Source organism: Thalia democratica, chromosome 4 (genome assembly GCF_965202585.1).
Source record: "Thalia democratica chromosome 4, ktThaDemo2.hap1.1, whole genome shotgun sequence".
NCBI classification, from domain to species: domain Eukaryota; kingdom Metazoa; phylum Chordata; class Thaliacea; order Salpida; family Salpidae; genus Thalia; species Thalia democratica.
The window spans coordinates 11,724,016-11,796,104 of record NC_139168.1 but is presented as its reverse complement, the minus strand read 5'-3'; the positions used below and the strand labels follow the sequence as shown (position 1 = coordinate 11,796,104).

Here is a 72,089-nt window from a genome sequence, read left to right as displayed (position 1 = left end):
AACTTGGTCAACTGAATTATGTATCTTTATCATACTTAGTTCATAAGAATCAAAATCTAGGTCCGCTAGTAAGAATTTGGGCTACTGATTAAATTTTAGTTAAAATATTTAAGTTTTGTGCTACATAACACTTAAATGTAATTTTATATCACACGTCAAATTAATTACACTACTGAATTTTAGGAGCCTTTGTTTGTACCTTAATACTGTAAATCAGACACGTAGCTTTGTACGTTTCTGCAAATCTACAGAAACGTAAATATTTGTGCGAAAAAACTCGCTTTTGTTTCGTTCATTCAGCTTTTAAGACCTTGTTTCTTTAGCTTTCAGTATTTATTTATACTTAGTTTTGCACTCCTGATAGATAATTTTTATTTATTTACTGTACTATTAGCACTTTTAGTGTCGTAAATATTGAACAAATAGAATACATCTTTGTTGATTGGTGTAGATTTCTATTATCAAATAGCAAACTATTGTAAAAAAATCCATTTGAAAGCTTAATTCGGTTTAAATGATGTTAGAAAATAAAAAAAGTAAGTGTGAAAGAGGATCTTGTACTATTGAAATGTTTGTGGTGAGTCGAAGAAAACTTAAAATTTTTTGAAGTTTACATTTTTTTTGTTTTACAAAAGAGCAAATGACAATAGAAGATATAAACAAGATGAATTTTAAAGTAGATGAACCTCAAAGTAAACTAACATGAAGAAATAACATTTGTTTTAAATCAAATTGACTCTTTGAGTTGAATGTTTTAAGATTAAATCCCTGTGTTTGACAAATATACAAAAATAAAAAACTTTTTAAACAATGTGATAATATCATTTCTGAAGTTTTATCAAGGAGAATAGAATCTATTAAATCAGAAAAAACAATACAAAAAGACAAACTGAAAAACTTAATAATATAAACATTTTTTAAGAACAATATAAACAAGTTATAGTTTTTTTTTTATATTTTAGAAATTTATTTTTTAATTAAAACTTGTTTTAAAGATTTTATTAATGCTAGGTTAGTTAAAGTTTTTATTTTCTCAAGATTAATATAAACAAATTATAGTTTTATTTTTGTATTTTAGAACTTTATTTTTTAATAAAAACTTGCTTTAAAGATTTTATAAATGCTAACCTTAGTTAATATTTTTATTGCATTTTATAGCAAAGTTAAAAGATTTAAATAGAACATTGTTAAATGCTTTATGAGTACTTACTATGGAAAAGTCTTTGGTTAATGAAAAGGTTCTAGCAGGAAGGGAAATTTTTCAGGAAAAAGTTTTAGAACATTTTATTAGGCAAAAAAATAGGAAAATTAACATTTTTACAAATGAAAAAATACTGTCTTGTAATTTATTTTTATGATTTTATTTATTTTTATTCTTTTTAATTTTATGTTAAGAAAATTGAAAAAAAAATCTTGGAATTGGTGTTGGTCATAGAGTAGAACTGTTCTTAATACCTATTTTACTTCTATTTTAATATTATTTGTTTACAATGAGTTTGTTTTCTATGCATAGTGTTTTATTATATGAAGTTTTTTTTTAAGTTTTTGGATTTATTCCTAACTTTAAAAGATTTTTCATTATCTCTGTTTTCATCTTCATATTAACAAGTTTTAAGTAGTTTACAAAATTACAAAAAAATAAATTAGTACATTTGTATTTTCTAGTAAGCTTTACATTTTGAAAACTAGTTTTTGAGTTTTATTTGTGTTACTACTGTAAACTTGGTACACTATGTGTGGACTTTAACAAGTTTAGTTGTTTTACAGATTTTTAAAACTAAGTTTAAAAGTCAAGTTTTTAAGGTTAAAATTATGCAAATATCATTTGAAAGTAAAACCACCCAGTACCATTGACATGCAAAGCTATTATTAAAGTCAATCAATCTGAAGTTCAGTTTGTTACAAAGAGTTCCAGATAAGTACTTCAAGAAAAAGCTCTTTAAATGATGTTTTCAGACAACTATGTAAAATATTAAGTTTGTTTTAAATTGTGTTTAAATATTACTGTAAATTTTATTTTTCTACAAGCATTTTTGTTTACAATATAAAGATTTTTATAACTTTATCTTTTTTTTAAACGTATCAAGAATATGTATTGTATCTGTTGTTTTAAAATAAGTTTTATATAACCTTTTAATCTAAGATTTAAAATAAAAACTTAATACTATTTATTTTAACAATTTTATAGTTGTTATTATTGTTATAGTATTATTTATTCATAACAAGTTAAAAAAAAAATTTAAATATACTTTATGTTTAAAAATCTTTATATTTGAATTTATTTTTATGTTTTACATTGTATTTGAAAACTATTGATGTTTAATATTTAAAGTTTGTAGTTATTTAACTAAGTCGTGTTAATAAACAGCTAGTTTTGTAAAAAAAAAAAGTTTGATTCTTTTTTACAGTTTTTACTTAACAAATTTTCTTTTAGTAAGAAAATGTTTTGTTCTTTTTTACAGCTTAAATCTTTATGCTACCAAAGCAGGTAATAACATTTACAAAGACATGTACTCTTCCTTTCTTCATTAATTATTTTTGACAAAACAAAGTAATTGTATATCTGAATTTTATCTAATGTTGTGAACTTTTTTATTTTATATCTCTTTTGTTTTTTATTAAACAAACTCCTAATATTTATTATTTTTATCTAATAAAAGCAACACTTTTTGCAAATGTTTTCTGAATTGGGTAACTGTTTTCAAGCTCATATATTTATGCCTATCAGTAATACTACTAAAGTTAAATTGATAATTAATATTTTTATTTTAAATGAATGGTTTTATAGGTTCATAAAAGCTTCAACACATAAAGAATTATAGGGGGTCAAGAGCAGTACAAATTGCCTTGTATTAAGTTATTTAATATACTTCAACATTCAATTTACTTTTAAACTTTTAACAAAACTGCAAATTTTCATATAAAATTAAAGGTAATTAAAACTACTCTAATCCCGTTATGACGTCATCACACCTTATTCTTAATTATTTATTTTTTGCAGGTTCGTAACTTTTTTGAGCTAGCTACGTCCCTGGTGTATACTATACCTTTTTATAATTGCTAATATTTGTTTAAATCTGAATAATTAGTTTTAAGAGAAGTATAATCCAGGGACGTAGCTAGCTCAAAAAAGTTACGAATCTGCAAAAAAAAAAATCAAGAATAACTAAAAAATATATCTAAAGTGACGCTCGTGCAAAAGAGTCGCCGTGCACAAGTGTTCCCTCGTGCAAAAGTGACGCTCGTGCAAAAGTGACCCGTTCCCAATTTAAATACATCACAGCACTCATTTGTTATGCCTAGTTTATATAAAGTAGTCCTGATTGTCATTCATAATTGTTAGTAATATTCAGTTTCAAATCTAGTTATGGTTTTTAGTATGGAAGTGAAGTATACAATTGTAATGGAATGCATATTTCACATGCTCTTCATTGGTTTTAATGTTAATTGTTTAAATATTGAATATTGAGTTTTATAAAACAAGCTCAACCAATGAAGCGTGTAATTGCACAAAGACATTACAAAGATACAGATTTGTGTTATTATCAGATATAGAGCTTGTACTGAGATATTGCTAAAAGTTATTATTAGTCCTTTTTTTGAGATGCATGTTATTTTTTAGTATGTTTGTTAATTAAGTTAAAATAGTTAATTTTTTTAGAGTTCATTGAATATTTTATAGTTCACACTGTTTAAAATTTTTAAGTATTTTCAACTTAAACTTTAATTGTTATTAAGTTTTATTTGTTCCAAGTTATTTACAAAAGCAACTTATATTTTTGAAACAGTGTTGTTTTAATAGTGTTTTGTGGCTCTTTTTTATAATAGATACATTACTCAATTTGTGTTGTCTGATTTACATAAAGTAAACTAAAAAACCATCTAGTATTTTTAATATAGTAATACATAAGGTAGGATTTAATTATGAAGAGTAGTACCAATAAATTAAAAGTACTACAATCCATATCCTAAACAATAACCTACTAATTTATAAATTTAGGCAATGCTTACTTTTCTTGGTAGATAATAATTTAAAAACATTTAATCTTGAATAGGTTTTAATGATGCTACAAATTAGAAGTTAACTATTTAAATATAGATGTATATAAGTTTTATTTTTGTACTGTGATATACAAATCTTTTACATAATATAAATTTTACAGTATTTTAAATTTAATTCTGACATTGTTTAATATTTTGTATATAGAGGGTAGTAAAAAAATCTGGGATTTAAATAATTAGGCTACAAAAACCGGGAAAAACTTTGATTTTGAGAAATTAAAAAAAAACCCTGGAATTTTAAACAAAAATCAATAGAAAACCTGGAATTTTTAACAATTTTTACATACTAATTAGTAAAAATTTGTTTTGACACAAAAAATCTATCCTATAGATATTTTTTTTTTGTGTACATCAAAAACTTTACTTATTAAAAAAAAAATTAATAAACATTAAATATAGTTTAAAATATCTTTTCAAATGTCGGTGTACTATTTAACACAGTTTTGTTACTTCAAACTTAATTTATAACTAAAAGTAGACCCTTAAGCGTATCTTAAAAACCTAGAAAAAAATTTGAAAACCTTGAGATAGGTTGCCAAAAACATTTAGTAATGTTGTTTGTTCAATACTTTTTATTTATATATTTGAAATATTAATACATTTTATTTTGTATCATAATATATTATTTTGCCTTTTATCAAAATCTTCCATAACTTTATTTTTCATTGATGTTTAGTCATATTTTAATTTATCTTTAATCAAGCATTAAGTCATTATTCAAAATATAAAAATATTTTTTTAATCTTTTAAATAAATAAATTAATTTAGTTTTTTTGAAATTTTATGGGGGACAGGGTGTTAAAAATTTGCTAAGAAAATATTAAGTTTTACTACAGATAAATTGCTTTTAAAAACTGTTTTACGAATGATTTTGTATAAAATTGATGTATGTCTAAATTTTGTTTAACTAATTTATTAAGTACCATTTATGTGTCCAATATCAATTTTCTTAATAAGATTTGATTGTTTATTAATTTTCTTTTATGTCGTTAATGTCTTAGTTAAAAACAAACAATAAACGTTATTGTTTTAACTAAAGTAAAAACTATTTTATGTTTAAAGTATTCAAAATCAACATTTTGTACAGCAAGTTTTAATTTTTATTAAACCGAACTATTTTAGGCTGTGTAAAATTTACTAAAACAAATTTAATATGGATGGGGATTTGAGTAAGAAATCAGAAAAAACCTCAATCAAACAATGTGTAAGTGATGATCGTATTTCCGTGAGAATACACAGTAAAAAGGTTTCTGATAAGGAAGAATTGAATTGTAAGTCACACAACTTAATACTAAAAGTTACCTATTAACTTTATTCTTATGAAGGTTTTAATCAGCAGTAAAATATTAAACATAACTAATATGCTTTAAAAATATTATAATTAAATAAACCATTTTTAATTATTTACTTGCTTTTAGTATTTATATTAAGAATTATTTTTATTAACCTTAACAGTCTCTTGATCATAATCTTTACTACTTTCCTATATTTTATTTGTTACTTATTTAAGTTATCTATACATTATTTAGGAAAACATTCTTTTAAAGATCAAAGTAAAAGAAATTCAAAAAATTATACTATTTGTCTATAAAAGACGTAAATTAACGTAAAATAGTTTCTTACTTAGTTAAATGAAACATAAAGTATTTATATTTTTTAATAATTAAATATTCTATTAGTTTGAAAATAAATTTTAAATCTTTAGTCTAACAGTTTTTTTTTCAGCTACCAACAACCAAAAGCCAAAATTAGCTCCAAATACATCTCGAGTAGTTGCTCCAAACACATCTCAAGCAGTTGCTCTAAATACACCTCAAGTAGTTGATCCAAATACATCTCAAGCAGTTGCTCTATACAGACCTCCAATATTAGCTCAAAATACACATTCAGTAGCTGATTCAAATATAGCTCCAGTACTTGATCCAAAAACAACTCCAGTATTAGCTCCAAGTAAAGCTTTAGTATTAGCTCCAAATACGTCTCAAGTAATTGCTTTATGTACAACTCCAGTAGTTAATTCGAAAAAAGTTATTACAGAGTTGCTTCAAGTGAGAAAACAAAAGAAGTCTGTCCAGTACTTTTATCGAGAACTTCATAAACGTAATTATTTTATTTCTTTTTTTATTATAAAGTTTCTAAATTCTAGTAAAAAGTAAAATATTAATTTTAACTAGTAGCAATTTAGGTGTTCCAAAATTTAGGACTTTCGGAATTTTTTTTATTTTAAAGAGTCTAGCGACGATTTAAAAAAATGTAATCAAATATTATCAAGACGTTTAAACAGACGCACCGGGTTCGATCGAGTCTTGTGTGACGAAAAACCGCCAAAAAAGATACGAGCTGAAACAACGCGACGTGCCGATGACCTGGGAGTTCGCTGAGAGTTGCTTCTTCGCCGGAGAGATGCACGGGTACAGATCTGAAGAGTCGGAGTGGCGGTACGAGGAGGCCAGGGAGAAGAATAAAGAGGTGTGGCGCGAAATCGAGTCTCAGATCAAGCACGAGGTGTTCGGCATGCCCACCGAGAAGGAGCGGAACACTGGGAAGCTCTTTGTTCCCCAGCCTATTGAAAGTATGAACATTTTGAACATACTGTAGGATAAGTTAAGGGCCATAAAATTAATTTTAAAAAAACTCTTGGTACGAGTTACTGTTATTAATTTACACGGTCAAAAATTATATATTAAACCACTAAAACCTCTTGTACAAATTTCTACAAGACTTAGCATTATACAAAAATGTTTACAACAGAAAATGCGCGGGTCTTAATGAAGAGTGCTTGGCCCTACCACTACGAAGATGGCATTACAAATTGGGTTTTGTGGTTCGGTAATGTGAATGCAAGCGCCGAAGAAATCAAAGGATGGATAGAACAATACGCTGAACTGGAAGATTTCGATTTGATTGTTTATGAGAACATAAAATATGTTAAAACAGTTCCAGGCATCAAGCATTTGCAAATACTGGCAAGAAATACTGTACAACCGCAAAGAAAAATTTACTTTCATTGCGACAGTAGTCAAAACTGCTACATTCAGCAAAGATTCTAAAAAAACTCAAAAATAAAAAAATATTTTATAGATTTTTAATATTTTGATTGAGCTTTAAGAATGTCTATGTGAAACGTATACAAACTATGTTATTCAAAGCTTTCGAAGTTTATTAAGATATTTTTTAATGAAAAACCAATATAAATAAAAACAAAACATTTAAAACAAAATTTTTAATACTAATAAAAAGCTAACTACTAAATTAAATTTAAAACAGCTTTTATCACACTAAATAAATAACATTCTTAATTAATTTAAACATTTAAAACAAATTAAGGTATTATTTATTAAATTTAAACTAAAAAAAAGATTTGTAAACATTATAAACAGCTAAACTGCATAGAAAAAAAAACATATTTTATTACAACCGGGTTATCATTGAAAATATGTTAATAAATGACGAAAGCTTTGAATATTAAAGTTTGTAATTTTTGACTCAGACACTGACTTTCAAAGTTGTAGAGCATTTTTAAAAACTCAATTACCATCTACAACTCTCTGAAATATTTGAAGTTTGAATTTGTTTTTTCATCTCGTGTTTTACGGCTACTTTGAAACTAAATTTATTTCAATCGCGTTTTGCTCGAATAAAAATACATTCATTACCAGACTTGGTAAAAAGCACTGTTTTTAGTATTAAAATTTACCGGCAGTAGGATTTAAACTATCTTATCTATCAAAGCCGGGTATTTTTCAACACTAGTGATTTTTACCAAGTCTACTATAAATAGTAGAAAAATAAAATTGTGTTATAGATTTTACTTTTATCGAATTTTATTTAATATTGTTGTACAAAAATAGGTTCTTTGATAAGTTTTTACTCTTACTTTCTTTCATTCGCAGTATATTTTTCAAGAATGGCAATAACGACACCTTTTTGGTAATTTCGGGAATAATTTTGGCAATAACTAGTAAGGGAGCGAAATTGTAAACTGGTAGTATAACTAGTAAAGAGGCAATGTCTAATAAAGAGTGCGATTATTTTGAAGTTTGTGCCAAGTGGGCAGTTAAAATAAATAAAGTTTTGTTGTAATAATTCTTTCGGACAAAATGTAATTAAACTCAAACGTTGTTTAAGTATATCCATTTTATATTAAAAATTGCTTTGAGAATATTTAAAAAATATCATTAGCTCTAAATAAATTGCTTTTAAAGTCAAATAATAAAGTTTAAATCTGTTTTTGTCATAAATATTTTATTAAAAAATAAGTATTAGAAAAATATAATCATTATAGAAAACTAGAAAACGCTGATCTTCGCCTTCTCCTTTAATGTAATAATTCTTTCGGAACAACTTTATCAAACGGTTTTTTGTATATCAATAATATATAGAAAATTTTTTTAGACCATTTGAACAAAATTAACAGTTCTGAACAAATTTGTTTTATTAAATATAATTTTACCGTAAGGTTACATTTATAATTCACCATTTAAACAGTAATCTTATATTTTTTAGCATTAAAATATTACTTAACAGAAAAAAATATTCAAATCTCTTTTGCTTGAGATAAAATGATTTTAATATTACTTAAAGTGACTAGGTTTAACAGCAACATGTGAAACGAAGTTTAAAATAAAATATATAGAATAAGTTTTTTAACAATACAATAAAGTTTGTAACAACAAATGTTACTATTGTGAAAGAGCTGCCTTATTTATTTAAAATATAAAAATTATAAAACTAATAAGAACCAAATATTAAAGGCAGTACTTGGGTTAAAAAATAGACGTAAATCTATAATTAAGCAAAGTTGCCAGAATTTGTGTTTTTCTTCATCTAGCTAATATGAACGCATTAACTTTCTTTTGTAAACCAATATGCGTCTAGTCTTGACCAATTAAGTTACTTAAGCTTAAGAGGCTTGCTAAATGATGAGTGTGGTTGAAAAGTTTTGAAACTACTTGTATTTTATATAAACGCAGACACAACCAACTTTTTATTTTTTTAAGTCTTTAATCGTATATTTAAGCAATGCTTTCAAATAAGACTAAATAGTTTTAAAATCAAAATAAATACTGACAAACTTTACAAAGCACACGAACAAACTAAACATTATAAAATAATAACATTTAAAAACTTTTAACAGGTTTGAAAAAAAAAGTATACAAACTAGAACTAAACGGAGAGTTTAAACGAAAGAAGCTGCTAGTAGAAAAAATGTATTTAAATAAGATGTGTAATAAAGAAGCATAAAAATTATTTTTTAACTCAGAACTAAATCTCTATTTAAATTTATTGTTATTTTTATGCAGGCGTAGTTGTTTGTGTGATAAAACTTCTAGGAGACATAGCAATGAAAAAAAAAAGTTTGATTTTTATCCGCAAGCTGTCGTTGCTGGATACATTAAATCCTCGTTTTAAAATAACTTTTGAAAAAAAAAACAATTTTAAATTGATACAAAACCGGAGAATTAATCATTTAGTAATATCTGTTTTTATATATTTTATATTGTTTTTATATGTAACATTTTGAATTTTAGGTTCATTTCTAAAGTTTGCCTTTGTTTTTACCAGTCTACACATATCTGTATTTCTTTAAGCTCATATATTTATAAACAATATGTAAAAAAAACAATAGTATAAAGTTGAAATAAATAAAACTGAGTACTGTTTTGTGTAAAACTGGAATAAAAACTTTAGTTAAACGAGTAAACAAAAACAATTTATGTTTATAGATAAATAGTCTCTTCTTATTTTAGTTTAGTATACTTTCTTAAATAGCTTTGATTAAGTTTGTAGGAAAAATTTATTTGATTTGGAAGTCTGTATGATAAAAAACTTTGCGCTGGTTGTATAACTTTTAGTTAGAGCTAAAATTACTCAGAATTTTTTTTATCAAGTGAAAGGTTAATTTAAGCTTTCCCCATAATCATATATGAAGCTTTACTATGGATTTTATTATTTCAAAATGTTATAATACAAAGTACTTGTTTGTGGCACCATTAAAACACTTTATAAACTTAGTATACTGCAAAACCAATGAACAATTTATTATCTTATATTTAAAAAAAATGTTATATTTTACTTAACTTAACAAATTTAACGATTATTACAGTTTTTGCTTTTCGAAATTTAGGTCTTATAACTTTTCTCGGATTTCACCCAGTTTATACACATAATTTAAAATTCTGAAAACAGATTTAGAAACTTTTTATAAAGATCTATCGAAATTCAAATTAAAGGTTAATGATTTGACTCTTTAAAGTTATACATTAAATTTTGGAAAACAAACAATTAAATAATACACGTACGATTTTTTGTTGTGTCTTCAAAAAACTTTTTGTTTTAGTTTGAACTCATAAAATGTAAAGAACTGTTTTTTTTATAGTTCATACACAAAAATTTGTTAGACCTTGGTAAATAATATTAAACCATTTTCATTTTTCATTTTTGTTTTATTGCTACTTTGAGGAATTTTGAAAGTTTATAAACCTAAAAAATTACTTAAAAGTTTAAGATATTAAAAACTGTTTTGAAAGCATAAAATTAAAGACCAAGTCGTCTTTTATAAAAAATAATACTTTGCCCTGTTTCTCATATAACATTTCAAATAACTATTGATAACGTTGTACAACAGGAAATCACAAAACTTCAAAAACATATGTACAAAACACGCACTAGCATTTATGAATGGTTTAAAATAGCTTGATATTAAGACAATATTTTCAAACTATTCTAACAGTTTGCTTTAAAAAAAACATTTTAAAGAAAAAATTATAAGTACATTTAAAAAATTACTTAGTTTTTATAAAAACAGTTATTTACACAAGAAACTAGCACTAGCATTTATAAATGATTACAAGTTCATCAACTATTCGACAGTAATCTGTTGATTCGACAACAGCTGTTTGTTCAAAGTTCATTTTATTTTATCAAGAATCGTTTGTTGTGGTTTGCTTGATATAATTAATTAAATATCGTTTTCGCCTATAAATAAAAATATTTTCAGTTTGTGATTTATTTATCTAGTTATTGATTTAAATGACAAAATTAAATGTTTTGCATCTTATTTTTTTTTGTATTTACAAAGTTATTTAATTTAAGTGTGCTTGTTTTATAATTCTAGAACAATGTTTTACTTCATCATTGTAGAAGCATTTTTGTTAAAAAAAGAAGAAAAAGTACAGTAGTATTTTATTTTTAAAACTAGTATTTAAATAAAAACTGTTTTACTAAGGGTGTCACAGTACTAATTTTGTTAAAGACAATCTTTTTATTTACATTATAGAAAGCTAAAGTGCTTCAAGTTTTATTACATCATCGCACAATAAAAAATGGGCAGCTATAAAAAAAAAAGACTATTTTCCAAGTGATAACATTTTAACAGCTGTGTGTTTTAAACTTTTGTTTTGTTTACGTTCAACGGTCAAAATGTGTTATAAGGTCAACTTACTTTTAATGATAGACAAAATAAACTCGAAACATATGTTTCATTATGTTAAGAAATAGCGATTATTTACGGTAATGTTTTAGTATTTTTAAAAAGTTCTTTTAGTACTAGTTACTTTAAAATTTTTGATAATGACATTTAAGACATTGATATAGCAATTGAATTTTATTGTTTTCATGTAAAAAGTATTAAATTAAGATGGTTTTTAAAACTTGTTTTGTGTAAAACAAACATCAGACCAACTAATACTGTGTTAAAAAACGAGAAATAAGCAAAAGTATAAAAGTTTGCACAAGTGTAACTTAAGTTATGTTACTTTGTGCTTCAAGTTTCTAAAAACGAAACGAAGAAAATAAAAAGTAACTCGAATTTCCTTCAATTTTTATCTTAATGAAGTATAAAGTTGTTTGCACTTTTTTGTGTTAAAATTTAAACAAAATTGTTCGCTAAAAAACTTTTAGATTTGACCTTACAAAGCTTTTACAAGCAAAATTGCTAAAACCCAGCAATATCCAGTTGAATTTTGATAACTTATGTGTATTGATTTATATACCAAGTATTTAATAAATAAGCAGTTTCTATTTAATCTATGGAAATTTAAAGCAATGCCCAGTTTTTAAGTTTGATAAGGTAGTCAAATTACTTTTTTAATAAAAAACTAATTGAATTAAAAATTCTCAAAAAAAAAGTTTTTTAACCAACATACTAAATAAAAATCTCGTGCAAGTGATTCTTTAAAAAACGTAGTTTTTGTGTTCGCTAGAAAAAGTTCATTAAAGTCATATTTAACAATTTTATTTTACTATAACTAAAACTAAAATACATAGAGTGTTATATTTTTAAAATTCAGCTAATTTTTCAATACACCCAACATGCTAAATAAAAATCTCATGCAAGTGATTCTTTTTAAAACATAATTTTCGTGTTCGCTAGAACAAGTTTATTAAAGTTTTGTTAAACAATTTTATTTTACTATAACTAAAACTAAAAATACATAAAGTGTTATATTTTTAAATTTAGCTATTTTTTCAACATGCTGAGTAAAGATCGCCATGCAAATACCACTCGAGTCCGTATTACTTCCTGTATACAGCTGCGTCTCACCAGTTGAGCCCATATATTGTCGCCTCAACTGCCATTGTTAAGCTCAATTTAATTGCAGGTGGGCTTCTCTCTCATTCTATTCGCGGAATTAAGCGCAAAGGTTACTGGAGACTTTTCCCACATTCAAATTCTTTTTAGTATTTCAAGTATTTATTACTGAAATGATGATTATTAATGTAGTACGGTTGGAGTTATGTTTTTTTAGTACTAGTAAACAATATTTATTTTTTTAGAGTGTTATTTTTTAGTTAGAATAGTATTAATATTATTAATTTAAATTGTTTATTTTAAGTTTAATTTTAGTTAATGATGAGTTTCATAAACTTTTTTCAGTACGAATTTGTTTATTTTGGTTTAAATTGTTTTTTTTGAACTCTTTTTACTTTTTTTTGACAAACGTTAAAAAAAATTAACAAAATATTAAACAATAAAAAAACTCACAGTTTGTTTGAATTCTGCATAGTCATAAACCTTAAAAATAGAAACATTAACGTCAGAAAACAAAAAACAAACAAAAACTTTGAAAATCACCACAAAATTTTTGCAGTTAAGAAAATACACAATTGTTTTTTTTATTAACTTTTAGGTTCAACTTTATGATTACAAATTTACTTTGGAAACAGACAGAAAACAAATACGGGTATCAAAAGTTTGTCGAAAACATTTTTTATACATAAAGTAGATGTTAACAACTGTGTCTGAAAATCAAAAATATTACTACAAAACAGACTAACTTTGTACTTTCAGTAAACATTCAAACATACACATTTTCGCCAGACAAAAAACAAACAAAACTTATACAAATCATCACAAAATTGTCGCAAATAGCTAATAAACAGGTTACATGTTTATAGTTATGTCTAAAAATCAAAAATATCAATACAAGCCAGTTAAACCTCATATTTTCAGTAAAAAATTAAAAGTACAATATTTTTTCTAGACAAAAAACAAACAAAGTTCGTACAAATCATCACAATTTTGTCGCAAATAGTTAATAAACAGGTTAAGCGTTCACAATCATAAATAATAACCTAAGGTAGCTACAAAAAAGCTATACCTCATATTCCAGTAAACATCAAAACTGTACAACATTATCGCCGAAACGGACATTGTACAAACACTTGTGTTAACAAATCACCGCGAATTTGTCTGAAGTCACCACAAAACAAACAGAAAAAATCTTGAGAAATGCAAACTGTTTACGTTTTGCTCGTGTACGGAAGATAAGCGTGTGTTTGCACTAGATAGCAAGATAAAATTCACAAATTGAAAAAAACCTTAACATTCAAACTGATTCATATATTGAGTTGGTTCGTTGAAAAAAACCTTAAAATTCAAACCGATTCATACATTGAATTGGTTCGTTGAAAAGAAAAAGGGATTAGATAAATATAAATAAATGAAGTGTGAAAGCCGTTTGATCCCGTTCAGACTCAAAATATTGCTGATAAAAGCGTAAGAATTTTTTTTTTAAATTTGTACTTGAATAGATGATACTAATTTTGTAGATGGTTAAAAATATTTTTATATGCCTTTTTCGATAGAACACAATCATATTGTCATAAGTGCATACATTTATATGCATTTGCCTGTATACTTTTATAGTTTGAACCAGTCTTTGATTCGGTCCATTTAATTTATAGAAAGAGCTTACAACATGGCAGCCCGTGAAAATTGTGTGAAAATTGATATTTTGTTTTGATACCTCGGGACAGTAACGGTTGAACGGTTTCACGTTTGTTTACATAGTGTTAGAATGTCAAAGCGATTTTTCGCGTACAACTAGCGTTTAATTCAAATCTTAATGGGTGTTTTGTATTTCAGTGTGGTGTTTTCCGGCGTTGAAGTTCGAATGTGAACATTTTTTTTCGAGTTTGTTTTTATTTTCTCTCGTTTTTGAAAAGGCACGGATAAACGAGTGTTTGCGGTTAGCCTGGTCAGAAATTTTGGCCTAAGCTGGTTACAGTTAATAATAGTTTGTTGAACAGTTAAAATAAGCTTTTTGTTTATTTTGATTGAAACTTGATAACTTTTATGCAGAATTTATAGTTGTAAGATTTTTTCATGTAGTGCTTAAAAAAGGTGTTTTTTTGACCTCTCAAATATTTTTGTTCATAAAAAAATCATCTAAACACTTTAAAACAATTTAAGTACTGCAATAAGTGAGTAAAACCTTTATTTTTTATCAAGCCTAGAGTTGTGAGAGTTTACTACATCGAATGCCAATCAAAAACAACAGCGTTTATTAATTAAAGTTTGTTGAAGCGAGTGAAATTAGTTAGCAGCTTTGAAGGCCTTCCAAGTTGACAGCATCAGCTGTAAGTGTTTAAAACTGTTTGTTTGAAGAACTAAAATTCCTGTTTTTCTCACAGAATTAGTTTTAATTTTTATAAAGTCTGTTTGTTTTAAGGTAATTTTTTTTACGAAAAGATCTGTTTTAAATGCTTAATTGTAAAAATTGATAATAACAAATAAATTTTTTTATTTTATGTTAAGCTTCTTTGTTTAATAAGTATCTTAGTACTTCATACACAAAAAAAGAAGTACAAATTAAATTGATACTAGCACAATAATAGTTTTAAAAATTTATTCAAAAAACAACTAATTAAAAGAAACTTTTGCTTGGTTTTAAACCACTTGCAACTTAAAACTAGTTATCATGCTGAGAAAAGAAGCAGATTTCAAAATATTTTTAATTGCAGAATCATTTTATTTAAAATATATGCAATGCACATTACGACGAGTCTGTTGGTGATTGCAGCCACAATTTTAATTTGCGCGAACTGTCAACAATTATATATCCCTGGTGAGTCATGTTGATATATATCTAATAATAAGTAAACAACAAATTAATCAAATAATTGATTACTAATTAACCTTCAATTGAAATTTAACGCTAGAATAAATTTTTGCTTAATTATTTAAAACTGCCTTTATTTAAAGCTTGAATAGTTTTATTGTTTCTTGTAATTTGACAAAATCAGCTAGTCTCTCCGAAAACGATTGTTTTTGAAAAACTTCAAATTTACATTTTAGTAAATCTTACTTGTACGTAAAAGTATACTAAAAAATAGTGAGTATTGTCATATATATTATCATTATTAATTACAAAATTAATATGTTTATGTACATATATACAAGTCTAATAACGACTGTAGTGAGTTCAATTGATATACACATATAAATACAATGATCAAAGTTTTGTTGATAATTAGATTAAAACGGAAGCCACAACATAGTTACATGTGAGTCACATTTCAACGTAGAGATAATTGCATGTTTGTGAAAAGATAATAGAGTAGTGACATTTATATTCTGCTTGTTTATGCAGAGATAATAGAATCAGTAGACAATTTTATTTGAGTTTTCACATCAAGATAAGTTTTGAGTGATGTTTGTACTAAAAATAGAAGTCTGTGAACTTCCTTCTAACATATCATAATTCATTTGTTATTGTTGTTTTTTTAAACTAATGTTTCTAAGTTGTAAACAGTGGTTTTTGAACTATTAAAAGAATGTTTTCAAGAAACATAACTTTGAATTTTTTTTTATCATAAAATAGTTTTAAGAAAATTTGTGCTTAAAAGTAATTATCTGCTTTATTTAATTATTTATTTAGCAAGATTCTATTCAAGCCTTTTTTATAAGCATTTATTGTTTGTAAAAAATATACATGAACATTTAAGCGTTGAATTAAATTTTTAAATGTCAAATTACGTTTTTTTGTTTGTTACTAAACTAATTGTGCTACTTTATAAATTTTTTTTAATAATTTAAGCTAGAAAAAATACAACAACAGTTGTAAATCAAGATAAAACTAACAAAAAGTATTTTTATGATTCATCTTTAAGTTCAAACGAAATATCGTTTAAGTCTAGATAAACAAACACTACGTGCGGTTGACTGGGGATTTCAGTTTTTAGTGACGTAATTTTATTCTTTTTGTGACGTCATTTTTTGCTCGATTCGCTTCAAACAAAGTTTGATTTCAAACGTGCTTGATGTTGCATCATTACTGATATGCTGCTGTTTGCTTAATAACAATGCTCGTTATTGGACTATTTTGCTCTAGTTTTATTGAAAACGGTTTTGAAAGTTTTAACACTAAGTATTTTATGCAATACAGTTATGTATACACTGTTTAGCAGATAAAAATAACTTGCATATAGGTAAAAGCAAAAGTCTATTGACTCTTGTATTAGTTCCATTGAAAACATAATTGAGAGGTTAAGTCCATAAAAAAGGTTTTGTAAACATTTGTATGCAAAAAAAAAATTACAACTGTTTGTATATAGATTTGTAGATTTAAAAATTAGCATAATAACAAAGATCTAATTAATTTAGAATGTAAAAGGGCGGACAACTTATAAACAGAAGTTCTATCAGTGAGTGCAAAAAAGATAATAAATTATGATTAAAAAAACATCATGAATACCTAAATTACGTTATAAGTATACTAATGATAAAAACAAATATTTGCTTTCAAAGTTTTCTCATTTAATTGAGTTAAAAAACAAAATTATAAATCATAATCATAAAAACCTTAATTTGATTCGGACTTTAAAGCTATGTTATAAATAAGGTTTGATCATGCCAATCCGGTCATCAATTTGATTTTTTTTAGTTTTAAAAGTACAAATCAAAACAAAGACTACCTAATATGATCGATATTAATTGAAAAATTGATTTAAAGCATTTAAGTGAACAGTTAATTAAAAATTTAGTATGGAAGTCTTAGTTAGTACTTTTTAACAAACAAATTAAGAGTTCACTCCAAAGTAACAAGTTTGTTCCCAGCGTTACTGCAAAAAAATTTACAGAAAATGTGATTTTCTATTGTATATTATTAACTTTTTTTCTGTGATTACCGTGCTTATACACGTGAAACAGCTTGTCAAAAAAAAAATTCAGCTTAAAAATTTTTTGCAACTCAAAACCAAACTTTGCAGATGAATGCGAAATATGTTTTGAGTTGGGCGATATTCTCATGCTGATGTTAAATTATGTATAAAGCAAAAAAAAAAAAATAAAATGGAAATCTTTTTAAGTACTTTAAATAATACATTTAAAACTAACTTTAAAATTATAAGTTGATTCTAAGCGGATCAAACTTCACAGGCGGCTACGAGATATGCCCGAGTTTTACAGTTTTAGTAAAAGTTAAATTATTTTTTTTTTATTTGATTGTCATTCACTACACGTGAAACAGCTTATAAAAAATTCTTCGTGTAAAGCGACTCACCTAGAACATTTTTACAAATTTTGCATGTTCAAACTTCACAGGCGGATACGAAATATGCTCGCAGTTGCACAAAGGGTTAGAGAACACGGAGCTCTCCACGGGCATCAAACACACTGGGGGCCATTTCGGCCACCACCAAAAATTCCCCTCGACCACTAGGTGCGAATGGCGGTACGAAACGAGGTTGATAAAAAATTGTTGGAAAAAATTAAACTTGAACAGATTTATTTTAGATTATTTTTATATTTTATTATATAGTTTTTATATTTTATACTAACTATTATATTATATTATGAAACTGTTAACTTTTAATAAATTTATAACGCTTAGTAAGAGATACGAAGCCGCCAGCATACCGACGAAGTTATTAATCCACATGCCACAACTAACCTACACCGCAAAATTTCTTGAGGTTTGGTTTGTTATTAATATTCGAATTCAGTTAAATTTTTATATTTTTACATTTGTTTATTATCGTCATTGTACCCACGTGTTTGGTCATTTAAATACCTCGACTCACCTACGCCTAAAAAGTTCTTTAGGTTTTTTTTAATTAGTATACGTATATTTTTTGTTAACTTTATTTTCATTAATACAATTTTCTTGAGGTTTTATTTAAAATAATAACGTTATAGTACATTTAATAATTTTTTTATCATTGTCACCATGATTTTTATTTGTTTCATACTTTATATATATTTATTACTATCAATATATCCACGATATTGATCATTCATATACTTAAACTCACCCAAACCACCAACTTTCTTTAGGTTTTGTTTGCAGTAATAACAAAAACTTTAATTTTTAAATTTCCCGCTATGCTAACCGTTCTTTGTGTTTTTGTTGTATTTATTATTTACTTAAGGTATAAAAGTTATGTCGTTTTTCAATAGCTTAGTAACGAATAAATTGAAAATACTTCAATCAAGTTGTGGGTTAAAATAAAAGCTTTGTAGATTATGGTATCTTTAAGTTTTAATGAACGTTCGTTGTATAAGTTTCTCATTTGAATTTTTTTAACTATATCACAAGTCACTTACGTCGTAAGTTTTTTAAAAATTCTATCTTGCTATTTAGTGTGAGTATGAATTTAGGATACCTCCAACCTAAATGAGAGCACTCATTCTACAAAATGCACTGTGGTTAAATTGTTTAAAGTTGTTAAAAAATATATTAATGTATTATATATATATTGTATATTAATTCATTAAAATGGCGATTTTAAAAATTCTGGAACATATGTTTCATAAAGCTTTAATTTTTCATAAAGCTTTAATCATCAGCCAGTTAAATTATTTAAAAGCCCTTCAAGTGGGCTCAGTTAAAAGTGTTTAAGTTTAAACATTAACCTTATTTTATATATTGTATATTATATATAAAATGTATTCAAAGTAAATGACTAAAAATAAACGACAACTTCTCAATAAAAAATCACTAATGCCTAGTTTAAATACACTTAAGGTAAAATTTAATTCAAAAATCAACTTCAAGCATCTTTATTGCACACAAATGCAATTAAAATGTTTGTTGCGGCGATTTCCTTTGAAGTTCGCGTTTCGAGTTGAGTCACGGTAGTAATTGGACTTTCACGCGCCGACAGTTTCGCGATTTATGACGAGACAATCGCTTATGTGACGTCATGAATAATTTTGATGTGAAGTATCTCTTCAGTCACGTCGACTGTTTAGAAAAATTGGCCTTACTTGACAAATAAAAAAACAAGAGTTCGATTTTTTTTTGTAAAACACTGTCAAGTTTATATATTTATCTAAAAAGACGTATAATTACCAGCGAGTAAAAACAATCACTATCGAAACGCCAACATTAAACAAAATAAATAAACATTTTAAATAAAAAGTTAAAACATTTTAAAATAATTTTTAAATAATAAATTTCTATACTGCAAACCAGCAAAGTACAAACATTTTGTTAATAAACATGTTGTTACTAATCGTTCAACCCTTCCATACTTGTTTACAACTTCAAATCATTAAAAACTAAATCATTCAAACTTCGTATCACATTTTACCGAGTTATCAAAGCAAACGCCATCACATGTCAAGGCAAAGTGCACAAGACGAGCTTAAAAAAAAGTTAATTATCGGTGTTGAATTGAACTAAATTTTGCAGATAATCAACTTCGACGCAAACACTACGCTGTTCAAAGGTCGAGAACACGACGGTCCGGAAAATGACGTCACAGTTGAAAGTGAGGGCAGAAAAGTGGCGGTCCGCTTCGACATACCGAACGAGCAGCTTTCCAACGCAAACCTGACCAGCGTCGAAATATGGATACACACTGGTCAGCATTTTTTGTTGTTTTGTCAGTTGTTTTGGCTTGAGAGTTTTTCAAGTTTTACGTTGATTCGGTGTTTTAATTAGTTTGTGAACAATCAGTTTAAAACGTTTAAAAAAGTATACTGTTGTTCGAAAAAGTTCGTAAATTATGTTTACTTTTGTTTAAGTTAAAAAACTGTTGTTGTTTGAGGGTTTTCTTAACTCACTTTCAAAAACGCCCCCAAAAATTAATTGTAATCGGCCCTGTTTGTTAAAAATCGCTCCGTTACTAGTTAATTACATCTTTTATTTTTTCGGTGTCTAAATAATCATTACCCCCTGATAGCCTAAACCGTTTCTAAATAGGCGATATTTCCCACTTAGGAAAACTGTGTGTATAAACTTAATAATTACAAAACAGTGTTTTTAAAAATTTAAATTTTTATTAGCAAATTAAAAAAAATTAAAGCTTCTGAGACCAATTGTTTGATTTTTTATGCAACGTTTTACTGTTTTTGTAGAATAGAAATAACACAAAAAAACTTACAACAACTTTCATTAGTTGTAGCAATATTACTTTCATAAGGTAAAAACTTTTGATGTTATGTTAGTTTTGTGTAAGTGTTGTTTACTTATACATGTTTTTCTAAAGCTGTATAAAAACAAACACACTTACTTGGAAGTAGGCAGTTATAATAAACTATTTTTTATCCATGCATTAAGTGTAGACTACAATTAACTAGCTAACATTTTTTTTTGCCTAGATGCACATTTAAAGGTAAACATTTTTACTAAAACTTTTTTACTGTTGTCGCATCCTATAAAACTAAATTAGATTTTAGAATTTAGCTTTTATTTTTGCAAAACAATTACTTTTCATTCATTTCTTTTTTTCGGATTTGTATAATAACCGTAAAATATCAAATAAACACGGGAATAAAAACAAAACTTTCGTTCATGCTTATAAAAAGTATAAAATTAAACTTCAAACTTTATAATGAAAATATTTACTGATGCCATAAACTTTAAGACTAAATAGAATTTATCAGAAGCTCATAATCATCAATACTTACTCCCTGCAAAATCGTTTTGGCAGACATTTGTTTTTCAAACGTTTTTTAAGTGCTTAAATTTTATCTTTGCTGACAAGCTTATCTATAAAACTGACAGGCGGCACAAAAAAAAAAGATTTTAAATTATTGTTTTCAATAAAAAGTTTTTACTTGTAGCTCTAAAATTCTTATTTTATTTTTGTTAAAACTGAAAAATTATTTTGCTCCGTTCATATGTGCGAACAAGTATTTTATTCAAGCCGACTAAAAACAAATAATAGTTGTCGATAACTGATTGTTTCAACAACTAAATCACTTACTATCGCCTGACAATTAATTGAAACAGAAAAGTTTAAACAAAAAATTGTGATCTAAAAAAATTTACAAAAATTTACAAATCTGCAGCCTGTTTAGTATGATAGCCAAAAAATTTTTAACCGGCTAACAAGCTAAAAGAAAGTTATAAACATATTTTGTAACGTAAGTTCAAATATAAGTTTAAAAGTCGCAACCATTGTTACGCTGGTTTTTTTTTTTGCAGTGTGCGCCGAGCTGGTTGTCTTGGAAGAGGGAAAATCCCTAACTTACAACTCCGACCTTTTATTCAGTTGCCCAAAGCTGACGGTGGTCACTAGTCCGGGCCAGCGGGTCAAGGCTGTTTTCAACACGAAAATTAACCATTTCTTCGAGGTGGTTTAATTCTTTTGTTTTATGGTTATTTTTTATATAGATTCAAATAAAGTAAGTAATTTGAAAAAATATAATTATATATGTATAAAAAATTATTGTGTAATTTTTTAACAAGAACGTTTTTCATACCTTCAAGGTGATTTTATTGTCTTCGTTTTTATTTTGTATTTATTTGCTTATACTTTAATATATTTATAAATTTAGTCGGAGCATTTAAAATATTTATTTTTAAAGACTGTTAATAAGTAAGCTATTAAACCATTAGTTTAGTTGTAATTCATAAAACAAATATGAAGATTTTTTTTCTATGAAAAATTGTTATTTATGTACTAAAAAATAGTAAATTAAAGTATGTTGTTTGTTATCAAAACAGGGCATATCACACTTTAACTTCATTACAAGCTTGATAGTATTGCTGAGATTTTTTTTTTAAACTCTTAATTAAACAGGTTTATTATACGAAATCAAACGAATCATCGAGTAACAGAATAGGGTATTTTCCCAACAAAGAAACCAACGAAGTGACGTCACCTTCGCACTACGTCACCGTTACGTCATCGAGTCTGCACAGAGTCGACTATGACATGAACGTTATCTACTCGTCTGTTATTGGTTAGTACTTTTAAAAGTTTTATTTTTAGTAAATGTTTTAATGTCTTTATTAGATTAGTTTTGTGTTTCGTAAAAAATTTTTTTTTTCAAGATGGTAACAAACTACCAAAAAGTAAGCTGAAATTTTTAGGAATGGATTTTTGAAGAAATACTTGCTCTTTTGTATATAAAAACAATTCTTTAAAATATTATTAATGTTTTTTAAGAACTTAAATGAAAACTATTAACTGAATTTGCAGATTTATTTCAGTTAGTTTTAATTTGCTATAGCTTTGCAGCTAATATATAAATTATTAGATTGTTCTTAATTTTACAAATATTTTTACTAAATTCAAACTAATAATTTGTTTTATATTATATATAGAGTTTTGAGTTGTCTATTTTATATTATATTGAGTATCAAAAGTGTTATTCTAAAAACTCGCTTCGTTAAATTTTTGTGTAGTATACTATATATTGTAAAAGTTATTACTTTAAATACTAGTAAACAGTTTCAAATAATTTCAATAAATTTTTTTTTATAGATGTTAAGGACGATATCAAGCAAAAAGAAGCTCGTAATAAAAGAATTAAAGGTTTGTAAAATATTGTAAAGAATGACTTTGAATGAAAATGGAAATAATTTTTAACATTTTAACTGAAATTAAATTTGTGCGTGTATAATAAAAAGCTAATCATATTTATTTTCAACTAAAATTAAAAATGGCAATCACAGAAAAATTTTTGTTTACAACTTATTTGCTTAAAAAAGTTAAACTATGGTTTTGTGTTTATTAAAAATGAAAATACTTTCATGATCAGAACTTTTGTGTCTAAAAGTAATTAAAGTTAAGACATAATAGTTTAAGCATTTAAATTTTTTTAACCTGAGTTTTATTAAAAATATTTCAAAACGGTTACGTTATACAACAATTTTCGCAAAACAACTGAAACCAAACTTGAAGTACGCAAACAAAACTCCTTTAACTAATTTGTAAAAGTATTCAAAATTTACTTATACGATATATAATCTAATAATAATCCATTACAAAAACGAAGTAGTAGTTATTCACGCTTTTCAATAGTCTACGAAAAAAATATATAAATATACAGTGATAAACGAGGTGAAACTTTCTGCTGCCTCGAATTTCACCTTCTTGTACTCACCGTCGGATGAACGGGGCAGATATCCGGATAACCAGAACGTTTGGTGGATGATCGAGGCCCCGTGGAACCGACACATTCAGCTGCAGCTGTTCAGCTTCCAAACCGAAGACTGCTGCGACTATTTAAAGGTATTATTTTGAATTAAACCATATTTAAAAAAACTTTTTTTAATTTTTGCACATTTATTTTGCTCGGTATTTAAAAAAAAACTTAAGAATTAAGACTGCTGCAAATATTTGAAAGTTTGATCATATATCATAAAAAATACTTGATGAACTTGTTTTTTTTAAATATTTGAAATATTTTTTAGTTTTATTTTAAATAATTTACCTTTTTTTAAGCGACTAGTAAAAAGTTTGATTTTTTTTAATAAAAAAATTTAAAGATATGTTCCAAGGTGTTTTCTTGTTTTTGGAAAAAATAAACCAAATTAAAAATTTTTGTTTTGCTTTTACGTTATAATTTTGTAAAACCTATAGTCAACTTCTTAAAAAAAATATATACCTTTAAATTTACATTCTATTGAAAGTTTATTTTTTCATAGATATACTTGTAGTGGCAGCTTGTATAAATACATTTTCAAGAATACTTTTTATGTTGCTCTTTATTGTTTTTATAATTTATTTATATGTTTGTACTAAACTCACAGATATACTCGGAGGGGGAGTTTGGTATCCTGCAGGAGGAGAACCTGGTTGCGGAGTACAGGGGCCACTACAAACCTGACAACCTGAAAGCGCACCTGATACCTTCCAGGAGGATATACCTGAATTTCGTTTCAGATGACAAGAAGAACGGGCAAGGATTCATGCTCAGCTATAAGTCAACTGGTTAGAATATGTTGTTTGTTTTTGTATTTGTTTAGTTTTATTTTCTTTTACGTGTTGTGTTTTATGTCATTGTAGTTTTTTGTGTCGTGTTAATAATTCGTTTGTCTAAACATTATATAATATTATTTAATTATAAGACATCAACTTATTTTAGCTTTTCTTATAATTCCCAGCTAGCAGTCCCCAGTAAATAGTGTTATTTATTCATTTATTTATTTATTTATTTTTAAGTCACCTCAACTTTAGTTGTAACCACAGAAGGACAGCAGTGCGGTGGAAACTATTTCATTCATCCGCAAGACAGCGCTACGGAGCTAACGAGCCTGAATTTCCCGCGCATTTACAACAACGAAGACGACTGCTGGTGGCGGATAGCGACTTCAAGCGGATATAATATCAGGATGGAAGTGAACTTCTTCAACACGGAAGACTGCTGCGATAAATTATTTGTTAGTCTTTATTTTATTTGAAGGTTACTTATATAACTATTTTTGTAAAATTTTAATAAATCTTTAAAATAAAATAAACTGCCGCTGTTTTTATCTAGCTTCGTATCTCGTAAATGTAATTTGAAGTGTTTTACTTATTCATTTAACTCTTAGCATTGCTTTAAATAATGTTTTAGTTTTAACTTTGTATGGTTATAAGATGTTTTTTTTGCGTTATTAAAACAGTGTTTTCAGATATACGATACAACAGCAACCACAATCCTTTTTTTCATAAACAAGAAGAATTTTACTTGTTTATACAAATTAAATTACATATATTCAAAAGTATATACATTACAGATATACGACACATTGGAGCCGGAGCTTGCCACCCCTTCTAATTTAAACAGCGTCTTCAGCGGAAACGTGTTCAAACCTTTCCTTGTGACGTCACAACCCTACGTTCTGCTTCACTTCACATCCGACGACTACAACTCGTACCAGGGTTTCAACATAAGCGCGAGAGCAGGTTTGTAAAAAAAAATACTAAAGTTGTTTCCGCATAACAAAAGTATTATTGAATTTGTTTTGAATTAAAAAAAAAACGTTTCTGAAGTTTAAATACTTATAATACATTAGTTATAATATTTTTCAAAAAAACGCCAAATTTTTTTTCTATATATATATATATATACAGAATTAAGTTATATAACTTAATAAATTAAATTTTTCACACTGAGCCCATCTTGAGGGCTTTATTATTAAAAAAAGGTTTATTTAAAGATGCAAAACTCGAAGGACTCGAGTTTCGTGACTATTCACTCATCAGCTTCAAAACAAGTTTAAAATAAAGCACAAAACAAAATCAGTAATGAAAGTTATAGTTACTCACTGAAGTTATATGAATTTTCGCTAGTTTATTGTCGATTGGTATATTAATTTTTGCACAAGCCAATTTGCATGATTTTTGATAGTTTCAAAAATACGTCATAATCTATTTATGCAAAAAATTTTTAACTTTCATTACTGATTTTGTTTTGTGCTTTATTTTAAACTTGTTTTGAAGCTGATGAGTGAATAGTCACGAAACTCGAGTCCTTCGAGTTTTGCATCTTTAAATAAACCTTTTTTAATATATATATATATATATATATATATATTACTAACAAATTCTTAGTTCCCGCTGAGCCGGATCAGAATCATTTTCAGGATCTTCATTACACGGACGTAGGAGAGGTTTATTATGACAATGAATTAGGAGAAGCTGTTGATGAGAAAGAATTATCAGAAGGAACCAGTGAGTTTTTTATTTGTTTATTTTAATTGCAAGATTTTTACCAAATAAGAAGTTTAAACTGGCTTACACGTTAAAAATAAACAAAAATGCGTTTGACTTTGATTTGATTTTTGATGTTAAAAGATAATAACTTATTTTTAGTTCCTCTGGTATGGTTCTCATAAGAAATAGTTTTTTCTTTAATCTTTAAAACTAATTGCTATAACTAAACACAATAGTTTGTTTAAAACAAGTTTTGAATTAGTATATGGTTTTATTCTACCTTAGTTTCTGAACTTATATTAATAAACTTTCGAATTACAATACTAAAATTCCAGAAACAGTTTCCAGTTAACTTATTTAAATGAAACTTTTAGCTGAAATAAATGTATTTTATTGTAGATTGATTCGTTTAAAAACTTGTATACAGCTACTTATCGTAATATTGTGACATAATAAACTAGTATGTTTTTTGTTCTGTTTATGTATTTTTACAATTAGCTTAAAAGTTTAAATTTTTAGTTTCAGCCATTATAGGATAAAACTCAAATCGTAGTTTAATACTTTCTTTTTATAACAAAGTTATTAATGAAAGAAAAAAAAAGAAAAAATATAAGTGCAATTTTGAAGTAAACAAGAAATGTTTTATAATGTATTAAAATTACTAATATTCAAAGGTACGGACGTATGCGGACCAATGCAACTCGCAGCCTCGCACAAGCAACAAGGAGTGCTGACGTCACCAGGTCACAATGATGACGTCAATTACCCGCAAAATCTGGACTGCAGGTGATAAACTAAGTTTCGCTAAGACTTTCCTCAACAATTGCTTTACTTATTTTATAAAAAAAAAACAAATTAAGAACGACTGACTGTTTTTGTTACGTTTTAATTTAATACCTACTACCTGATGACGTAAGTTGCCCGCCATGTAATTTTATTAGCCATTTCAGGTGGACCATAACCGCGCCAGAAAACATGAAGGTCCTGATCAGGGTGTACGCAAACTTCGAAACCGAAGAGTGCTGCGATAAGTTGAAGGTTTGGTGTTTTTTTGTAGAGATGTACTGCTAGAAGCAAAACATTAAAAATAACTGTTGCTTCTACAATGTTATTGCTGTTTTGAATATTTCTTGAGCACAAAACTTTTATAACTTAAGTTTGTAAAGTTAGGGATACTTAATTTTACTAAAATTTGTTTATTTTAAATCGCAGTTAATTGACATTTTAAATGCTCTTTCTACTGAAAACATAATAAAAATAAAGATCATAACTCTTCGTTTTAACTCTTTTTAACTAGTATATAAAAAAACCGGAAGGCTAAATAAAAGTGCGAGATAAAGAAATATGTAACCTATCTTTGCAAAAGAAATATCAACGCTATAATACGAAACATAAGCGAAAAGAGTATATTTAGACTTAAAATCTTACTTTATAACTTTTTAATTTATAGTTTTGCATCCAAAGATTCTCTTTGACATCCAAAGGTTATCCTTAGATATACAATTATTACATAAATAAATAGATTTATTCTTTCTGACAATAAAAACCTTTTACATATGCAATTATCTATTTATCTATGTATATATATATATTCTCTTGTTAACAACAATTATTCACAGATATACAACGTTATGGACGTGAACGATTACAAAAACACGGACAACCCCATGGTGGTCTCAGGTTTCAGGCGGGAATCCATCCTGTACATGTCCGGGTTCAACTACGTCGACCTCTCGTTCACCACTGACGCCAGGGGGCAGCACAGAGGGTGGCTGCTGACGTACGAGGCCGTGAATCCGCTCGATTACGAAGGAGAGCTGGTGGATGTTGAAGGTTCGTTTGTTTCAACTATACTTATCTTATGTTTTTAAAAAGGTCGGATTTGTACATTTTTCACACTTAAGTGATCTTTTAAGCCAACGAGATTTCGTTGTTAATAGCGGCAACGCGTAATGACGTCATAAGGCTTGGGAAGCTATGTAAGTATCGGTGATTGCTCAATTTTTTTTTGTACTTGCAACAAGCATTTTTTAATATACAGTACGTTAATGCCCGAGGCAAACAAAATATTTGGTTTAATTTAATTCTTTATGATGTCACCAAGAATCAGCACCAGTTTTAAGTTTAATAACTTTAAAGAATCTTCAACTAGTTGTTTAACTATGCTACATTTGTACTGTGAAGCGGGAAATATTGCAGCAATGAACACTGCACTGTTTAAAAGTTGTAGTACACACGTTATAGATACTTTAAAAGTCAAACGTTTTAAAAAATCAACTAGATTTAGCCGTTAAAATATTAATTGCTAAGATAAGTACGCATAAATAAATTAAGGTTTGATTAGTGTGCTGTAGTAACAGTATAACTTGAGGAACTAAATAAATAAATAAATAAAAAATATATATATATATATATACCTGATATGATTTATTACCTATCATGGTTTACAAACACAACAACTAACTCGCAAGGTACAAGTAAATAAACATCCTAAGTTTTTTATTTTAGCTAAACATATAAATTTTTTTTCCCATTAAAGTTATTGTGTTTTCGAGATTGTAATTGTGCTTTTGAGATTGTACTTTTTTTATTTTAATTTTTCAAAATTACAAACAATTACAACATGCAGAGTATAAAAGGTACGATATCACGAATCTGGTGGCAACCGATCATCCGAACAACCTGACCACCCCCGGTTTTCCGTACGGACCCAAAATCAACATCGAGTGCTGGTGGGTTATCCAGACTCACAGCAACAAGTCGGTGCATCTCAACTTCCATGATTTCGAAACATGGGGGAACGAGCTAGAGGTTTGTTGATGAAACTTGTAGTGATAGTGGGCTTTGTTTACTTTTATTGAAGAACTTGAAGTTTGTTAACACATTTTATGTATGAACGTGTTTTAGCCTTTTTCACCTTTTTACGAACTAGAAGTTTGTTGAGTTTACACTTGTAATAATAAAATTTATATAGAAGAAAGTTGGTAGGCAGTAATCTACTAAGGATTTGCTGATTTTAACTCAATATAATTGTTAATTATTGTTTGCTCATTACTAAATGTATGAATTACGGTATTTTGTTTCTTTTTTTCACGAAACAAGAGGTAACGAGTTAGAGGCTACTTGGGTTTTTCGCTGATAAGAAAAATTAAAACGAAGCTAAGGTTAAGGAGCTTATTTAGTATTATTAAACAGGTAACAGATTGATAATATTTTAATTTGTAAAAATGTATTCGCTTTTAAAAATTTTAACTCACTTTTATTACGAAGCTTAAAATTTTGTTTATACTTTATTTACATATATGTTTAACTTTATTGGTTTTTACTTGTTTCACTAAAAAACTTAATATTTGCTGATTTTTACGAAATATTTTATTAACTATTATATACTTTTTTCTCTACACATTTGCGTTCTGATTTCTAGCTTAGTCACATTAACTAGCTCCAATTTTAACATGTTTTTTATGTTTACATTAACAATTTGAGTAATTTTTAACTACTTTTCATAGAAAAATTTCAAGAGTTGCAAATAAAGTAAAATGTTTTGTATGTTGTTTTTGGCCAAAGAAATTATAAACTTTACTTTTAGGTTGCAAATATTTTTTAAAAATTTTTGAAAAATTTCATGGCCAAATATGAAAAATATGTATTTTATTTTTAGCGAATGTAAATAAATTTATAAATTTAACGTTAATATACGTAAATAAACTGTTTTAAAAACTTGAACAAGTAATTTTTTATAAGGTAAATTTAGCTAAAAGCGGGTAAAATCAGTAAAAAAGGTAGCGTTTCAAAAACTTGTTGCTTTGTATGCTTTTCATATTTCCTTTAAAAGGCTAACAAAAACCTAAAATCTGAAAAAGTTTTATTTATAACCTGGTCTTTTATTTAAACTTGGCCTAATTTGATTTCAAATACTTAGGTAGAAAGTATACGAAAATAACTGACACTACATAAAACAAATGTCTTGATAAGTTTACTGATGAAAAGACTAAATGTTTAACAAAATTAAAAGCTTGTACAACAAAAACAGAACAAACTACTTATTTCACTCAAACAATGAGTACATTTATTTCATACTGTAAAACTAATTATCACAAACTCACAGTTTTACGCATCGCGAACGATAGAGGGCGCCAGCGAGCAGAACCTCGTTTTATCGCTGCAGGAATCACAGGTGCGACCGGGGTTCAACCTACTAAGCAGGGACCCCTTCATCACAATGCACTTCAAGTCGCGTGACAACTACGGACAGAGGGTGGCGTTCTGGATCACGTACACGGCGAAAGGTGACGTCATACTAGTAAAACTTTCTTAAAAATTTTTTTTTTGTAATACGAACATTTTAAAATATTTACTGTAAAACAAAAACAACATGTTGCATATGTCTTACACCTAAAATTTGAAACTTTAGGTAGTTTACAAAACTATGTTTATTGTTAAACTGAACCAAAGTTTTCTATTTGTACAATAAAACTTGTTATTCTTTTAACTTAGTTAAAAAACTAACTGCACTGCACAATTACGAGATTTGATAAAATTTATTAAAAAAAAGCAATATTGACAAGGAGAAGTGACGTCATAATCAAGTTTTTCAACAGTATCCTAATTTAATGTTGTTTGCAAAATATTTTTAATGTTTTTCTCAACAACTCAATAACTACTATTAGTCTTAAACAGAATGTGTAAAACAAAGTTAAATTACTTCTCTACTTCTATTTTTTTATAATAGTATAAAACAAAACAAATATGAATAACAGTAGTTACAGTTTTTAAATCATTTAGTTACAAACATTGAATCAAAGTATCAAAATAGCAATAATTTTTTTAAACTTCAGATCTACCCGAAGCTAATTTAATAATTTAGCAATGATTTTATTATTAGATCTACCCGAAGATTTCGATGAAAGTCAAAATGCTCCTTTCACTGAAAGACCATTTACTACTACAACTATACTGCGTAAGTATAAAAATAAATTTACACAACCTATAAAGAGTCTACTAGAAAATACTGTTTAACCAAAAAGTTCTAAGTATGCGTTAATGTTTACTACTTATCTACTATAAAGGACTGTAGAAACACTTAATAGTACCAACTAAGCTAAATTAATTAGATTTTATAAGTACAAATTTGGTTAATAAAAAAGGCAATTTGTAACTTTGTGTGATTATCAATTTATTAACTACAATTAAAGTAATTTTTAATTAAAAGTAAATTTACACAGTAGTTTTTTAGTTGGAAATAATAGTTTTATCGTATGCATAATTATACTATTTAAATCCAATGTTAAATTTTGATTTAAACCAGTTAGTTCATTATTAGTTATGTAATATACAAATAAAAACGAAGTCTAAGTGTTATACAAGTATTGTTTTTTTGATAAGCAAACTACAGAAAAATATATTATTTTTCAATTATACCTACCTCAATTAACAAACAAAGGTTCTCAAAACAAAATTGACATCAAAAATGTTACAACAGTATTTGATTCATTAAAACACGCCAACTACAAAACCAAATACTTTTGCTTAAATTTTGTTTATATTGATATTCAAGCATAGAAATATTACTATCAGCAACAACGACGCCATCTAGCGTGTACAACACCTCGTGCGGCGGAAACCTGAACCCTGGCAACCAGCCCATCATGTTTCACTCACCGGAATTCCCCTCCGCTTACCCGCCACTTTTGAAATGCGAGTGGGTTATAGCGCCGCTTGGTGGTGAGAGCGTTCAGCTGACGATAGGCGACGTCGACGTAGAACCCTGCTGCGATTCCGTCGAGGTTTGTGACGTCATAAAGTTAAATGTGTGACGTCATGAAACATTAGTTGTTTTGTATTAGTTTTTATGTCAGTAAAAAAGGATATAAGTTTCGTTAAATAGAGGTATCTTTATGTGAGGTCATAAATGATCATAAAAGTGACAAAACTTTGGTGAAGAATAAAAACGTTTGACAAGACTTCTTCGAAAAGCTTCGGTTGATTTTTGACGTAATTTTTAAAGGTGTACGCGGACGGTGTACTAATCACCGATCAACCGAAGAATTCAGACAAGTATTTCTACTACCTGTTTGACCCGATGCAGACTGCAAAAGTTGTATTCACTTCTGACGCTCAGATGGCTGGTAGGGGATTCAGGGGAATCACCAGATCAGGTTGTTTTTATTTTTCATGATTATCGTTGAATGAGATTAGTGAAAAAACGCCAGATGTCATAACAAAACGAATTCGAGACTAAAACAAAGTTTAAGCTTAACATAAGAATTTTTCAACAGTTATTGACAGTATTTTACATAGAGTGCTACAAATCAAGTTTAACTATCATTTTGTTCAAAAGTATTTAAAGCTAAGTTACTATCAGCTCGGTTACTACACTTTACAAATTTATAAATTACTTAAATTTGTATGACATAAGACTTAAAATCCAAACTAATACTTGCTGTTGCTTTTATATGCTGCTTTTTGAAATACTTTTTACCTAAAGTGTCAGTAAAACTTTCTATTTTTTTTTAGTTTACACATTTGATGAAAAGCCAACACCTTTGGAGCTACCTAGTAAGTTTGAAAATAACACTGTTTATTGAAAGGAATTTCATTTAGTTGGAAATTTTTTTAAGCCTAGCAATTGTCAAACTAATTTACTTTTGATAATTCTTAATTAGATGCTAGTTATACTGTTTAAAGAAAAAACCTTAACTTACAAGACTCTTGAATTTCTTGCAAAATATGATTAGATTTGCCAAATTAAGTTTAAATTATCAGAGGTTTATAAAAATGATTAAAATAACAAAAACTAGTTCATAGATTACAACAAAGTAAACAAAATTCTTTATTAAATACTGTATGGTTTGAAGCACAGTATAAAAACAAAAAACTTTAGTATGCAAAAATATTGTTCTGTTTTAGTTTATTTTAAATTAAAGGTGTTTGCGGTTTCGACAAGACAGCAAGTGAGGATCCTCAGTTTTTCGAAACGCCAGGATACCCGTCTAAATACCCGCGCGCGATTGAGTGCATTTACGTGATGCGAGCGCCAACTAGCGACGAAAATATCGAACTTTTCATCGATCAGGGAGAAACTGAAGACTGTTGCGACAAGTTGTATGTTAGTTGCATAGATGCATAGAGATTAATATTACTATTTTTTTCTATTAGTTGGAAAATAAAAAAATATTATAAATAAATTTTGTTTTGTTACACGAAATACGTATAGTTATTACTAAATATTGTTACGAAATTGTTAAGCACGGAACAGTTAAGCTTAATTAGATGCTTGTTTCAAGTTTTAGAAAATAAAACTAAATTTATTAAACACAGCCAAAAAAATAACACCTAAGATTATAGCATGCAGTTTAAAAAGATACTTTTAAAATTTATTTTAAAACATTATTAACCTATATTCGTACATACATTTTTTTAACAAAGACTTTATACTATATTCAGATATATGAAGGCAGTACACTCATAGGAGAAGTTTCAGGTTTTATCAACTCTCCACGAAGATTTGTGTCTTCGGGATCCGAACTCACCATGGTCTTTAGATCCGACAACTCAGAAGAATCCAAAGGAGCAAGAGGACATTTCAACACCTGTCAGTGAAATTTTAAATTAAAATGACATAGTAAACAAAAATAAATTTAAGTAATAGTCAAACAACCCAATTTTAGGTTGATTCTGATTTTTAACCAAAGTTTAAGTACTTAGTATCAATAGTTATAAACAATTTTTTTTCTACTACAGAAATAGAATACTTTTAATTATTAAAGATCATAAAAAGTTTTGACACTTTTCATTAAAACTATTAATTTTGTTGTTGTGTTTACAAAGAATTTCTAAACTTAAGCATAAAAAAATTAGTTGGTTATATTAGGCTTAGGAGTATAATATTCTAGTCTGTTAATAACTACATTTTATAAAAATAAACTCTTATATAGCCTTTAGAAAGTTATATAACATATTAATATTTTATACAAAGAGAAGTTTAGTATACGTTTTAGCTAACAAAAACAGTTAAAGTATTTGTAACTATAGCTAATATAATTAGTTTAATTTTCATATAAAATTGAAAAATTGTTTCAGTTAGAAGAACTACAACTCCTGTGACAACTACTCAAGCAATTGCCTGTTAGTTACTAGCTTAATTTTGTAAACCAAAAAGCTTTGATAAATATGTTTTATAAAATAATTGTTGTAATGTCTAAATTAAAAAACTCTAAAAATAATAAATAAAAAAAACTTAATATTTTTATTATACTTAATTTTTAAACTTTAGCATTAAAATCATAATTTTTTTTTTTTTTTTACAACAGATTTTCTTAAACTTTGAAATGCTATTTGTGTGATAAAAACTTTAATAAAAACTAATATCGGTATTATCTCTTAAACATTTTTTTTTTATATATGTACTACTAATAAAATCTAAATATTATGTTTAAACCTTCCCTGACAACAGACGGTTGCGGGGAGGACCTGGTCGCTAGGGAAATTCCCCAAACAGTGACGTCACCTCGTCACCCTGGCAACTACCCCCCGCAATCAAGGTGCCAGTGGGTTATAAGGGCGCCACCAAGTGATAGTGGTGATAATTTCGTGCACTTCAGCATTGATCAGCTGCAAACTGAACAGTGCTGCGATCATTTGGAGGTTTGGGAACGAATGATTTTCACACTCACTAACCTTATTATATCTTTCATTAGTTAAAAAAATTAAATTTTGTTTAGTAAAGTAGCTCATTAATTATTTTGGAGACTTTTGGATGTTTTTTTGATACCTTTTTTACACTTTATTATACTTTTTAAATCTTTTAGTTATCTACTATGGTCTGAAACCAACTAAATTATTAATTGTAAAACTTCAAAACAAGTAGCATTTGTTTTACAGACTGATGTTTGAAATTTAAAACTTTTTATTATATTTTCATGAACGACTTAAGTTTAAAATTTTTGAAACTGGTTTAAGCAATATAAAATTATTTAATTTGTAAGGTGTCTTGCTCTAACTTAAAATCAAGTCGTTTTTTAAATTTCAAAGTTTATTTAATACTACTTAATTTTATTTTATTTTACAAAATCAAACTTGCAGCTGAAAATTTATTAATTCAATTATTTTTTATTTGTTTTAAAAAATTAACGGTTTTAGCTAATTGTTGCGATTAAATAAAGTAAACTGTTTTTTTATTTTTCATATTAAGAGCTCAAATACTGCAGATATTCGACGGAAATGAAAAAATGATGCAAATATCAGGAGATTTTATTCAGGAAACCCACTACAGGACCAACAGTGACACTCTCATAATAAAGTTCAAATCTGACAGTTCGGTGGAACAATCAGGATTTCTCATCAGATACGTCGTAGGTTTGTGACATCGTAAACATTTTTATAGCTGAACACTTTTTAATTCCAGCGTGAAACGAAAACTTTAATCATTAAGCTACAAGTCCGAAACATGTGTAAACTTGTTTTGTTTATAACAAAAATATACATTGCTCTACTTGATCTACGAACTAAAGAGCACTATAAAACAGTTTTAAATAAAACAACAAATATCTATTTGTTTAACATATTGATTTATACATTTTAAAGGTCAAAATGGTCAAACTAATCCCTTGCTCAAGACAACACCAGCACCAGAGGCTCCCGACATTGGTTTGTTTTTTACTTATTTATTTTTTTTAGTTTAGTTTTGCTTTACGTGCTGTTTAATATCATTATTAAAAAATGAAAATTAAAATTATTTGTTAATTTCTGGCTGTTTGTAAATAACCTTATTATAAAAACTTATGGTAAAAAGAAATAGATAAAACTCTTTTATTGTTATTGAACAATTATAATAACACTAAAGTCTTAAAATTAGTAAATATGTATACTTTATATAAAACTTAGTGGCTTATCAAAAATAAATCTCAATTTTTCCTAAAATTGTTGAGAAAAATGATAAAACAATTACTAAAACTAAACTTAATTTCTCAGAGATTTTTAGTTTCATTCAAAAAACAAAACAAAAACTATACTATGATAGAAACACTATAATTTACTTATTTTAGTTTTTTAATATCTATTATTCCAGCATGCAAGTATGAGATAAACGCCACCGAATCGAAGCAGTTCATAACATCTCCGGACTACCCTGACAACTACCCACTGAATGCAAACTGCACCTGGAAGATAAACATTCCTCATAATCACGTGTTAACACTGTTCATGGAGGAACTTGTTGTGGAGAAATGCTGTGATAAGCTCATGGTTGGTGTTGTGTACACAGACTTATACAAGTATGAATAAACAGGTTAAATTTAAGTCTGTTTTACGGGGCGGGTTTTCCTAAATTTATTTTATAAAAAACGCTGAAACTTAGAAATCGCCTCTATCTTAAGACATCGCCCTTTCAATACTTAATAACGATCCTACTTTTTCGCTGACTTACTGACCGATGCCTCCTTATAGCCCAAATCTTAAACTTTCTTCTTATGGGAAACCCTGGTCTAAAGTAAAGATAAAACAATTTGTTTAAATCATTTGTGAAATACTTTACGTTGGTCATAATAAGCGTAAATTGAACTTTTCATTTAAGGTAAATCACTACAAATGATTAAAGTTTCACCACTAATCTTTTAAATATATAAAAGTAAACTTAATGAGTTAAGTGTTTATATAGATATTTTTAAAGTATTTGATTTTTTATCAAAAACTTTTATTTACATAAATAACAAGAAATTCTGGTCAAAATTTACATAAAAACTACATTTTAGCTGATAACTGTCAATTTTCTTGTTTATTTATTTTAAGTAGCTTGGTTATAATAACATTTTTGTTAAATGAAGAACAGAAAAGATAAACTTTTACAAACTACTAAATTTTCAGTTAAAAACCGACAACGGAAGGTGGGCGCAGGTGGGATCCGAAATAACCAGGAATTCGATCAGAACACCGAGGAAGAACACTTACGAGATTTTTGACACCGAATTCGCCTTGTTGAGGTTCACAAGCGACTCTGGATACTCCAAGAAGGGGTTCCTTGCCTCAGTTGCAGCGTGTGAGTAAATATTTAGATATAATTTATGCTTAAATACGCAATTGATAAGTACGCTCTTATGGTTAAGCAAGCACATTTGAATCAAAAAAAAATGAGTACAAAAAACAAATTTTGCATTTTGTTTAATTTTAATATGCCCTTACGGTAAAGTACACTCTTTAGTGTTGTGTTAAGAATGCCTACAAAGTAAAAAGTTACTGAATATAGATTTTTTATCATAACTTTCAATAATAACATTGCTTCCACATTTGATTTTTGTTTGATAAAGTTTTTTGTTAAAAATAATAACATAAAAAAAATTTTTTATCTTAGGTCTTATTTATCAAAATGTTGCCTATTTAACTTATTTTATTTGTCTTCTACTACTACATTCAAAATCACAAACATTCAACTAGTTTTACCACAACACCATATTCATGTGCAAAATGATTTAATTTAAATATTAAAAACAAAATTAAGCAACCTATTTCGCTTATATAAATATTGTTTTTTTTATTATAAATTACTTTAACCGTGTTCTTATTTTAAATATTCGTAAACTGTTTGGTAAAACTCTTAATACGTTCCTGTGTAAGTGCTGAATGAACAAACGAAAATTTTTCAGACAAGGTCACTACAACAACCAACAAACCAACAACTGCCAGGTTAACAACAACAAAGAACAAAACAACAACAAAATCTACAACAAACCCTAGAACAACAACAGAACCAACAACAAACCCAAGAATAACAACAACTAAAGCAACTACAACAACACTAAAGACAACAACCCTAAAGTCTTCAACAGCAGAAGCTACAACAGCAGAAGCTACAACAACAGAAGCTACAACAACAGAAGCTACAGAAATTACGGCAACAACCGAAGCACAAATAACTAAAAACCAAACTGAACCTGCAACACAACCTGAAAGTACAACTGTGAAATCTCGTCCAATCAAAACCTCGCATTTCGTCACACACGACTGGTTCACGGAAGAACCGACGACAACAATGGAAACTACCACAGCTAAAAGTTGGTTTAAATCACTTTAACAAGACACGTTGGAAAATATAGATTGAATTTTGATTTTACTGCAAGCATCAAGCAGGCGAAAACGCAAGCTGAAATGCATTAATATCTAAAAACACAGCTTAGTAAAAGCCATGTTAAACATAAAAGTTGACAGTGAATTAAAACTGCTGTAAGCTTTATATAGGTTTTGCACTTTGTGCACGGTTTAACAATTTTCCAAAACAAACGCGCAGTAAATTAAGTGTTATTAAAAAAATATTTTATCAGAGCTGTATCGATGTTTTTTAGCCAACTATCTGGTGTCTGCAGAAGTTTTGCTGGTGATATTTTAAACTTTGTAAAAATTAATAAATTTTTCATCTTATTATATCACGTTTATTTGTTTGTTGTCAAATGTAAAGCATACTTTTAACTCAAATAGACTATACCTTAGCAATTCACTAACTTTATCAAAAAAGTCCAAGTTACGTCAGTCTATTAATTTGTAAATTTTATCAAGACTTTTTTATACATTTAACAAACAATACCAGCGCTTTAGAACCAATTTTGAGCAAACTAGTTCGAACTATTAGTTTCTGGTATATAAATTTCTATTTAGTTCGTATTTTAGAAATAAGTAGCAGTACTAACTAATATCTAGTTTTTTTATATTCTTAGTTCATATAAAATTAAATCTAGACTTTTGCTTTAGAAACAACAAGGATGCCGGATTTGACGACAAAGTATGAAGAAAAAGCCTCACCGAAAACATTAAAGAAAGCTACGACCAAAAGTAAGATTATTTCCATATGATTTAAGATTTTTTAAAGTAAGAATACATTTAAGTTAAGCAAACTCTACTTCGAAAACAAATTTTATAGAAAAGGCCGAGTATGTTTTAATGAAATTTGTAGACATATAAAATATAAAGTTGTAGCTTTTTAAGTAAACATCTAACTTATGAGTAAAACTATGCTTTTTAATTTCTTTTTAAATTATAGATCAAGTAAAGACTACACAGTTTATTACTCATGATTGGTTTACTGAGGCGCATACTACGACTAGTGAGCAGTCAAATACTCAGAGTGTACAGGCAACCACTCAGAATAATCAGAAAACCACTCAAGATAAACAGAGAACTACTCAAAGTGAACAGACGACTACTCAAAATAATCAGGAAACCTCTCAAAATGAACAGACAACTACTCAAAATGAACATACAACTTCTCAAAGTGAACAGACAACTACTCAAAATAATCAGGAAACTTCTCAAAGTGAACAGGCAACTACTCCAAATGCTGAGACAACAACTCAGAGTAAGACTTTTTATAGATACAAAATGTATTGAACATAGTCTTTAGTTTAGTAATTATAAAAAAAAACAGTTTGGAGAATTTTTAAACTTAGGTTTTTTCCCAATGAACTGTACCACTAGTTATGCATACTAAAAGTATATTAGAAAAAGTAAAGCTTGATTTACAGTTCAAAAGTAGTTCATTTAAAAAGAAGGTTAAACAAAATTGTTTTTGCAGAATTTACTACAAGGGTTCCAACAACTAAAAAGTTTTCGACCCTTCATTCCCTTCTACCAGGTAGATTTTATTTGACAACTTTCTAAATTAAAGTAAATTTATATATGTTGTATATATATAAATTGTTTGTATCATGTATATTGTTATTTTGCAGAAAACAACACTGCAACTACAACTGGCACTGTCAGGACTACTGGTAAATTTGTTATTTACTTCTAGTCAACTATCTTTTAAAAAATTAATACAGACATTTTTAGACATAATTAGATATAAGATACAAGTTCAAAGATCATCATTTAAGACTTATCACTTTTTCACCACAGAGCAGCCAATTTTACCGGGTCCAACCTGCATGATCGGCACAGTTGTGTGGGTGAACAACATTGCGACTATGAGGAAGGAAATCGTCGAAACGACGTGTCCTGCCGGGCAAAAGTGCATTACGACCCAATCAAACTACTTACCTCTCAGCAACGAAATGACTAGTTTGTATTTCGTTTAAATTTGTCTAAAAACAGTTTTACCCTTTAAGTTAAAGTTTCAATCAGCAGCATTACACCATTCACTATACAATGACGACACAATGACTAGTTTGTATTACTTAAGTTGGTTATAAAACTTTATGAATTATGAAAAATATACTCTTTTTAAGGCTTGTAAATTCTAAAGGAATACAAGTGTTCAGTTTTTGAATTATATTTAAAATAAAATATTTTCATGTTCTGTAATTCTCATTTTAAAAATCGTTTTAACAAACTTTTACATAAATCCTTTTTAGAAATTGTTTATGAGTTTTTTACTGTTTCTAGTATTACTGACGGAAGGAAGATGTTACAACGACTGCAGTTACAATTGCGATTTGTTGAAGAAACAGAATAACTTAAACATGAGGTATACAATAATTATATATGTATATATATATATACATTAGTTTACAAACAGTAACAATTTTAAAATCAGGATGCTTGAGTGCACATCTACTTGCTGTGACAACGAGACCTGTGTGGAGCAAAACCTTGGGCTTGAAAGTCACGAAGTCGATACACAGTTCACTAGTGCAAACGTTAAGATGACAACTGCAAGAATGGTTCTTGAGAGATCAACACCGAAAACTTCAGAAAACGGTGCAATATATATTCTTTGTAATATTATTTAAACGGTTATTATAATTTTAATGGTTAAAAAAAAGTGTTAGTAAAATTGTTGCTTAATTTTAGTCCAATCATAAGAACTAAATTAGTTTTTTTTTGTATACTTTTGACAAAAATGTTTAAGGTTGTATTAGTATAACTATTTGATTCACAACAGAATTTTTAACAGTAGACTTTAAAAGGAATTATAGTATTCATAAATCAAATAGTACCTATATAGTTTTTAATAAGCTTTAAAATAGCATATTTTCTTACAGATTTAGATGAATCAACGACAGAAACTTCACCTTTCACCAAAGAAACTGAAAAAATGATTTCCACTTTGTTTAAAACTACTAATAGTCCAACAACGTACAAAACAACAACCCAATCTCATGACAGTGATCAAACTACTAGTGAAACAAAAACGACCCAATTCCCTGAAAAAAATCAAAACAATAATAACGGAGAAACCTCAGCTGAAACAGAATATGAAACAACAACAGCACCAGAAAAAGTTCAGAATACGACAAAATTAGATGTATCTGAAAATGCTGAAGAAACTGAATTATTAGCAACAACAACGAAACCAGGTATAAAAGTCGAAAATGCAACAGAAGCGACTAAATCTGAAACCCAAGCTACTGCTAAAGATCAAACTACCGAAAACGTACAAAGAACTATGAGTCCAGAAACTACCGCAATTGTAAAAACAACTGAAAACCTAAAACCGACTGAAAACCCACAAACAACTGAAAATGTAAAAACAACTGAAGTGATAGTGACAGCTGAAAGTGTGAAAACTACCAATAGTAAACTAGAAACTGATTTTACAACAGGACCTTTAAAAACAGCATCTGAACCGAAAACAAACCCCAAAGCAGAAAATTCAACAACAAATCCAGAAACCACAACCGAACCAATGGAAACAACAGAAGAGCAAAGAACAACGCAGTCGGTTGCCATGGAAACTGTGACGTCAACCGACTACGAAACAGCGTCACCTAGTAATAAAAATTGTGAGGAGAAAGTGGACTTCCTTCCACGTTGTGACATGGGGGATTTTTTCGACAAGATTTGGCTTTGCACCGTTTCCTTTTTCAGCGGGTTTCCGTTTCCCACACAAACAATATGCAAGTTTGTTTTTGAGTTATTTTACAGTAAGCATTTTTAATTGTGTGTTTAAGTTTTTACTCTTTAATATGTTTATTTGAAATAATAAATTTGCTAGTTTACTTTATTTTACATTGTATATTTATTTTTAAACATGGTTATTATAACTTAGTTTTTTTGTAAGTCTGATAAAACATTTTATAAACTTTAGTTTTTGTTTTCTAAAGTGTTTTTAATCTACAGTCCTAACTTATCTTTATTTAAATATTTTTGCTATTAATTTTATACCTTTGAAAAAAATTATAAAAAGTTCTCTGTATTTTTTGGCTAAAAACCTTTGATAGAATTCTCTTTATTTACCAAAGTAGTTTAAACAGGCTACTTATTAAATTGTAAGAATTGAAAAATAGAACTTAGCTTATAAACTATAAATTTAAATAAAGCTTGAAATTTGTTTTTTTTTTGAAGTTTATTAATACTTTAAAGTTTCTTTGTTTCAAAAAACTTAAATATATTTTCCAGGTCAAATATAAATCACTACGACAGTTGTGTATCAGCAATGATAAAAATTTGCAATGAGGACAGTTCTAATGAGGAAGATCTTCAAACTAATGTTGGTATTAAGTTATTTTAAATTAGTTTATTTTAAATATTTTCAACACAAATGTGTTTACATATTTGTAATGAAAACAGTACTAACGGAGAAGAAGTTTTAAAAAAAAAAGCTTTTTTTATTATGTTATTCTTAAAAAGTACTTTTTAAATAGTATAAACATGAGCGTGTTTCGAATGAAAAATTGTTGTGATTTGGATTTAAAAAAAAAACTGAGCTGAATTAAGATGAAAATTAGTTTACAAGACAAAAGACTTGAAACGTTATACCACTACTAAAATAATATTTTAAATAAAATTCGCAATACAATGATCATTTTAAAAGTTTTCTGAAGCTAGTTCAATGTATAATATTTTAACAGTCTTAATGTTTTAAACCCTGCAATCCTTTCAATTTTAAGGACGAAATATTGGAGGGATTTTACGAGTTCTACCCGCAAATGTTCCAGGTTCAGGAAGAAATATTCTGTCAGAGGGAGTACTTTCCCCCGCACGTGTTCTACTACGAGTACGATTGCGTGTTCCACCAAGTGGCCAGAATCGACTTCTACAAAAACTTCGTGGAAGGCGATTCCCACTCCATAATGCCCTTCTGCAGGTCATTTAATTTCTTGCTTTTGTTTTTTAAACTTTGGATTTAGAGAAAGAGTTTTGTAAAAAAAACATTTCGGAAATGTTTTATCTGTGTTGAATAATAGAATAATAAAACAAATTTTACGATACAGTGAAAAATATTCATACGTAAAAGTAAACAAAAATCACACAGCCTTTTATCACTTTTTACTCTAAAAAAGAAGTAATTGTTAAAATAACATTTAATTTCTTCTTAAACATTAAAATTTTATAAAAAAACGACAGGAGCTTCAACGAATACAAGAAAACTTTATTGCAATCTTACGACAATTGTAAGAACGAATTCAACAGAAATGAAATAAGTTATCTGAAAAAAACTCTAAAGAAAATGGTCGTCCCACAGTGCTTATGTACGTATTAAAAAAACTCTTCAATAAAAGTAGTTAGCGGTCAAGTCATGACTTTTTTTTATCAATTGATAATTAACACGCCATGAATTTTTTTAACTAAATTTTAAAGTTTATTACAACTATAGGCTTAAAATGTTTAGTTATTGTCATTAAAACTTAATTTTTCTTAGTAATAACTTTCATTATACCGCATATAGTTTATATTTCAGTCAGTCGATTAGAATATAAATTTAACCAATTTTTACAGCTACCGAAATACTGTTGAAAAAACATTCAAAAAGTAAGTTTTTGTTTTAAAATAAAATCAACTGTACAACATTATGACTTAAACTTAAACAATATTTACAGATATAATAAAGAATCCAACATTGTCTGAAGCTGACAGAAATGGTAAATTGGCTTTTATCTTTAGTTGTTTTTTATAAAAAAAATCTTTGCTTAAGATATTTAATCAAAAGTTATTTTATGTCTAAAATAAACAATTAGAAGTAAATGCTATGATAACGTATTATAAAGATAAGTTATTGAACATTATCAAAAAACGCTTTAAAAAAAACTCCTGTAACTCATTTTTTAAGTAACTAATTATTTCATTTAAAAGTTCTTCTAAAATAAAAATAAAAACATCCTAAAAACAAATTTGATTCAGTTTCAAATTATAAAGTTTCAAAACTTTTTAACCGATATTAAACCTTACAGTTTTGAAATCTAGCATCTAATATTTTTAGGAGAAGACTTAAAATGGCTCTGTTTAAAATCATATGTCGTAAAGATTTGAAAACAAATTGTTTGATAAAGTTTTTGAAATTTTTCACATTTTCCCAGGTTGCCCGTCCCGAAAACTTTCCTGCATGTTTCTCGTCGACGGCTCCTCGTCCATGACGAAGGGAAACCACTTCAGGGATCTGATCGAGTTCACCAGGAAGGTGGTTTCCAAGTTCGACCTGAGCCAAAACGATTTCGGTGTCATGCAGTATTCCCACTTCTACAACGACAAGTGAGAAAATTTTCCATTCACAAATAGCTTCGTGCTTTTATTGATAAATTTTAACTGAATGTGCTTTTTTAATTAGCTAACAATGACTCTACTTGCCATAAAAAAATGAAAAAAAAAAATTTTTTTATAATTTTAGGTTTAACTGAAATAACCCTTAAAATTTTTTTAACCAAATGTATTTAGTTTATAAAAGCTTGTAAATTTATTTTCGTTTAACATCAAATTAGTTGAAAATAAATTTTGTTTTGATACTTCTGATGTTTTTAATATTTTTTATCACCCTTGAACAGGGCTCTTAGCAACCAGCGGTACTTTGTAACTGATATACCCCTCGGACGATACAAAGATCATGTTGGGTTTAACGTGAGTTTCTAATATCGTTATGGAATGTAAAAGTGTAAAAAATATTCATCTCTGAACACTCCGACTGATGTAACACAAAAACAAACTTATTTTTGGTTGTATTTGACTTTTTACTGAATGCCTTGACTTAAATTTTTTTAATACTTAACCTTTTTCATATGACCAAACTCAGCAAAGTTTTGAAAATAATAACGTAATAATTAATTCCCTTCCGACTATAAAAAGATATAAGTATGAAAAAAGTAACTATATTTTTAAACTATATTAATTTAAAACTTTTTTTGCAACATTTATAGTCAGCACTGAATGAGATCAAGTTACTAATTCAGCAAATTTAATTTAAAACCTATTCTATCTACTTAATTAGATCATAAACTTTAGAAAGAATAAAATAAGTTTAAGTAATTTCTAAGACAAGTTATACAAAACAATAACTTTGCACTTTTAGTCAGCGCTAGACAGGATCAAGTTGCACGGATTCACGACGTACACCGCGCACGCGATGACAAAAGCAAGAACCGTCGACTTCAAACACGTTGATGACGTATGTTTGAAGAAAGTCATCGTGGTGCTCACAGACGGAAAGTAAGTATGGTTGTTTTATTAATTTGTATAATTTTTTTAATTTGATTCTATTTCACATGATACTTATTATAATAGTTATAAATTTAGTCTGTAAACTTCTGTAAAAAACTAAATAAAGTTAAAGAAGTCATTGAAACAGACTATTTTAGTTTTCCGTTTTTTTGGTGCATGTAAAATATTTATAAATGTACAAGAAATGTTCGGAAGAACTTTGTTAAATACAGTTTGATTAAGGAATTTTGTGATTAAAAAGCTTTTTTCTTACAACTGTTTTTTTTTTCAGAAAAAATTATTTTAGAAAAAATTACACATTTAAAACTATTATAAAAAAAAATCTTTAACACAACAGAGCGAGTGATGAGGAGCATTTATCAGATGAAGCAGATTTGGCCATTGGAGAAGGATTCACAATGATTGCAGTCGGTACTAATGGTGCTAAAAAGCCTGAACTGAAAGTTAGTTGATACTTATGTTAATTCCTTTTGAAAAAATTTTGTTTTCATCTGATGAAATGTTTTCGCAAAGAAATGTTGCTACCGAATTAGAATTAAAGGAAGGCTATTGTATGAAATTAATACTATAATGTTTTTAGTTTGATAATCTAGTTAACCCAGGATTGTAGTTTTGAATGTCTTAAAGATTTTAATTTTTACATTTCTACTACTTTTTAAGACAAATAAGAAACGCAGTTCCAATAATGGAAAACAAATTACTTAAATCAAAAGTTTTTAACACTTTTCACTCTGAAATTTTATTATACAGAAAATAGTGTACGGTAGCACCAAACCGTCGGAGGAGAGAGTTTATTACACGAGAAAATTCAGAAACCTGAAGAACTTTATAAAAAATGTAAACAAAGATCTGATGAACTTACTGAGATCAGAAAGTTAGTATATGAAATAACATACAAATAAATAATACTTTATTTGTTTTAATAAAAATGTTGATAAAAATTAGTAGACATACTTTAATTAGTAATTACCTTATTAGTTTTAATAACGACAGTCACAAATGGTGATAAAGATTTTAAGAATATTCTTCTGTGCTAATTGAGTATTCTAAGCATATTTTAAATAAACTATTAACTTAGAAACTTAATACTGTGCACTTGGTATAAGAAATTATTTAACAATTATTTTCTTTTCAACAAAACGTACAAGATTTTGTTATTTATTAATTTGGTCTTCAACTTAGACTTTAACTTACATAATTCTACGTTTTGGAAAAAAAAGTGTTTTAGTTTTTTTTTAACTATAGATATTTTTATGCTAACGAGGCTTGTTTTTCTAGTTGTTCTAAATTTATTTATTTTTATTTGTAGGTTAAAGAAGTTTACCAGAATGTTAGAGACGTTTCGAGAATGTTTGAGAGATTTTTTATTATAATGCTGCTGTAAATACAAAAGTACTTTGTAATCATAAAAACTTTTAGTTTTATTTCTACCATTTTTAATGTTTTAAGTTGTTTTACTTTTACTAAGGTGTCTTCAGTATAAATGCCTATCGTTTTTTTGTACTTTGTTTTTAAATAAAACTAATTTCAGTTTTCCAAGAGTTTTTATTTTGTATTACTTTAACTACAGAAAACAAAGACGGAGCTATTTTTGTAAACCTGTTTACAGTTTTTGTAATCTAAACTGAAATAATTCAAAACTGAAATTTTTTACTCGACGATTTCCGAGCTGAATGTCTGAAAATAAGTTTTGGTAATCTTAAGTTATTACTTACCAAAAAAAGCTTTATAAGTTTAAACATTTTTATACTTAATTGTTAAAACTGCTTTTTATTTAATTAAACTAACATTTTATATGTTTCGACTTGATGTTAAAATGTTAATCTTAAATTTTGACCCTAAATAGTTGTGTGTGTTAAGATTCAAGTTGAATAAGTCTTTAAAAATTTCATGATATTTTTTAAGATCAAAGAAGAACGTCTTTGTTAATCGTTGATCCTACTCAAATCGGTTTTCTACGTTTGTGGATATTGGTATAGTACAATAAAACCTGTTTTGATCAAAAAAATTACCAAAAAATACTGTTTTGTCTTTAAATTATGATAACTTATGCTGTTAAACATTATAAAAAGAATAACTTTTTAATAGAAAAATCAAAAAAAATTCTTTCAACCTTTCTCGTATAAGTTTAATTACCGAAAGACAAATAAACTAAATGTAATAATTAAAACAAACAATACTATAAATATTCATGATTCTTCATTAGAGCTTTCATCTGAACTGCTATCATCTTTAAACATATTATCTATTTCATCTTTGATATCAGAATGATTTACTTTCGAGTCTCTGTAAAGTTAAGCTTATATTAGACTATTTTGTTTACGGAAAATTAGGTAAAACTGTTATTTAAATGAATTTGGAATATTATCTGTAAATTTCAACTTCAAAATCCTTTAAACTAAAAAATATTTAAAATAATGAAAAAAATATTTACGTTATTAGTTAAAACAAAATCTAAATTAGTTGTATTTAAATACAGTCTAATTTAAACAAAAATTAATGTAACAAAAACTTACAAAAGCATTATAATTCGTTCTTGTTCAGTATTGCATGTGCAACTGTCGTCACCAACTAAACCGTGGATGTTGTAATACTCATTAAGGTCTTCTAGTTCTACTACTTTTAAATCTTTCGGTTTACTTTTAATGGAAGGTATGTTAGTAAAATCTAATCCCAAGTCTATCGTATCATCACTGATCTTTAAAAATAGTCTTATAAAATATTAGATGTAAATATTTTGAACAAATTGTAAGATATAAAAAATTAAAGTCTTAGCAAAATTTTTTTTTTTTAATTATTATACTTATATAAAACTTTAGATAAGTTTAAAATAGATATTTAGAACAATATAAAAACAAGCTGTATCAATTAACCTCTACATTTTCTTTTGTTACCTGTAATTCCTTTATACCTTGTATGCATGGGAGACACTTTACAGGATTGTGCTTGTCAAAATACGTCTCTGATTCTGCGTAAAGGTAGTAGACAGACCCTGTGTGTATTATACTTGATAATTTTGCTATAAATAAAACAAAAAGCTATACGTTACAAAAATATAGCGGTACATTTGTCTAGTTTAAAAAATGCATAAAATTTATTTTAAGTTAGTTATAAACTTTGTGTGGTTGATATTTGTACAAGTTAAACAAACAACAAATTTTTAAAGCGAGAAGTTGAAAAACATTTGCGTTGAATGGTCATTACAGATTACCAATAACAAAGAGACTTATTATAAACCTTGTCTCTTTTTGATGCTTATTTCTTTCTTTGTTTTTTGTGTTCATTAAGGTCCATTTTTATGATCTTCGGTTTTCATTGGGTAGGGCGAAAATTTCTTGATTACTTTCAAGAGCTTTGGTTTTAAGAATATCTGACAATTTTGTATGAACAAAAGTTTGATGTCTAACTGACAAGTATGCAAGGAGATCTGCAAAAAACAAAATTTTAAATATGATGTATCAAACCTTTTTCTTGTAAATTAAATGGTAAAATCATTTTTTTTACTTATTTTAAATATATACACAAGTTTTATTGTAATCTTAAGTTATAAAAAACATTTTTTTACTATAGTTTTCACTAAAACTCTGACTTAAGTTCATATTTTGATAACTTGCAATCAACCTACACAACATTATGCTGCTCCTATTTTATATCATCTAATTCCGTAGTGGTAATATTTTTTGATATCCGTATTATTTGCTTTTAGACTTGTAAATAATAGACTAGTTTAGGAATTATAACAAACAAGTTTAAACTATATATTTGTATATATTTTAACTGTAACCAAATCTAAGTATAATTTCAATAAAATGCTAACGCATTTAATTGTTATCAAAACGTATTTCAGTATTATAACGGGTTACCACTTTCTAAACCAAAAAGTCTAGCCTGAGAAATAAGATGGGGTCTGAATAAATTAAAAAATTCAAGTCCAAAAATTATTTTCCTCACTCCGTTTTAAGAGTTGACAATGAGCTGCCAATGAGCCAGATCTGCCCAACCAAGCAAATCTTTGAATAATGTTTTACTTGAAGCGATTTTTCAAAAGAAAAGAGTACTTTTATAAAATGAGTTCCAAATTTCTCTTATTTATTTTTTCAGTATAAGTTAGATATTTTTTATAGATTATATTGTTAAATGCTTAATTTAGTTCTTTATATGTTTACCTTTTTAAAATATGCAAACAAAAGTCTTATTTCAACAAATGCAGCCCACAAAGAAAATAAAACAAGTTAAACAAAATAAAGGTTTCAAAAATTAAAAACGAAAATATAAAAAAAGAAAAATGTTCGTCTGTAAACAAACGATCATTATTCAAAAAATTACTTTGTAAACCGCTATAATCATTAATAGAGAAATATTAAGGTATATAGTGTTTTGCAATATTTTTATACATTGAAAATATTCTAAAAAAAATTAAAAAAATTGTGAAATTCAAAATTTTTTAGTAATGTTTGTTTGTAAAGAAAGAATATTATAATTAGTAAGTGACACTAAAACTTTTTATTTAGAGTAGGGTTTCTAAAAACGAGCTATTTGCAGCATAGGGGGATTGAGCAGTAAAAGAGCCATAAGGGAGCCATGATATCATAATTTTAAACTTTTTGAATTGTCGATGAAGAGCATAAAAAAAAGGTTTAAGGTGTTTTTAATTATAGTTTTTTAATCGTGTTGAAGTGGCCATAGCTTTATTTATTTCTTTAAAGGGGCCATTTGGAGAAAACTTTTGGGAAGCCCCGATTAAGAGAGTAATGGTTAAACATAAAATAACAGTAAAGTAACTAATTTTTTTAAATTTCACCAAAAAACTAGCTAAAGTTAACCTTAACCTGAATTGTTTTAGAGTATGGTAGCCCTACTATCAAATAAAAAACAGTGTTTAAAAGTAATTTGTTATACTTACTAGTTTTATAATAGTCTTTTTATAATTTTGTTGATTTATAAAAAATCTAAAAAAATTTTTTTTTTCAGATACTAAAATAATCAAAATCTTAGCCGATTAATTTTTGTAATTAAAAATTTTAACCCTACAGGTTCTTTAAAAAAATCAAAAAGAAAGCAATAATCTTACCTAATTCAATTCAAGGTTTGTTAGTGGTAATACCAACACATCTTTCAAAAAACCTTTGTTCCACATGACTGAATCTGACTGTTTTTGTTCCTCTACCTGTAAAAAATAATTAAATGTTAATTTAACAGTTTCTTAAGAGTTTTGAAGCTGTATTTATAATTTTATACAGTGTTTATAAGAAAATAAAACACAAACTGACATTTTTTGCCGTCAATTTTCAATATCTTTTCAACTGATTCAGTTTTTTATTGTGTAGTAAACAAAGGTCTTTTAAGAAAGTTTTTGTCAATTGGTTTTATTACATTCTTGCTGTTTGTAATGGTTGTAATAATTTTGTTCATTTTGTAAAATTAGTATACAATAATCTGTAAAGAAACGACTCAAAAGTAATTATGTTTTTATAGTTATAATAACTTTTAGAACTTATAAATTACAAGATGATTCAATTTTATTTTACAAACATAAACTAAAATTTATTAAAAAAGTTTGTTAATAAAATTACAATAAAGTTCATTATAATAAGTTAAAATCAAAATTGCTGTAAATTTTGTAAATATACTAAATTAGAATTAATACATGAAGATAATTAAAAGTTCTCTTGGTTCAGTGTTCATTAGTTTGTCAATGGATATTCTTTTAGACACAACTTTACAGTTAATTCAAATAACAATAACCAAGAATTTTTTTTAAAATCAGGGTTGCCTAAGGGTTTCAGAAAGATTTTTTCAGTTTTTAAACATTTTTTCAGGTTTTTCAAAGAACAAATTTCCTTAGTCTCTTCAGTTGAAAATGATTTATTATAACTGCCTTAAATAGCATAACAACACTAAGAAGATACTGTTAAGCCACTTTAAATGTGTTTTTGAAATCAATAAAAAACTAGTTTTTATTTCTTTATTGTAGAACTATTTTATTTTGTCTCATTATTTTACATTTTGAAGTTCTTTAAAACTCGAGGTTTATCTAATTTTTATTCAAAATTTCAGGTTATTAATTTTTTTTTCTGAATTTTTTTGATTGATTTTTTTTATTGTCTAATCAAAGAAAATATAAAAACTACGGGCTTTTCAAGGATTCTACGCAATTTAGCATTAAACAGTTTAAAAGATTCTAGACAAGTTTTATGCCATAGATTTTACATTTTTTAAGAAACAATGAAGTAATCTTCAATCTGAGCATATTTGAATCAATTTTTTAGTCTTGAAAAAAATTATCATAAAGCAAAGGTAAAAAAATGTACAAAAAAGTGCAGATATATGTTTTGATATAACTAAAATTCGTAAGGTGTGTTAATTTAAAAAAAAGTTTGCTGCATAAATATTTTATACTGGAGAATTTTTTTTTTCTTATTTTTATGTAGAAAAAAAACAATAAATGTCATTGTATATTCATTAAATAAAAAGGCAGTATTTAAATAAAAGTGTAAAATCTTAAAGTTAGTTATAGCAATATATACAATTGAAATATTATTAAAATTATTGATAATTTGTTTTAAAAAAAAACATCAATCATTTTAAGTTGTTTATGTCAGAAAATTAAATCATAAATTTTACTTAAATTTCTTAAAATAATAATAAAGTTTTACTTTTTAATAATTATGAAATAAATGCGTTTGTTTTAACCTCAGTTTTAAATGAAACTACAACATTTAATTATGTAAAACAGATCCTCAGAATAGGTGGGTGTCACTTTTGCACGGCGTCACTTTTGCACGAGGGAACACTTTTGCACGAGCGTCACTTTTGCACGCAGGGTCACTTTTGCACGAGCGTCACTTTAGCACGAGGTGACACTTTTGCACGGCGTCACTTTCGCACGGAGGGTCACTTTTGCACGAGGGGACAGTTTTGCACGGCGACTCTTTTGCACGCAGGGTCATTTTAGCACAGCGACGTTGTTGCACAATGATACTTTTGCACAACGTCATATTTTTACGATGAAATTTTTGCACAGCGACATTTTGGCACGATGATTTTTGCACGGAACATCAAATTTGCATTTTGGTAAAACTTTAACATAAAAGAAACTGAAAACTAAAATTTTATAACATACTTATATTAAAGGTAAAACATGAAAGATTTAAAATCTTAAACAGTAAAAGTTAACGTTATAAACAAACTAAAGAAAGATAAATAAAACTATTTATAAAAGATTCATACCAGGGATAAAAAGTTAAACTGTTTAGAAACATAGATAAAAAAATACTTTAAGTGTAAGTAAACTGTTCTAATTTACTTTGAACTTTAATATATTAATCAACAACTATGTCTTTGTTATATTTAACTATACGGTTACAAGTTTATTGTTCATATGATAGACGTAGACCACTTAAACTAAAAGACACATAAAAAAAAATTAACACAACTAGTTTATTTATAAAAACAAAGATAAAAACATAATTTGATATAGTTCATAAGTTAACATAAAAATCAAAATTTTAAGCACAAACTTATACTTATTTACGCTTTGATGTAGAACGATCAACGTCAAATATTACAATGCATTGACTAACAACAAAACTAAAACCTTTACGCTCCAAGGACATTAACAATAGACTGGTCAGATGAATAATCATTAAATACATTTAAAAAGGACTTGTTATTTTTAGAGTAAAGGTCCTGCTAATAAAATTGAACGATAAACTAAGCTAAACATTAAAGTTAAACCAACAGTTGATAAAAAATAATTATTAATTTTATCAACACAAACATAATTCTGATAAAACTTTTTTAACTTTAACCGAAATTCTTTAAAATTTTTGCAAGAAACTAATTCATTTGTGAGTTTGTTCCATATTTCAACTGACCGATAAAAAATAATTCTGCCAAGCCTTATTATTGAAATTTTGCAGCGGTTAAAGATTATTATAGTATATTTTCTTTGAAAATAAGTTCAAACTTACAAATGTTACTCACTTATTGGCTTATAACGATCATGCAACATTATAGTAATGAAATAATCCAATTCAAATAATTAAAAATGCGTTCTTTTATTGCTCTTTTTATTCTCAAGGCCAAATTAAAAAATAAACTGAAAAATAAACATTAAGTAATATCTAAAATACCTTTAGACTTCATAAATTAACTATTGATTAACTATGATCAGGTTTGCTTGATGCCTAATGAATAATAATTACGGTAGACTTCCTATTGAGTTCAAACTTTTTACCCAAAAAAATGCAAATTTATATTTTGTTAAACTTAATTATAAAAAAGTATATAACTAAGTATTAATAAATTAAAAACTTTATTATACTTAATAGCTTATATAGGTTTATCTTTTTTAATGAATGTTTATTTTATATTTTAGTCGCTTTTATGTTTATTCATAACATTATTGCATTATAACATATTGAAATTTGCCATTTAAAAAAAAGTGATAATGCATTTTTGAGTTCACGATTTTTGATTTTGTTCAAAGTGCAAACTCAAGCGAAAGTCTACTGTATTTATTGAGTGGTTTGTGCTTTAAAATTATTAATAGTAAAGTTTTGACTTAGTTAATTTTGTAGTTTATATTTGTCGTTTTACATTACAAAAGTTTTTATAGCACAGTGAATAAAACGTTTGTTTGAAAGGTATTTATTTGACAATTTTTTGTTATTACTTGTTTAATCTGTATAATAAAAAAAAATCGATAATCTCTAAAAATTTAGTTTCAAAAAAGATTTTTTTGACTTTAAAAGATTATAGACTTGTGGTCTCTATTTGAAATGACTTTCACTATTTCACTTAAAAGAATTTTAACGTCAGTTTTATTTTTTTACTTGATTTATTATTGCTAAAATTCTATATAACAAGGAATTTTAAACTATAAGTACAACTGTTTTTTTTTTTATCTCAGTTCAAAATATTTAAACTTAAAATGTGTTGTTTATTTTGATAGTTCAACCCTAGCTTTTAATTTTTCGTTATTTTCCTCTATTAATTTTTATAGATTGATAGCTAGAAAATAAATCGATTTATAAACAGAATTAAATAAGCCATCGAAAAGACTGCTACAGTTACAAAAAAAAATAACTTAATAAAAATTATTTCAATTGAGTACTTTCTGATCACAAAACTAACTGTAAAACCTTTATTTTTTTTTTAAATTTAAATAAAGAAAAAAAAATGTTAGGAGTAAGGTATAATTTTTTAAAGATTATTCTAAGTCAAATACTATTTCATGGTACTCTACTACAAAAAATATAGTTTAAAAAGTTTAAAATTAAATATCTAACATTACAACTAACTTGGTTATATTATCTTTCAGCATTGAAATTAATAATTTTTTTTCATTAACAGAAGATATTGATAAAACCATTTTTATAATCAACCAATTGGTCAAACTTCCTCAAACTAGACCAGCAATGATATTTTAATATTTATGTTTTATGTGTAAACTAAGCCGTACTTTCTTATGTAGTTTTTTAATCTATGGTATAGTAATTTTAGAATATTCCTACTTATAAAATAATTTAAGTATGTTGTGCGACTTAAAAAAAGTTACTTTGCATTCACTTCTAAATATTTGAAATTCGTTATACAAGAGATTATCATAATGTCATTTTTCAGTTAAGATTTTAGATGGGTAACATACGGTCCAGATCAAGTTAAATTTCGGCCCTCTAAGTAACTTGAAAATTATTTGTGCAAGACAAATAAAATTTAGTTTTTTGATACTTAATATTTTGAAATATGCTTTTAATTTGGTTTTTAGCTCACAATAGTACTTCCTAGATCACAATAATACTAAATCAATTTATTACAATTTTGCTCGAGTTTTATAATTTTCTTATATGTTAGTTCTATGAATTATGCACCCCGCAAGTACATTTTTTTAACAACTTGACACTAGAATGGATTTTTAGTAAAAATGACTTGCTGACAACAAAAGTTGTCCACCACTAACCTAAACGTTTTATTAGTTTCAATATAATTCATATTTAAACAGAATTGGTTACAGATTACACAAGGCTTTTTAATAATTAAGTATTTTAATACACTTTACTAGACTTAATAGAAAATACATGTATACTATTTTTCAAGATCTGTAAATTACTTTGAACATAGCCCAAAAGTGCGTGCATAAGAAGCTCCAGAATAAATTACATTTCGAACACAACTTTTTTGGCTCAAAAGTGCGTACTCAAAGAAATAAAAAATTATAAAATCAAGGGGGACAATTTTTTTTCAAATTTCTCAAAAGGAGGCGATTTAGTAAATGAGTTTGGGAAACCCTGCTATAGACTATAGAGTATAACAAAACTGGAAAACAGTAAATAAACAATCATACACAACCATATAAATATATCTCCTCATTAACAGACCAAAACCAGCTAACCATAAATTAGAATTAACACACACAAAACTTAACATAAATATATTAAGATAACCATATAACAAGTACCATCAAAAACAATCAAGCAATATCTGCATGTAACAGAAATAAACTATATAAAGCACTCCAAACCAACTCAGTATACTGGCTCAACGAAAACTATTTGCAACTATTTAAACTGATCCTTATTTAGGTTTTAAAAATTTTCTGGAACACTTGACAACAACTTAGGACCCAAATATCTGAACAGGTTTAGGCCAAGCCCTGTTCTAGGTCTTTCAATTACAAAACTATTATTTTTTTAACGTATTGTATTGTGTGTACGAACCATGTTTACTGGAGTAACCTAACTGTGGTCAACCAAAAATACTTTCAAGTATTCTGCATCAACTTAAAAATTAAACACCTCATTAAATTTTAGATTACCAGTTTTCAAAATCAATGAACTTGTCGGAGTCAGTGCAGGCACGCGACAAACATACATTACAACTATTTTTTGCACACTAATATTTGTCTATGTTTATAACTAGTCGTTTTGTTTAAAAAAATTTTGATATTTTAAATAACTTATAGTATTTAAGAAACCAAAAACAAAAACTTCAATAAAATACTTATGAAGGCACTAATTAGAAAGGCAAACATAGGTTATTTCATTAAGTACAAATCTTCTGCTACAGTTACTGAGCAGTTGTTTTTAAATATCCAAATCTAATTTTTGTAAAATACTAAACAACATTTAAGTTCTTTTTTTTTCTAAACTAAAAGCATAAACTTTTAAATATAGAGACCAAAAAAACTTAGTTTTTGGTATTGCAAAAAATTGTTCGTGAAAAGTTTTGATTACTAGCTTTAAAAACTTGGGAAAAATTAAACTTTAGTTAATTTTTTCACAGTTTCAATAAAAAAAGTAACTAAAAATTCATCCTTTAGGAATTTGTATTTAAATTAAAATACATATAAATATTTAATTTATTTAGTTTTTTGTTGCTTAAAAACTATGTTAAAAGTGTTTAGTTGTGGTTTTTAAATAGACTTAAAAAGTCAATTTTATTTTTTTACAGTTTAAACTTAAAATTTTGTTGTACACAATTTCAAATGATTAAGTTTTACTTCAATAATATTTAACATCGTTAAATGTCATTATATATCACACTAATGTAAAAATATGGTAATAAAATAGAAAATAAACTATAGTTTATCCAACATAAACAATATTTTACAACAAATATCAGTAAAAAAAATTTAAGTATAATGAAAAGGTTGCCACTATATTAAAAAAAGTTATTAAACATTAGCCTGAGTAACAAACAACTTTTTATAGTATATTTAAAAACCATTTTTCTTTAGGCTTGCATATAAGCACATCATTTCAATCACTAAAAGCATGAATATCAATATTAGCTTCAATTGTAAACTTTAATTTTTTATTATCTAATTTTAAGTTTAAACTGTCTTTAATATGTTATCATCATCAATATAAACTCCAATACTTAAATAAAATTTAAAAATTTAATCAAAACTAAAGCTAGCGACATGGCAGAACATTTTTATAAAAAACTTTAATTAGCCATATGAAATCATACAAAACTTAAGTAGGAAATATTAAAACATTATAAACTAAATTGTGCTTAGGAAACGTTTTTTGTAAGCAGTAATTTATAAGAAAAACAAATTTTTGTCTGAAGTGTATAAAAATTATTTTAGCTTACGATAAAGTACTAACAAACTATAAAAACTATTTAAAAGTAGGACTACAATGAAAAAAGCATTTGGTTAAAAAAAGGAACACTTTCTAAAGTACTTATTACCATTAAAGCTTCGTTAAAGCATTGTAGTTTTATAAGCACAATACTTTTAAAACTAAAAAAACAATTTATACCCTGGGATATCTGTATTTTACCTAGTTTAGGATTCAACCCAAACTCATTTAACTTTTTAGAAAAAAATAACTTAAATATATCAATCACTTTTTAAAAAAGATTAAATTATTGAAAAAGTTAGCCTGGCTGAGTCAGGAGTTTTTTACAACAACTAGAAAATATCAAACTAGCATAAATGTGTTTTAACGTTGTCAAACTATTGGAAATGGACATTAATGGTCAAAAAACATTTTTCATTAACTAATTATTTTTGTTATTATTTAATGGTACAAAAACATAACAATTCTTCGTCCCTTTACGACAACAAATCTTTTTATGAAGGTCAAGCAATCAACTTGTCATCTCCTGTAATTTTACCGCCCCTTTAAGATTAACATTAAGCTAATAGAAAAAAAAATTATATCTAAAACTAAAGAATAACTCTGTTGGTGACACCTTATACGACAAACACTAACAAGGTTAAAATCCCAACACTAAAAATCACAAAATTTTGAAAAAAAAAATGAAGCTCAACTACTCAGCAAGTATTTGCAGCCAATTAACACATAAAACTGATTATTAGCAAGCATTTTTACAGCGTTAGTATGTCTAATAAAAACTACAAACTCAATAACTCACCCCATACACGTTGCTGTATGATTTTTTTTCTCAACTTGTTTTGTTTTTAAATTTTATTCAACATATTCGCTTAATTTATGTTTTGCCACGAGATTTGATTGTTTAGCTAGGGTAAAATACTCTAAACGAGTGGTCTTCAAAGTGAACACTTGTGCTGAATAATGTGCACGATTTTTTTGGGGGTACATGAAATTTATAGCGCGCGACTTATCATTTAGCGATTCACGAAACTTATTAGTTACTAAATAAACGTTTAAGTTTATTTATTGTATTTATTTAATCCTAGCGACATTGTAAAATACTAAAGTTAAGTCCTGCTCCGATGTTTAATTTGATTTTAATTTTTAGGCCATTTTAGTCATATGTTTATTCTTAGTAAAATATCTCAAATACCATACTTTAATCAAACAATAGTAGAAGCTTATCACACACAAATGTTGTTTATAGGAGTCATCCAGTAAAGATTATGATGGAGAGTTAAAAGGACCAGATTGAAAGGTTAATATTTTCTAGTTATAAGGACCATTTTTTTAATTATAATATTACCCTTAAAAAAACAAGTTTTTTTTCAATTAAAATTACTAATGCTTTTTTTACACTAAATAAATATTCCTATACATTAATAAAGTAATTTCACTTATAAATTTATTTCCAATATAAAATTCATACCTAAAAGAAAGTTGTAAAATCTAAATTATATAACAAAAATATATTAATTATGATGAAATTGTTCAATTATATTTACATTTCTCTTTGAATACATTTATACTTATATTATTAAACAAAGATTAAATAAAAGTTTTAAGTTTTAAGAAGTTAAGTTTAATAATGATTGTATTTTTTATATATTAAACAATTTGAATAGTACAATTGATATTAAAATTACAGGCTTAAACTAATACAGAGTCGACACAAACTGAGGCAAGTTTGAACTTTTCAAATAGTTTTATAAAATTCAGGCTTGCTCAGATTTTCTGAAATTCTTTTGTAAATCTCAGACTAGTTAAATATGTTTTTTTAATAAAATTTTAGCTAGTGAAATTTATTAATTTTTTATTTATACATTATTTCCTCCAATTTAGTTCTGTTGTTTTAACAAAAAATAAAGAATTTAAAAATTATTAACTGTATATTATTATATTTTTAGACATGTGTTCTGAAATTTTCATTTGTTTTTGTCAAAAACTCAGAATAACTAAGGCTAGGTTGATGTATTTCAGGCAAAATATTTTTCACTTTCTACTAAGAATTTAGTTTAAGAAGTGACTACTTTCTTAATATCCAGTTCTAGGGTTTAGTATGATTCAGGGTTACCATACTTTCAGCCTAGTTTAAATTTTCATTAAAACACAATTTTACTAAGGATGTTTATTTCTTTTTTTTTAAATTTCGGCTAGTTTTGATATTTCTCTTTAATCTTTGAATACATGTAGGTCTTTATTTTTATTTAATAAGAATTTATTTTTAGATCTTCAATAAGTTATTGTCGTAGTGTTAATTATATCTATTCAAGGTTAATAAGTAATATACTTTTTTAGCTTTAAACTAACTCTTTTTTTTTGAAACTTAAGATAACCCAGGCTAGTACAAACCTCTTGATGTAATGCATGAATAATTCCACATAACTGAGATTACTCACATAGTTTAGTTTTTTTTTAATCTCAAGATGATTCAGTATAATAAAGATTAACTTAAAATAGTTTGACATGAATAAAAAACTGATAACTAAAACCAGTTTGTTTTTTTTTTTTTGATAAAATACTCACTATACTTAACGATTTTTTGAAAATATTGTTTCAGTGTTTTTTTAAAATCTTGAATGACATTTCTTTGTTTAAGTTTCAATATTCTGATATTTTTATCATAAACTAAACTTTTTAAAGTTTTAAAAAATGTTTTTTTTTATAAAGCGTTTAATCAGCTATTTTTTTCATAATATTATAGTGTAAAATCACTTATCACTATTATTTAAGAACTAATTGCCTACTTTCGAAAAAAAAAAAAATCAAAGAGTTGGTGCTTTATAGATACTTAAGTCATCTTTTGTAATTTTACCTGCCCCTTTAAGATTAACATTGGATAAACCAAAAAAATAAAAACTGAAACTGTATCTTTAACTAAAAAATCAACCTCTTGGTAACAACTCTTTTGGCAAACACTAACAAGGTTAGCACTAAATGACCACAAAATGTGGGAAAATCATGAAGCACAATTCTTCAAGCAAGTATTTGCACATAATCAACAAATCAACATAATCAACATATAATCAAATAAACTTGATTTTAGTAAGCATTTTTACAACATTAATACATATAATTAAGACTACAAGGTTAAAAAAATCACCCAATACGGGGAACTGTAAGAAAGTTTTATTAATTTGTTTTTGTTATTAGAAATTATTCAACATACTCGCTTACTTTATGTTATACTACAAGATTTGATTGTTTAGCTATGCTAAAATACTCTAAACTAGTGGTTTTCAAAGTGAACACTGGTGCCGAATAGTGTGCACGATTTTTTTGGGGGTAGACAAAATTTAGAGCGCGCGATTTATCATTTAGGGGTGCATGAATATTATTGGTTACTAATTAAAAGTTGAAGTTTCTTTATTGTATTTATTTATCTATCTCTAGCGACATAGTTAAAAATTATAGTTAAGTTCTGCTTTGGTGTTTAATTTTAGTTTTAATTTTAGGCCATTTTAGTCATATGTTTAGTCTTGGTAAAAAATTTCAAAAAATATTCTTTTTGTAAACAATTTTCAATTCAAATAAAGTAAATTTTCATCACACACAAATGTTGTTCATGGTAGTTACCTAGTAAAAATTATGATGGAGAGTTAAAAGGATCATTTTGAAAGGTTAATATTTTATAGTTTCTAGTGATATTTTTTCAAACCATAATATTATGCTTAATAAAGCAAGTTACTTTTTCTCAACTAAAGTTACTTTTTAAAAACTAAACAACTATTCTTATTAAGGAAAAAATAAATTTCACTTGTAAATTTGATTCCATGCTAAAATCTATAACTACAAGAAAATTGAGGAATTTAAATTCTATAAGAAAAATATATTAATTATGATAGAAATTATTCAAACATATTAGCACTTATCTTAAAAAAATATACACTTTTAGTATTAAAAAAAAGTGTAAGTAAAGGTTTTAAGTTAAAAGAAGTCATGTTTGATAATGATTATACTTATCATATAATACATGATTTGAATAGAAAATTTAAAAGTTAAAGAAAATATAGGCTTTAACTAATCAGGGTTGCCACACACTCATGGAATTCAAGGAAACAGGGAATTTTCAAGTTGTAGAAAATCTCAGGGAAACTTAAGGAATTTAGATTCTTTTTTTTAATTCAGGAAAACTCAGGGCAGTTATGGTTTTATCAAAAATTTCAGGGTAATTTAAATTTTTTTTAATATCAGGAAAAATTATTTTTGATCTAGAATGAGATTTAGTTAATTTAATTTTAAAATTTTGTTTAAAATAGTAATTTTATTATATGATTTAAAATTTTTAGCCTTGCGGCTAGTTCTTAAATATTCTTAGAATTAACATTGTATTTTTCTAATAAATAATAACATTTTTGAGGGTTTAAAAAGAACTCAGGGTAACTCAAAAAAAATAAATTGAGTTCACTCAGGAAAGTTTCTAGTCACTCAGGGAAGATTTTTTGACTCAGAAAGTGGCAACCCTGACTAATACAAAATTGCCAGATATTGAGGTTAGTTTGAACTTTTCTAATGTTTTTAGAAAAATTCAGGCTTGCTAAGATATTCTAAAATTTTTTTGTAAATCTCAGACTAGTTTTTTTAACAAAATTTTAGCTTGTAAAATTATTAACTCTTATTATTAAATAAATTAAAAACTTATGTTTAAAGTTATATATTATTTCTAACAGTTTAGTTCTTTTATTTTAACATAAAATAAAGGATTTAACTATTATTTACTGTATACTTTCATATTTCTAGATCTGTTACCAAAAATTTCATTTTTTGTCTAAAACTAAGAATGTCTAAGGCTAGGTTGATGTATTTCAGGCTAAATATTTTCACTCTAAACTAAGAATTTAGCTTAAAAAGTTACTACCTTGTTAAGATCTAGTTAAAGGGTTTAGTATGATTCAGGGCTGCTATATATTCAGCATAGTTGAACTTTTCTTTAAAATACAGTTTGATTAAGGATTTTTATTTTTATTTTTTCAAAAATTCGGCTAGTTTTGTTTCTTCTCTTAAATCTTTGAAGAAATATATGTCTTTTTTTTTATTTAATACGAATTTTATTTCAGTTATTTAAAAAAATTTAAAAGCTTAGGGTAATTCAGGACAGTTTAAAGCCACTGAAGACAGTTTTTGGTCACTCAGGTTTTTTTTTTGGTTTCAAAGAGTAGCAATCCTGTTCGTGCTTATTCATGATTACTCAGGCTGATGTTATTCTAGTATCAAGTGAGGCTAACCTAATAATTAATACCCTTTTAAAAATTCTTTTTTGGATTTTGTTTTAATATGAAATTATTTATAACATGAGAGTTTAAAAAAGTAGTTATTTCTTTATTTTTAAAACATTAAAACTGACCATAAAAAAACTGCCTTGTTCTTTAATAATAACTAATAAGCAAAAACAAATAAATTTTCAATATCTTTAAAATTTTAAACTTCTTTCTGAAGTTTTTGTTAAAATATTGACAATTAATTATTTATCAAATAATATACAATTGTTATACTTTTTTTCTTTATTAGAATGTTTTAAAAGATAACTTCGTATCCTAATAAGTATTTTGATATACTTTACTTTGTATAATGAACAATATATATAGTTATTTACTTTTTGAGATCTTTATTAAAACTCAGAATACCAATGATTTTTTAAAAACACTAATATTAATTCAGACATTTATTTTTCTAGACTAGTTCATATTTTCATTTACAACCTTTTATGCCCTAAAATGTAATTTTCTTTTTTCTTTTATAATTTAGGGTTGCCACTTTACCTTAAAACTTTGAAAAACCTGGAATTTGACAATTTAGGTAAAGATAACCTGGGTTTTGAGAAATTTTGAAAAAAAACTTTAAAAAACCTGGAATTTTGAACAATTTTAACATTTTTAGTAGTAAAATTTCAGTTTGACACATAAAATCTATTATTAATAAAAACTTATTGTCATCATGAAAAAAAAAGTTATTAAAAGACACATTTAAAGTAACTTTCAGTATCTCTTTAATGTTTTTATACTATTTTACATAGTTTTTTACATTAAACTTAACTTAAAACTAAAAATAGACTCAAAACTGTGTACTTTTAAAAACCTGGAAGAAATTTGGAAAACCTGGAAATTTTTTTGAAAAAACAAGTGGTAACCCTGATATTTATGATATTTTAGGTTATCTATAAGATTACCACACTTTAAGAATATTTTAAAAGTTTTTTGAAATATCAGAAAAACGCAGAATAGTTCAGAACTTTTTGAAATTTTTTAAACTCTGGCTGACTCATTTTCTTGTTTAATTCAGGATTCTTTGAAAATTTCAGGCCACTTTTATCTACAACTTGAATGAAATTTAGTTTCAATACTTTGTTATTGCACATTAAACTTTGTTGAAGAGCTTAATTTGCACAGTATTGCCACTTATCCTGGAATTTGACAAATTAGGTAAAATAAAACATAGAAAATATAAAATTTTAACAACTTTTACATGTTCAGTAGTTTGATTTATTTTAAAAAATTTATCATAAAAATAAAAAAAAATTTGTCATAATTAACTTTTTTTATTAAAAAAAGCACATTTAAAATAGCTTTACATTATCTTTTGAATGTTTTTATATTATTTTACACATTTTCTTACTTTAAACTTAATTTTAAACTAAAAATAGACCCAAAAATGTGTACTTTTAAAAACCTGAAAGAAATTTGGAAAACCTGGAATAAATTTTGAAAAATGAGAGGCAACCTTGTTCGTATTTACTATGAAAGTTAAGATTCTTTTTGGTAATTAAGAAAAATAAGGATGACTCAAAGACAGTTTAAGGTCACTCAAGGCAGTTTCTGATCTCAATCAGGATATCTTTGACTCATAGAGTGGTAAACCTGTTAAAAATTTATATTTTTTCTTTTTAAATTTTTTTTCAGTGTTTAGCTTTTACTATAATTTTTATAATAGTATTTTGTTTTAAAGAGTAGCAAGACTGGTTAAGAACAAGTAAATTTTATTTTATTTGCAACATATTTCAATGTCAAATGAATACAAGAAATTTTTAAAAAGAAATCTGAAATTTAAACAACAACTAATTAAAAACTAAAAACAATTATTTTTCATTACATCTATTTCTAAACAAAATAATTTTTATTTCAATTTGTCAAAATCATACAAAACATTTTTAATGTAATCTATGATCATGTGTAGGCACAAAACATTTATTTATATAATGAGTACAGATTTTTAAATTTAAAGAATAAAAAATTCATCAAAAATATATAACCATTGGTATTTGAGAAATTTCTTTCAGGTTTTTGGTCTATTTTAAAACTGAAGATAAGTTTAAGGTTAAAAACTGTGTTTTGTAGTACAATAACACTATAAATAATGTAAAGCTACTTGAAATGTGTTTTTTATTAAAAAAATGAGGAAATCAGTTTTTATTTATTAAATAGATTTTAGGTGGCAAATAAAAGTTTACTAATTAACAATGTAAAATTGTTTAAGATTCCAAAACTTTTAGCATTTTTTGTTCAAAATTTGTCAAATTCCAGGTTTTTTATTTTAATTGTCAAATTCATAAACTTTAAAAATTATATTTTTCTACAAAGATTTAGTGATTTATAGCTACTTATAAAAACACTGGGCGTTAGTATCTTTATTCAAACATTTTTGAAAGTTTATAAAAAACAAAATACTTAGGGTGCCAGTTTTAAAAAAAAGTTCAAAAGTCACTAAAATAAATCAGTGGTCTAGTAGTTCTTATAACTTGGTCAGTTTATGAAAAAAATATAAGATTTAAAACTACAAAAATTTATAAAAAATATCTAATGATAATATAAAAATACTTGTTTAAAAGTGTCTGGAAATCTGCTTTACAGTATTCAAAACTTATATTTTGATACAATTAAATGGGTAGCTAATATTATAATACTATTAATATATATAATTTTTTTTATAATTTGTTATTTTTTTACTATCACTGTTACCATTAACCTTTACCCTCTGTTGGTAAGTTATTTTTTCAGTTTATTTTTTTAAATTCTTGTTTCTAATCTTTTTTTGTAATTATTTTTTTTACTATCACTGTTACCTCTAACCCTTACCCTCTGTTGGTAAGTTATTTTTTTCAGTTTATTTTTTTAAATCCTTGTTTCTAATATTTTTTTATTTACTTTTTTTGCTTTCACTGTTTTTAATCTGTCTACTTTTGTGTATTTTTTACTATTGTGGAAAATTGTAACTCGTGCAAATATGGCTTCGTGCATTTTGTGCCCTCGTGCACTTTTGTTCTCGTGCAGTTTAGTCCCTGGTGCAATTTAGTGAACTAATGGAATTTTGTTCTTGTACAATTTAGACACGTTTCCAATTAAAATAGTATTAATAAAAATAACTTTTATTACATTAAAATTGTTTTTATTTAATTACTTACTTAATGTCAGGGTTGCCACAGACTCAGAAAACTTCGAAAAACTCAAGATGTTTTGATTTTTTATTAATTCAGGATGACTTTGCATAGTTTTTTCAATGTAGAATAGTTTTATAATTTCTTAAAATTCCAGGCCTGTTTTATATTTATTTTAAATAAGATTTTTTTTCTTAACCAAACTGTTTAACAACTTTATTTTTATCAATTTTGAAAAATCAATTTTTTTAAAGATATGAAAAAACTCAGGATGACTCAGGACAACTTGAGGTCACTTAGGAAAGTTTTTTACTCAAACAGCGGAATTACTGTTGTGCTCAAAATTAACTTTTGATCAAATTTTGTAAGTTTTAATTGAAAAATTTTAAATTTAAATAAATTAGCTTTAATATCGCCCATTTCTCAGTTAATTAAAAAGTTTAAGTTAGGCAATAATTTTTGTATTCAATCTTAGCTTTCTTTTTAAACGAATGCAACAAGCTACAAGAAAGCATCCAAAAACCGCCAACATTTTAATTAACCCTTTTAAAAAAACTTTTGTAGTCTTCAAGTTGTTTTATTCGATAATTAGTTAACGTTTAGTTTTACTTTATAGAATTTTACATTAAAATAAAAACATGTCAACAAAGCAACTCAATTACATTGCAAAGATAACTATTCCGGCATTGTTAAAGAATAAAAACAGCTATCCATTTAAAGAGCCTGTTGATCCTGAAGTAGAACCAGTTAGTTTTTCAACATTTCTTTAACGGTGTTTAATCTAAGACTCATTATTTATTAGCTTATTAATCTTTCTGTCTACTAATCGCTAATTAGATCATAAACTTTGTCTTCAACGGGGAAATTTTATTTTAAGACTGGTAAGATATGTACTGGGATGTGTTTAAAGTGCGTAGCCAAAAATAAGAGGTTGAATATTTTACAAGTATAAAAAAAAAGTAAACTAATATTTACGAATTTAAAAGTCAACCAAGTCAAATAAAATATTGAGCTTTTAACTGCAGAAGAACTTTCAACTTATATACATTTTAAACATTTTTTAACTTTTTAATCATAGCTTTTTTATTGTACTTGTTATAGTTGTTAATGTTCTAAGACTCTTTTATTTGTATACTCTTGTATATGTAATATTTTGAAACAATTTACAAAGTTTATGTTCAACTTCAAAACATTTGAGTTTAGTAATAAAGACTATAAAATATGTTATAAAGTTTTGTGCATAGAATATAATTTTGATGAAAACTCATAGGACTATCACACCTATATCAAGAACCCGATTTGTATAGATGAAATTAAGAACAAGCTCAGTACAAACAGATACAAGACGGTTGAAGAATGTAAACAAGACTTTCACTTAATGTTTGAAAACTGCTACTCATTCAACCCAGTAAGTTTGAAATTAATATAACTTCAAATAATGAGAACTGCATAAAATAAAGTATTGTTTTTTTGTATTTTAATTATTGATGGATATCGTTTGCTGAAAATTTAAAAATATTTTTAATATGTATGTTTGAATGAATTTTTACGTATTTTGTTAATATAAGAATAGACATAATTTTATTTAATTAAATCACAGGAAGGTCATTTAGTTAATAAGATGGGCAAATCCCTTGAAAAGCTTTTCAAAAAAAAGTTTACTGAACTGCCGAAAGACAAAGAGAAAACCTTAAAAAGAAAACATGTTAGTAGAAGGACAACAAATAAAACTAAAAGATTAAAGATAGAGGTTAGTTTTTAAGCTTAATCTAAAAATTTGCTTTTCAAGTTTTGAAAGCTAATTATCTGTCTTTAAGAAAAGACTAATAGTTGTTTTTAAATACATACGCAATAGTTTTAAAGTTCTTATCTAAAAGATTTATTTATGTATGTTTGACTATTGTTTACATAAATCAAAGAGAAAAACCTATGTAAAAAGATTAAATAAAAAATGTTTATTAATTACAAGATAATTAGTAACTATCACTAAAATAGTATAAACTAAATTAACAATTTTTAATATTTTTCTTTCAATTTTAGAACAAGTCTGAAGTTATTGTCAATGAAATATTTTCGCAAATTACGTATCCTCTACCTTTTCTACCAAAAGTTATAAATACAAGGTTTGTTTATTATAACATAGAGCAGTGCTTCTGAAATGGGGTTCCGCAGAACCCTAGGGTTCCGCGACGCCTCTTAGCGGTTCCGCGAAGCCTTTCGAAATTTAAAAAAGAACATTTATTCAATTAAACATTTTATGTAGAATTAAAATTAGGGGTTCCGCGGAAAAATTGAATTTTGGAAAAGGGTTCCGCCACTAGAAAAAGGTTCAGAAGCACTGACATAGAGTATAAAAAAATGAAAAACTTAATAACTAATAAGGAGTAACAGTTTAACTTGATAAAATTTGTATACGCTTTTCTTTGCAACTTCAAACTAAAATTTTAAGTTTTTTAATTCAATATATTTTCAACTAGTTTATAATCATTTAGTTTTATCTTATATTAACCTAGTCAATAGTTTTATGCATTATACAACCTATTATTACATGACAAATTTGCTGCTTTTGTTTTATGACTAGAAGTAGTGTAAATTAAATGCATGTTCACCAAAACCAATTTCTATTTATAGCCACAAAAGTAGCTCAGATGAAGAACCCCCAAAGCCAAAACTTCATGACAACAACGCATTGAAAAGAAAGTTAACACCAAACATAATACCTAGATCTGTGTTGGGGGACTATCTTGAAGACCAAGCCAACCAACTGGTAAAGAAGGAGGGTAAAGAAGAACTGGTTGATAAGATCCACGTCAGGTGTCTGTATAATAAAATAAAGCATCTCAAAGTCAAAACGTACATGAGAAAAAGGTAATATACTGTTTTATATCTATAGATGTACTTACATTAGTTACTTATATACTTAAAAGATACTAGTAGCTTATGAAATTTTAGAACAGTAAGTTTAATAAAAAATGTTTAAGACTTTGTAAAGCTAATCTGTATTAAAAAGCTTTATCTATATAGTAAATGTTTAAATCAATGCAAAAGTGTTTATTGAAACAGTATTTAAGGTAAATGATAAAAAATAAAAGTTCAATTGTTGTTTATTTCTTTCTTCTAAATAATGCTTTTAAATATAGAAAAATAAATTTGATAATTAATTATTAAAAACTTTTAGTTACAAATTGTATACTTATAAAACGTAATTACTATTTTGTAGGCTAGCTCTACAATTTAAAACTCTATACATCTGTACCGATACTCTAATAAATTAAAAAGACAACTGCGAATAAAAACAAACTGAAAGGTTTATTTTTAATGCTTAAAAAACTTTTTAACATATCAGTTTTTTTAGATTTGAAAAAAGCTTTCCAGAAAAAATAGAGTACAGAGCAAGAGCAATCTTTGTATTCGTAGAAAAAGACGGGAAAGAAATTTGCTTCTTTGGACTTCACACTCAGGTGAGAAAATCTAATATTTTCTAACTTAACATTTAGTAAATAATTATGGTAAAAAAATATTCTACAACGAAGCTTTAAAAAAATAATTTCCATATTTAGATAATTTTCAATCTTGCTTAATAAAACAGAATCCAATAAAAATGGCTGACTTTCTACTATACCTATCGTTTCAAACGTTTTGTTACTGGTTGTTTTTCCCTTAGGTACGCAGTTTTTAAGTACGCACATGCTGTTGGGATAGAGAACTTAACTTAAGAATTTTGTTAAATATGCTTTTCTTAGGTGGGTTCTCAGGCTGTTTTTAAAGTGCGTACTTAAGAGTAAGACAACTTTAATTAGACAAGCTGAATTTATCTTATACTTAAACATGTTTTCTAAACCCATAAATTAACTTTACCATAGAAGTACATAGACCAAGAAAAATCGCCAAACAACGGTAGAGTTAACATAGGCTACCTGGATTCGGTTAAAGTTCTAGACCAACCTCTTCGTTCTAAGCTGTACATGGAACTTGTCATTAGCTACTTCAAGTACTGTGGTGTGCTTGGGTTAGTTGATTAAAAACTATCATGCTATAACGGGAAAAAGGCAAACAAATATTTTTAATATCTGTATGTTTCTTAGATCTTCAACTTAAACAAATAATTTTTCAGATACCGTTTTGGTCATATATGGTCATGTCCACCGGAGAAAGGTGACAATTACATTTTTAATGTAAAACCAGCTGATCAAAAAATACCTAAACAAAAAAATCTTAACATGTGGTACATAAAAACGTTAGAAAGAGGAGAAGTTAGTGTTTAAAAACAGTTACTTTAGTTACGCTGAATGTTAAAATAAATCAAAAAATAAAATTTAAAGGCTTATGGTTCGATAAAAGGATTTCAGATGATGAGCGATGATATCCAATCAGTCACAGATCATCCATATTTTGAAGGAGATCTCTGGCCTGATGAAATGGAAAAACTTTTGGAAGAAAAGATACCAAAAAGAACAACTGAAAATTCGAAAAATAAACAATATGACGTCACTCAGAATAAAATTGTGTTAAGTAAGGCACGTCAGTATCTCAAGGACACAAAAAAGGTAACTATTCAAAATGTTTATAATAGATTTACTCTAGTTAAAACTAAGTAGTACAATTATGTAACATTTTTAGGAACTTTTTCTTAACACTGAATTACTTCTATATATTCTTTAACAAAAATAAATACTTTAAAGAACAATTTCGTTGTAATTTTAAACAATGATGGATCACAAAGAGTAGACAATGATCCTGAGGTTGACATTGATTTGATGGATACGAGAATTCCATTCCTAAAAATGTGCCAAGAACAAGACTGGAGGTTCTCAAGTCTAGAGGAAGCAGCAGTTAGTGAAATTAGTTTTTAAACTGAAAAATCTAAATATTGTTCAATAGGAAAATAAGCCTTTTTTTAACAAAGTTCTTAATTTCATTGTAGCAATAGTTTTGATACTTTAGTAACAGTGATTGCGTTTTATATTTATTAACCATCTTATATTTTCAATAGCGGAAAGGAATGTCATTATATTTTTATTTTGAAAAATTCTAAAGTTTTTTTAGCAATGGTTTTGATGCTTAAGAAACAACACTTTTATTTTTTTTAACATTTTTTCAATACTTTTATAATTGTGGTCAATATCTAATAATATGCGATTTAAGCAGAGACTTTTATCAAGTTAAATATTTTGAATAGAATTCCACACAGCACATGTTGATTGAGCTGCACAAAAAGTTTGATTCAGAAGAAGAAAAACCTAGGTGTTATGATTTCTCTAATTTTCAAAATCTTGAAGAATGTAAGCAACAATGTAAAGAAGACCTCAGTAAAACAGCAAAACCTGAAGGTAATAATTTTAAGTAAAAACATATAAATGCTCAAGTAGAACTATACATTCTACAGTTTTAAAATATATTATCATTAACTTATAAACGCCTTTGCAAACTGTGAGCAATATTTTAAAGATAGCTGTGTTTGTTACTGTTAAAAATATAAACTTAATATATACAGTAGACTACCGCTTAAGTACGCACTTTTTTGGTACGCACCTTGCCTTAAGTACGCACTTATCCAGAAAGACAAAAAAAATTCTTAATTTTTTTTATGTATATGTACAATGTATTTATCAAAATAAAGGATGTAATATTAGGACTTCTAAGAAATTCCAGATATTTTCCCTAAATTTTCAATCATCAAATTTTTCCAGATTATTTTATGTTTCAAGGTAGAATGGCCAACCAGCTGAGTTAGCCTGAGACTTTCACAACTTTTAAACTAGGTTGTGTAATCCTGAGTAGTCTAAGTAGCCTTAGATTGTAACAGTCCTATTATTAAATGTTAATAAACTAAATACTTATGTAGTGGTTGCAGAAAGGTGAAAAGAATAATTATATTTGAGCTGTAATGCTATAAAATAAATAAATCTAGATGACAAAGTTAAAAAAAAAACTACAAATACAACATAGTTAAGTCATAATTTAATTTAAATGTACACACCTTGATGTTTTGAAAATGTTTGGTAAACACAATGTAGTTTGGTACCTTCTAACAAAAAAAACTATGGAAAATATGGCTTAAAATTCTTTTT

General features: G+C 26.6%; 1 protein-coding gene across 1 annotated transcript; it reads left to right on the top strand.

Annotated features, from left to right (window-relative positions):
- Nucleotides 1–15,313: 15,313 nt before the first annotated feature.
- Nucleotides 15,314–47,001, top strand: LOC145833015 (uncharacterized). The gene is made up of 49 exons (XM_082940218.1): nt 15,314–15,413; nt 17,891–18,032; nt 18,180–18,261; nt 19,983–20,154; nt 21,723–21,871; nt 22,321–22,483; nt 23,008–23,058; nt 23,576–23,757; nt 24,279–24,459; nt 24,718–24,908; nt 25,248–25,416; nt 26,065–26,184; nt 26,841–26,952; nt 27,117–27,204; nt 27,786–27,999; nt 28,796–28,977; nt 30,275–30,455; nt 31,052–31,126; nt 31,744–31,952; nt 32,174–32,324; nt 32,683–32,724; nt 33,093–33,274; nt 33,613–33,760; nt 34,249–34,293; nt 34,622–34,812; nt 35,376–35,523; nt 35,752–35,814; nt 36,236–36,411; nt 37,030–37,201; nt 37,806–38,213; nt 38,905–38,985; nt 39,194–39,508; nt 39,725–39,784; nt 39,879–39,920; nt 40,048–40,209; nt 40,534–40,615; nt 40,685–40,848; nt 41,133–41,991; nt 42,490–42,580; nt 42,981–43,177; nt 43,438–43,562; nt 43,810–43,842; nt 43,911–43,952; nt 44,388–44,559; nt 44,850–44,922; nt 45,371–45,507; nt 45,857–45,962; nt 46,270–46,393; nt 46,829–47,001. The coding sequence occupies exons 1-49, from the start codon at nt 15,335–15,337 to the stop codon at nt 46,831–46,833; spliced, it is 7,338 nt and encodes a 2,445-aa protein (XP_082796344.1). The 5' UTR covers nt 15,314–15,334; the 3' UTR covers nt 46,834–47,001.
- The last annotated feature ends 25,088 nt before the right edge of the window (nt 47,002–72,089 follow it).

Excerpts from the sequence above, each read along its gene's own strand:
- LOC145833015 (XM_082940218.1), top strand. The coding sequence starts at position 15,335 with ATGCACATTACGACGAGTCTGTTGGTGATTGCAGCCACAATTTTAATT. Across the intron at positions 40,616-40,684 it reads CAGAATAACTTAAACATGAG|GATGCTTGAGTGCACATCTA; the intron begins GTATACAATAAT and ends TTTTAAAATCAG. Across the intron at positions 43,843-43,910 it reads GTTGAAAAAACATTCAAAAA|ATATAATAAAGAATCCAACA; the intron begins GTAAGTTTTTGT and ends CAATATTTACAG.